Below are 72,089 nucleotides of genomic sequence, written 5' to 3'. Positions count from 1 at the left end.
CATAATTGTAAATTTAACCATATGCAGTGGTTGAAGAATAAATCCTGTGTCACCACTGGCCATTTTGTGTGAATTTGTAAGCAAAGAGTTGACTCATGAACAAACTCGTGTTTTAAGGTCAATGCATAAATTTGGATAGAGCTGAGAAAATAAAATATCAGATGTGGTAGAAAATGGCAAAGCCACAGGTTTTCCCTGAGCCTTTGGAAAGAAGATGGAAAGCAGAGGTAGTTTCAGAAGAAATTGCTAACTAAATGGAAAGAAATTAAAGAAGAGATGAAGAGTAAATTCTGCAGTCACATTTTAAGAGCAATTATTTTCCTATATAGTTAGGCAAATTACTGTTGAAGAAAAAATAAGGATTACAAAACTGACTCTCAGAACAAAGCCTGCTTTTATTTTTGTGAGAGCAAGGTGAAATATTTATCTTAATTTTGGCTAAACAAGAACCAACATCCCTGCAGTATTCTTATTTTTATGATTTTGTCGTGAATCATGCAATATATATATTTATATATATTATATTACATATTATATAATATATATATTATATATATTATATTATATATTATATATATTATATAATATATTATATTATATATATATATATATATATTTTTTTTTTTTTTTTACTTGAAACTCCAGCTCTAGGAGGTACATTTTATTTTTAACTTGGAATCGTGGTTTTTATTAAATAGTAATGAAGTACAAACTTCTTCTACTTGAAGAGTTTTTGTTGAAAATGTGCCTGAATTTACCTCTTGATTTTTGAAAAAATAAAAATAAAAATAATAATAAAAAAAAAAAAATACAAGGAAAACTAGCTCTTAAACTCTTGTTTATTCATTAATTATTATTATTATTATTTATTTATATCTATAATATATTTTTGTCTGTTCTTTAGGTTATCACTATGCACGTCTATTTGCCTGACAGGAATTATTAATGCTTTTGGTGACAGTACTGCACTTTTCCCTATTTAGCATATTGCTTTATAACAGGCACCATAAAATCAGAGTGCCATGGTTATGTATTGACTGTTGTTGTGTTGGAAATGAAGAAATGAGAAATAGATGCTTATGCAAATACAGATATCTGAGCACTGGCATTAATACAGACATTAATATTGCACTCCTTAAGGGGCTTGAGGACGACTCAGACACAGCAGGAACAGCTGGTGTCAACATGGCTGCTAACTGAAATGCCTCTTCCTGGAAGGGAGACCTTTCTGTACTTTCACCGTAGCATATTTTGATTTAGGCAACATTTTTCCACAATTAACATATCTAAACCTCATTGCATTTTTAAACTTTTGCTGATTGAAATGAGCATCCATGTGAGCCCTTGGAGCTCGCATGTCAGAGTCTCTTTTCACATTTCCCATTTCGGTGACTTATCCCACAAGGGAACAATTAACTTTGTAATAGATGTAAGGGGGACTTCCTCCCCCCTTTTTGAAATTTGTCTGTGACACAGAAGAGGAGAGGAATAGTCCTTAAAGTGCTAAATAGTTCTTTAAGTCTTTGAGAAAAGGAAGTAAGAAGTGATAGCAAAAAATCATGTCTCATATATATATATTTGTTAAAATAGCTAGTAACCTGTGAGAGTCATTTTGTAAGGACATAAAAATATGATCCAATTAAAACCAGATGACAAGGAAAAAAAGTCATTCAGAGTCTAGACTTAAGCTTAATGACTCAAATTCTTATAAACTCAAAATTAGAGATGCTGACGTTCTGTGTTTTTTTTTTGTTGTTGTTGTTTGTTTGTTTGTTTTTTAATTCAAGAGTAAATATTCTGCTTACACTTGAAAAGATGGCTCACTATGCTCTGTTTTGCATACTTTTTCTGCTTTTTATTAAAAAGCTGAATAAGAAAGAAATGAAAAAATCTCAAGGAAAAACTTTGAAAAAAACGTGTTCTCTGTTATGGACAATATTAAGTCTCATAGATGAAAATGTAACAATTTAATAATAAAGTCAAATATATATATTCTGTTTATGACTCTTAGAATATGCTGAATATGATACAGAATTAAATTACTCTATAAGATGTTTCATAGCCTTATGAGAAGCTATCATTCTCTGTTAAGTTCTGTAGCATCTGAACATATATTTACAGAAAATTCAATTGATTTCAGCCCTATTTTGATGAAAGGATTTTTTTCTACAAGTTTCATTTCAAAAGCAGCTGCTGTTTTAATGGAAAAGTATTCCTGCTACAACATGTAGAACTGTGTTCAAAAGTTTAATGGACATGAGTAATAAAGATTAATAAGGCTGGGTGTGTTATATAAAGTGAGCTAGACTTTTTCCTTTGTTTCTGAAGCCAACAGACATAGTGAAGTCTGTGACCATATAATTAAACTCCCTTCAAGCCAAAGCATGGTGATGACTTCCAAACTGCCGATTGGGAATGGTTTCCAACCTATGCCATACACTGAAACATAATCAAGCATTTCTGATAGTTGGCTTGGTGGTTTAGTAGTTTTGCTAGTTGTCCTGGAGCAGATGTATAAGAATCCAGGCTAATAGTTTAGTAATATCAGTACATTACCTCCTTGTAATTTCCTGAAGATGAGTACAACCACAGGAATGTGTGTTTTCCAACGAGGAAGAGGACTAGCTACTCAGGAGGCATATATGATGATTTTATAGATTATGTTGACTGATAGCTTATAGAAATTCCCCTAAGTGCAAGTACAGCAACAGCAAATATAACTAGAGATAGCAGTATTTAACTGTGGAACAACCAAAATCAGCTAACTACTACAGGCAATTATAGCAACAGAATGAGATAATGATAATCTAAACATGAAAGAGATTATATGTATACACATATATCTCTATCTACCTATATTTCTGCCTATCTAACTTAGGCAGCAAACCTATAGGATAATCAATGAGATGGATATGGTTTAGTGGGGACTGTTAGCGTTAGGTCAGAGGTTGGACTCGATGATCTTGAGGTCTCTTCCAACCTAGAAATTCTGTGATTCTGTGATATAAATGACAGTGGATATTTATGGTAAATTCAATAGCATACATTCATCAGCAATATATCATTCTGGTTATGACAAGCCCTCTTCTGCTCAAATCCCTAAGTTCTCCCAACATAATAAACTCCGCAAGATTCCTCTATTGTCACTTAGACGTCACATGCACATCGCAGGGGATCCAGCCACATTCTGCCCAGTGTGTCAAGGTGATATGGAGAAAATGCTGACCTTTACAACAGATGGTTCTCAGCCCCTGGCATGTGCAATGCTGATTCTCTTCTGCTGATCCCACTCAATGATTTTTGAGTTGTCTTTTACCCCCTTGTGATCCTTGTGACCCACAGGGCACTTCCTTTCTCAACTGTCCAGACCGTCCTTCTGCTCCGCTGCTGAATCTGTTTCAGCACAAAGACTAGAGATCACGGAGCCAGCTCTTTGGCTGAGACATCCTTTCCCCTTTCTTTCATTTACAGCTGTCTTAACCACACAGTTATTGCATTATTTTTGCTATGTTCTACTCATTATGCTGGCTCAGCAGTTTGTTAGTTCAGCAATTCTGTTATGGTAAACACATATTTTAAGGCCCAGCAGTTATGCTTACTCAGCGACTGTGTTAGATTCTGTCTTACACCAAGCAACATCAGATGCAGTTTTGCAGGGTTTAGCACAAAATATACCATAAAGTGCACCTACCACACCCCCATTAGAGTGATGGGTGATATACTGGGGGCCATCACTATTCAGCAATCTCCTTCCCAGCAGAAGCAAGCTCTGTGAAGGCTTACTAGACTGTATTAGTTTAGTGGCTATGGCTCCCTTCATCTATCACAAAATCTGGATCCCTTTGGCATTTTGGAATTCTTCTTGTAACCATCCAGTCTTTCAGGACTGTTCACATGTAGTCAAGAAAACAATTACAATTTGATGTCTTTCTGGGTTTCCCTCATCAGCAGATATATTTCAGGTGGGACTGCAGGGTGGTCAGCATAATATAAAACCATTCTTTCTGTTTTCATGGATGGGGTTAATCTTACCACTCTGATATCAACTTGATGTTACCTTTTTTCAAAACTTTGTGCAGATTTCTTTACCACTTCTGTGGTGGGCAATGACTGATTTTTTTCATTGAGAAATAATTAGGCACATTATTTCCCAGTGTTACATAGAGCTCCATGCAATGACCAAGTAAGTTGCCATTTGGCTAGTGTCCAGGAAATCCTTTCCTATCCTGAAGGATTTACTTACTGCTTGATCAAAACCTGAGTAGGGCAAAGAGCAGATGATGTCTTTGGTGGCTGCAGAGTGACTGCACCAGGATTAGACCCAGTGTGAACAAGCAGAATGACAAGCCAAGAGGAGGAGGATATGGTTGATAAAAAGCGTTTGTACAGGCAACCTGTTTTAAAGATAGCATATGGTTAAGGAGCTTGCAGACTGTTGTATGGATTTAACGTGGTCTATACTTCTTGGTACCAAATTTAGAACACAAGTATTAGAGAAAAAACAATGTGTATAGAAACGTATTTTCTATATGTTTCCAAAGGAAACAAAAAAATAAAAATAAGGAAAGTACATGACTGAAGAGAACTCTTTAACCTAAGAAACTGAGCTCTTTGGAATAATTTAAATCCTGTAAAAATGCCTGAGAAATCTCAAATATTGAAAATGTCTTCAAACAATAAATAAAGTATCATATTTATTCTACTCTAGAGGAATGATGTGATATCTGATATGGTCAAAATACATACACACACACATACAAGTATTTGAATACCAGATGTAAATTTGCGTGCACCTTAAGCCCCTTTCCAGGTCTGCATGTGCAGATGGAAGTCATAATTTTGTGTTTTAATTAAATGTAGAATGTGCCCACTCTTTGCACATTAAATGTTAATGACAAGAGTGTGACATAAGTGTATATTTATTTTTTTTTAATAAATGCAGACCACAGACATGAAAGTTGTGTTGACATCATAGGCTGTTTTCCTCCCCAGTTTTATTAATGTTTTTCCAACCTGTTTCATATTTCTCTAAAATGAGACCACTGCCACTCCCAACTACACTTTCTGCTGGTTGTTACAATCAAGTGAATAGCTGACAGAAGACTAAAGCGAAGAGAATATTCACCCTACAAAATATCATTTTTCCTGAAGTTAATTAAATTGAAAAGATTATCCTGGATATCCTTATGATATACAGAAGTTTTTATTTAACTGAGTTTTAGTTTCGTTTTGTGTATTTTTTTGCATATCATCTCCTAGATGTAAAGTAGTATTTGCGTATTTGCTCATTTAAGTCAGTTCGTAGCTCACTGTCAATCAGAATGATTCTAACAAAATTATGAAGCATTTATAATGAACTTTAAAGCCTAGAAGTTCTCTAATTTATATTATAACCATCAATGCAAGATTTTTCAGGTAAATAAACTGAGTAGTTTAAATTGTATATTTTAAAAAGGGATTTTCACTAAATATCAGAGTGCTTTTTAAAACTTTTTTTTTTTTTTCTCTCCCTGGGAAAACTGTGAGTTGACCTGTATTCAAATGTTTAATCATTTTTTCATTGTGCCCTAAAGTTGCTTTTTTTGGTGAAAAAATATAGCCTATTCTTTAAACAAGCTGAAGTGGGATAAAAGAACATGAGTTTTGGATTGTGTAATAATCAGAGAATCAGACAGAATCAAGACAGATCTGTTGTTTGGTGGGTTTGTTTTGGCTTTACTAAGATAGAGATTTAAAGCATACCTATAGTTTGAAGAAGAAAACGTCAGAGGAAAGTAAGAGGTCAATGGGAAGTTTGGTAAAGGAAAGAAGAAATAGCAGGTGGAGCAAAGCAGGTGGGTCAATGGAGGAGTGAGGAGTGGAGAGGAGGGATAAAAAGACAGAATAACCTCTTTCTGGGCAACAGAGACAAAAACAGGCTGCAGACTGAGTTGGAGGAAAGTAGAAATGAGGAGCAAAACAAAACAAACAAACAAACAAAAAAAGAAAAAACAAACAAACAAAAAAAGAGTTAACATTAACAGGAACCATACACCACAGACTCTACTGGAAACAATTACTTATAAAAATAACAAATATTCCATTCTTGGCTATCTTCTCACAAGGATGCAATTTGGTGTAAAATACCTGTGGATATATACAAACATTAGCAGAATTTTAAATGTTTCGTTCAGTCTGCACAAATTTGTGAGCTAGTTAGAAGTTGTTAGCAACAGTTAGGGCAAAATTTGTCAGTGGCTTGACCTCATAGCATTTTCAGGCACTTAATTCTTGGTCCTTGATACACATTGGTGTGGATAAAATTTGAAAGGACGTTATTGAAATGAAGACCTCTCTTTCTATTGTTGAGAGTGAATCAGCACTGGTCTTTTACCTTTATTGTTGTTTTTTTTTTTTTGTTGGTGGTGGTGGTGTTTTTTTTGTTTGTTTGTTTGTTTGTTTTTGTTGTTGTTTTTTTTTTTCTTTTACATTAAGCATTCAACCTAATTATGCCTCAACAGTGTTCCTGATCCCATTCTTCTGCATCCCTTTCTCAAGAACCATTTATTTGTTTTCAATTATTTAAATGGCAAAAGACATACAATGAAATGAATGCACACTCTTTTACTCTTTCCTGTCCTGCTCCTCTTGCCACAGAATATCTGCGACTGAAAAGTTATCTCATGAATCAGCATATTGCTCTCATTATAGACTAACTACTGACACCTACAAATAAAATGCATTAAATCTGTCAAAAAATCACAACCTTCATGAGGGCACTATGGGGAAAGGCACTAAGAATTGTTATCTGAGTGGATTTTTGTGCTTTAAATGATCAGCCATCAATGTTTAGTATGCTGCTGAAAATTTTGATATCTCTAAATAAATACATTTACTGCTACTATTTCTATTCCTTAAAATTTATAATTATTTTCAGAAAAGACATATTTTTCCAATAGATTTTTTTAGTTTTAATGAAGCTGAAAGCATTTGTCTTCTACATTCTGCTTATAGAGCTGAAGCACAGAATTTAAATGATTCTTTCTGGCTTAATGTTTTGGAGTGAGTTAATACATTTCTCAAGAGGCAGATAGGCCTCAGCAAGGTGCTACAGCAGACATTTCATTCATGCTCCTCCTGTGCACAGGTGTTTCCAAAAGTTCTAAAGAGACAAGATGAAAGAAAAAAAAAAAAAAAAGGCGGGGGGGAAGGGAGAAACTACTAAAATGTGCAGATTTTAATATTTGAATTGTGCTCTAGGTTTCCATTCTGTTAATGTTTTAACATCTTCAAGTCCAATTACCAAGTATGAATGAACAAGTTGCAGCTAAGCAGAGAATGGTTCATTATTCATACCTTATTTTACTTTATATATTTCTGGATGTAAATCTGTTATATTGAGAAAGGTCACATGAAAAATCTTTTAAAATTATTCCAGATCATAAGCCCAACGCAACAGAGAGTGCACAACAGAGAGTACTTTGTGTTGTCACTCTGTGTTAAGGCTGAATCTGTAAAAACTAATGTATGTGCTTTATTAGCATGAGTCCTAAGCACTTCTGAACTTGGAATATCTCTGTTCTGTATTACTTCATACTACGCTCACTAAGGAAAATGCAAAGTGTATTTTAGTAATTGAGGTGTTTTTTTTTTTTTTTTTTTTTCTTTTCTACTAATCTTTAAAATCTTTTTTTTTTTTTTTTTCTTTTTACAAATTGTCAGTATTCATTACAAAGAAGCCACTTCAGTAAACAATTTATTTTACAGCACCAGCAACTACTCAAGTCTGATCAGCCTGGCCTGCAACATCTGTGATTAATACAAATAGTTGGAAATACCAAGAATGCTTCTTGGACACTTCAGTAGTTATATATAAGTATTTGAAAGTAATTAGAAAAAATGGAAATCCTCATATAACTTGATGTCACAAGTTCTATAATGTGTATCCATCAGCTTTGCTTTAATACACACAATCTCTTGTGCTTTCTTTGAATGTATGTTAATAGCATCATTATGTTTTTATTTTCTGCGTTTAAATGTTTATTTTTAATCTTAAAAGGCATAAGATATAATAATAGAATAGTACAAATGTCTGTAAATGTTTTCAACTTGATTTCTACATCTGTGTTGTCTGTAAGGAGAAGATCAACTGAATGCTGGTTTAAAGATATGGTTTCACTTTAAAGAAGCAATGAAAACCTGATATGTTTAATATTGACTTCTTTAATGTTTGATTGCTGCCAACTCAAAATCTTTTGTCTTTATCCCTGAGTTAATTGCAAGAATTTATAAGAAAGAACTGCTTCTCCAAGTCTTGCGGGAATATTCTTTTCTTATTTACTTTTTCTCATTGAAATATATGGTCCTGTATTAGAAAAATCTATGATTTTATTGTGTTATCTCTTGTGAAGTCTGTAGCCTGAGTTTAGTGGTGTTTTTTGTTTGTTTGTTTGTTTTGTTTTGTTTTGTTTTGTTTTGTTTTAGTGGGTTTTGTTTGTTTGTTTGCTTTTATTGTGGCAGATATTAAGAATCCAAATGACTTAGGATGTTTTGGACTTAAGATGTCTGTATTAAATATGGGACAATGGTGTCTGTATGTCTTCTATTAGTAAAACAGATTCTGGTGGCTCCAACTCTATGTTAACAGATGAGTGACAAAGTCAGTCACTTTTGCTTACATAGCCATTATACTTATAATAGCACCCAGTCTTGATTTAATATAGATTTAAAAAGCACTTTACAGAGGAGGTCAGGATCACTGAAAGACTGAGGACATTCACACTGGCCCCACCTGGAATACTGCATCCAGGTCTGGGGCTTCCAACACAAGGAAGATGTGGTCCTGTAAAAGTGGGTCCAGAGGAGGGCCACAAAGATGATCAGAGGGCTGGAGCACCTCCCTTATGAAGAAAGGCAGAGAGAACTGGGGATGTTCAGCCCGGAGAAGAGCAGGCCCCAGAGAGATCTCAATGCGGCCTTTCAATACTTAAAGGGTCTTATAAAAAAGATGGAGGAGGACTCTTTACTCGGGTAGATAATGATAGGACAAGGGGGAAAAGATCTTACATTAAAAGAGGATAGATTTAGCCTAGACATTAGGAGGAAATTCTTCACTGTAAGGGTAGTGAGGCACTGGGACAGGTTGCCATGTGAAGTTTTTGATGCCCCATCCCTGGAGGTGTTCAAGCCCAGGCTAGAAAGGGTCTTAGCCAACTTGATCTAGTGAGTGGCATCCCTGCCAATGGGGGGGGGGCGGGGCAGGGCATGGAACTAGTTGATATTTAAAATCCCTTGCAACCCGAGCCATTCTATGATCCAATGATTCATCAATGTCATGAGTGGAGAAGGGAATCAGGAACTCCACACCTGTGTTTAAATTCAGCCAACACTCCTAGATTTACTATGGCACCTCAGTGTTATCCCAGACATATACTCTCATTTATTCCCCATTTCACATATATTCATTTGATCTGTGCTCATGAACCTTTCTATTTGTTTTCTAAGAGCACTGTAGTGAATAGGCTTTCCAACTGGAATGGCTGCCAAAGCAGCAGATTTTGCAGTCTTTGCAGCAGATTGAAGCTGATAATTGTGAAAACTGGGAACTGTAAAGTGAAAGAGAGATTGATCCAGAGAGGAGATAGACAAATGTCATGTGCTTTCGTAGCCTATCACATAGCTGCTATTCAAAATTGCACAGATTGAGTATTTGAAACAGTATCCATAGCAGCTCGTGACTTTTTTTTTTTTTGCTTGAATATATGAGTATACTGAAATTGTTCGATGACTTCAAAGAAGGAACAAATTTGTGAAAACAGCAATTTGTTTGCATGTGCACATATGATTCACAAGCAACGGAATAAGTGAAAATATTTCAGTAATGGAGCTTCACATTATTCCAAATTCTTTGACATTTATTATATTGAAAAATCTTAATGTAATTTTTTTTTTTGTATCTGAGTGCGGTTAAAAATCCATAAGTCATAGTCATCCATTTGGTGCCTGAAATCTGAAGAAATAAAAGGCACAACAGAAGGAAATGAACAAGCTGTATTTGTAATGATGCTATGCATGTGGAATAACATTTAATAGTCTTTCTATGAAGGAAGTTTATTCACAGGGAAAGTGGCTAATATTCGATTTATTGTCATAGATATATTTTTCAGGTATACAGAACAGTAAGTCATTTTGGAGATTAACTTTATGTCTCTTAGTACAATGCATAAAAACATTATTTAAATCTAATCCTAAAAAAATTGAGCAAAAATCACATCAGGAAACAGAGCACACCTCATGTTATAGTTTTCCAATACTGTAGTACTTTACAGATGTGTAGGCAGCAAATAACAGCACTCAGGTTTTTTAAGAGTTTACAGATAATCAGAAGTTATCTGCTGCCTGTTGCATATATCCAGTTATCAAACAAGTTATAGTTGGATATCAGCTTTCATATGCCTTAGTATTGAGAAAACATTACTTTTCAAGAAAAATTAAAGAAACTGAAATTAAAAAATGTTCCAGACACAAGAAGTAAAAACAAAGTAATTATGGATCTTGAAATGAAATTAATAATGATAAGTACTATTTAAAATACATCAGAATAAAATTTAGGAGCGCACTTCTTTAGTGTAAATGATACATGGTATGAATATATGAAGAAAAAATAATTTCTGAACGTAATAGCTCATAACATAGGTTGGATTTTTCAAACATAACTTTTCATTTTCATTGAAGAAAAGCAGATAAGAAATGATTTGGGGGTAAATCTGTAGGCAAACTCCATATTTTTTTTTAGCTGGACAAGCTTCTAACATCTCATGGAAGTTTTAGGTGCTCTTCGCAACCTCCCTGGCCAGCCTGCATAGAATTATACAAATTAAAGCTGACAACAACACCAAGATGTCATCTGAGAGTATCCAAATCAGTTAATTCCAATGACATTCCTGAAAACTGTTTGCCTAAACTTCTTCTTAATAACTTCCATTGATGAAGCTCATACGCTCCTTTGCCAATCTACTTGAATGTTTAGACATTTGTAGTTTTACCTTAATAATGAACTGGTATTTTCCATGTTCTAATTGAAAAATTTTCCTCATCTTAGTCATACTGGACATGGTGAGCAGTGTACTCCTTTACTGCTGTTTCACTCAGTATATTTGAAGACTGTTACCCTCATCTCTCAGTTAAGCCACTTGATGTCTTCTACCTCTCTCTCTCTGGTCAAATACTTTTTCTACACAGGGAATGAGTCGAGATTGAATTGTTATGATCAGAGAAGATATCGCATACAGCCATCTCTCACAGGTTTCAAAATGACTCTAAAGGGACTGAAAAGCTGTATGCACTTAAGCAAGGAGGAAAAAGAGGAGGAAAGAGGAGAAGAAATTAATAATATCAAATCTTAGAGGGAAATAAATTTACAAAGAAAAATAGACAAATGGAAAATATATAAACACTGCTTATTTTGAAGGTGCAGATAAAAAGCATTTGAAATGTAACTATAGCACATACAAAAACATCTTTGGAAATCTCTTTGTTTAAAATTATATCTCTTTTTTCAGGTTAATGTATTTTTTATTTAATGATGATAGGGAAATGTTACTGACAGTTTTAATGAGATAAAAAAATCATGATTTTAACTGAATTCTAGCACTTTTCTTAGCAGTCTGTGGGGACTGAATTACAGTTCATTATAATTTTCTAAGAAAATTTAATGAAATTTTCTCATAAAAAAGTAATTCAGAAATATCAATTATTAGAAAAGTTTGGCAGTCAATTTATTATAACAAAACCTCCCCAAAATACTTATATAAAGGAAAACTCTTTTACCTCAGATTTTATATATATATAATATATATATTTATTTATACTTATATATATATATATAATTTTTGCATTACTTCTTATCTGGCAGATTTTAGGGAACATTTTCGGATTTTGATACTTCCAATATTGTATGTTGGGCCAAGATGAGTTTATAATCTCAAAATCTTCCTTCACAGGAACCTTGTCAGAATCCTTCTCACTACCCATTTTTCTAAATAAATTACTGCTTTATCGGGCTTTAAATAGATATATATATAGTCATATGATAAATCACTCAGTGTCTGAACTCTCAGATTTCCCCTATTTGATACTCCTAAACAAGGCTGGGGAAACGCCAGTGCAGGGAATTCCCCATGGGTTTTCTGGGGCACAAAAATTACTCTCATGTAACAATAATACAGAGCCAAATAACTAAGATACCCAATAGTCACTATTTCAGCCTGCAAACATAGAATCATACTCAGTTGTGCTCTACAATTAAAGACATAACCCTCTGGGAAAGTGTATGTTGTCTTTTTTCTACCTTCTGAGATAGGTAGTTAGGTTAATAGAACCATTTTGAGTAGCAGGCTGTATAGAAATATGGAAAGAATTATGAAATATATATATATATATATAATTCATAATTCTAGATTATATACAGCAACATGTTCTTTCACAGAAGTTTCAATGTCCCTGTTGGAAAACAACATTTACAAGCACCATGCCTGCCAGCTAACTTCCTCAGTACAGGAGGAAACTTCCAGCAGAGCTGATGATCAAATAATGCACATGGGGCTATCCTGGTCTGCGCCAATTCTGCATCTGGTTTCATCCTTTGTATGATCTTTGAGTTGTGCACACCAGCCTGGAGATGTGAGACTTTTCTTTTTCTCAGAGCAGTTGTGCCAGAGGCAGTTGCTCAGTTCTAGGCAGTAACTTCCTCTCACTGCCACCCATCCCCTGTCTGCCTCTCTCTTTGTTTCATTTTATCCCCTATTAGCTACTTTCTCAAAATATGCGTAGATTGTGGACAAGATTCCTCTTGTCTTCTGGAAATGGTGATTTTACATCTACCTTTAATTTATGTACTCTAACATTTTATATTTCTACTACATTTTAATTTTCCAACCAACTTAAATGTTTAAAGTATTTCCTGCCCACCACTTATACATTCATCAAGGTTGACAACATTTATAGAATTCTTAACTTCTGATAGAAGTTGCAAAAGATACCTGAGGGTACACTGTGGGAAGATGAAAGCTTTGCTTTCCTTTCCACTGCTCTTACCTCCTATTCAAAGGCTCTGATTATCATAACATGGTATCACTTGCTTTTCTCAAAAGGCCATTGTTGCAGAGTTGTGATGGAAGAATGCATGCTGCACTTTTTTAAAAGATATATAGAAAATGTTTCTTACAGTCATGCTTCCACCAGTGCCACAAAGATCTGCTCCTCTGCCCTGACATAATATTTCCAGCACTGTTGGCACATCACCTGCTATCATTCCAGTACATCACTGACATAGAGAGCCATAATTTTAAATACACAGTATAAAAAACCTTTTTATTACAGAGCATAAGCAAACTGAAAGCTGTATATTACAATTTATGAGAGTGACTTTCATAAAATGTTTCCTCTTACTCTCTTAGCTGCATAGATTATTCCACTGAATAATTTATGCTTTCTTTTTCTTTTTTTCCACAGTATTTGTTCCTAAAATTGATTTTGAGCAATTCATCTGTACATTAAGAGTTTTTCTGACATTATTCTTTTTTTTTTTTTTTTTTTTTTTTTTTTTTCTGTTCTACAGATAAATAGTTTTTTGTAGATCTTTTCAGAAAGATTTAGTTTTTCTGATTTTTTCTCTTAGGATATTAAGTTTTAATTATTCTTTAAAGTGTATAGGCAAGGCATTTCTGTAAGACTGAAGTGAAAAATACTGAAGAGGTAATGTCTACATGTGTATCAGTTATGTATCAAATATAAAGAGTATGTCAGGCTTTAATTCTGTTAAAACTTATGAAAACAAAATATATTTTACACTGAACAAATCAATATAAACATTGTTTTATTGTTTAATGATCTTTATTTATTTGCATAAATTTAAAAGAGAACATTTAACTCATATATATGATTTCTCATCAAAGATAATTAACATAGTTGATATGCACAAATTAAAAGTTTAAATTAATTAATTAGATAGTTTTACAATATATTTTGCAATAAAACTTACAGAAATTAGACATCTTAACTGAAAAATAAAACCCCCAAATTTGTTTTCAAACAGCCATGAATTAAAAAAAAAAAAAAAAAAAAAAAAAAAAAGGTCAGGAATTACAAATACCATTACCATTTCCATGGTATAAGACCAATTACATAAAATAATTAGTCTGTACTATCAAAGCAAACGTCTACTTGAAATAAATAAATAAATAAACAAACATTTTATATTTAAAGTTATTGAAAAAACATTATCAATATGATTCATAAACATGGTATCACAAATCATCAGAATATTTACTTACTTAGAATATTTAATAATATTATCTGTTTTAATAATTCTTGAAATATACCACTGTCAATTTAGTTACAGATTTTTTTTAAATTATGCAATTTCATTAAATGTAAATAAAATTAAATCTAAATAAATTAGGATTTTGTAAAGCAGTATGTGTTTCGTAAAGCAAAAACGCATGATTTCAAACATTTAAGGTTATCATTTTATTGTATTGTATTTTCCATTTACTTACCCAGCTTGAAAAATAAAAATTAAAACTGTTCTTTTCAAATAGGAGTGTTTGTTTTTTTTTATACTTAACTTACAAAATGGATTTGATAGAATTCTAAATTTTCTCTGAAATTTATTAAATGCAATTCAGCAACTTAAACTCATTTAATCAGTATTTTGACCTCATTGCATGATTTGATACCACATTGGTTTAAAAATACAAGCTTTTCAATCATATCATGATACATCATTTACACTAGGTAATTTAAAATGTATTTTGCTTTTTCAAAGAGGAGAAATAAAGAATATATTTGTACCTAAACTGTTTATACAAGTTTTCTTTTTCAGCACATGTTGTTATAACACACATGTTTATCCTTTTCATACAGTTTCTACATAGTGATATATTTCTTGTTGAAAGCACAAGCATGAAAATTAATTTTCTACAATGTGTTAGTTTGGCAATATGCCAAAAGGACTTTTCCTTGTCTTCACATATATTTTGTATTTAGAGCACCCAATTTATATTAAAAGTGTTATGAGATCTTCAAGTTACTGCTACAGTTATATACAGATTCAAGGACTATAAATTCAGAGGGAACGATTAGGCTAGTCAGTTAGCTCTGATATGAAGCCAATACCTAAAATACTTCAAAACATTGAAGCCATTCCTATGTGGAAAATAACATGTAAAATAACGTTATATGTATATTTTATTTCACACTTACAGTATGCAGTGTATGGATTAATATAGAGAAGGAGGGAGAATGGAAGAGAAAGGAAAAAATCTAGATTTTGAAAACAAAGTTACACAAGATAAATTCCAGATTTCATTTTGCCTCACCTTTAGACCATAGATATGACCCTTGTTGGTTCTCAAAAATGTGGAACAATCAGGTGTAGGCCTCAGAAAGAACCTTTATATTAGATTCCTGAAACTGGCAGATGCAAGTGCAGTTTTGCCTAAGAACAATGTACTTACATGGACATTGTATTGCCTGTCAAGAGCTGATGGAGAAGAGGTGTTGTGCCACAGAGCTGTGCTACCACTTGTACTTCTCAGAAATGCTGTAGTTTGATTTGAAATAGTTTAAAATAATAAGCAAATATTGTTGGCAATTTTCTCACTTTTGCATGGCAACATCTATATTTTTCTTTCTAATGAATCTAGCTCTATGTGATTATTACCAGATGTCTGCATTTCAACCAGTCTTAACAGCTTAAATAATTTTGCTTCACTACTTTTATTTTTTAATGGCTTAGTAGTTGTAATAATTGTAATATCATTACATACAGCCTCTTGCACTAGAACTAGAGTGAGCTAAAACTGCAACAGATGGCAGGGTTCATTACCCTAAATTTAGTAATGTAAAAGTTAAAACAAGTCATGTAGACTTGTCAAGTAGGATCTCACCCAAAGAAACAGAAAACTCCAAGTGAAAGAGGAGGTTGAACTCAGTGATCTCCTGAGCTCCCTTCCTTTAAAACTGCATTCATAAGAGACGTCCTTGGCTCAGACTCCACTGGGTCTGATGACATCATGTCATTTTTATACAGCACAATTAATTTATGGCAAACTGAAGCATGACACATGAACCACTCTTTTTTTTTTTTTTTTTTTTTTTTTTTTTTTTTTAATTCCTTCACAGAAGCAATGCTCTCTTCTTCATACATTGTTTTCTGTGACTTCACATTTATTTCATGAAAGAAATGTAATGCCCAGTGTAATGCCCAGGTTATTTTTTCTGTTTCATCACTTTATGTAAGGTTGTTTATTCATTTATGTTTTATATGCATTATTCATCAAAATGCTCTGATATGTAATATTCTATTTAAGGGAGCATAGTGAAGCTGATAATAAATTCTTCAAAGTGGAACTTTGGACATGTTTTGCAAATAGTTATTTAAAGAAGCTTTCCCATTTCTAGTCACTAGGTCATTCAGAGTTCAAATTTCCAGGTTACTTATTCTTTGTTCCATTAAATAGGTGACAATATTCCCCACTTAATCTGATTTGAATCTGATTTGTTTTCAATACCCTACATATTAATGATATTTTCATCTATTATCTTTCCTAAAATTAATAATTAAGTATTATTCACATATGAACCAAAAAATCCAAGTATTAAGTAGATTTTCATAGTTACATAGAAGAGATGGATTCCAGTATTCATTATTATATATAATTATTTAAAATAAGAAAAATAACATTAATTATAATTTAAATGCTTTCTCTGAAAGTATATATTTTAATGTATTAAAGTTTTTTGTGTAAAGTATACACACAGATGCTGTCTGGCCTCACACTATTTTTGCAACTTAAAAGTGAGAAAGGTATTGTGTGAATCAAGCAAGATTAACTTTAACAGAAGATTTAAATTCAGGCATAATAATGTCCTTACTTTAATCATAGTATTAAATAGCTGAGCATAGATGGCCAAATAAGCCCTCTACATAAAACTGCATCTGTGATGAGAGAAGATTTGGTGGATTCCACTCAAATTCATAGTAATTGTTTTGGTTTTGAGGTTTTGAGTGTTGTAAGTAGCAGACAGCAGCTCCCTGAGAATGGAAATGACAGCAAAAGCCCTTGATTTAAAGATGTGGAAAAATACCGAGCTTATATCCAAACCTACAAACACTTACTCATGTGCCTGATTTTACACAGACATGCTGTCACACTGAAGCACCTAACTCTTCTTCACCTTTAACCAGGAACAGGTTGCAACTGCTGCCCTAAAGACTATTTATTGCAGTGACCGTCCTCGGATCATGACAGCTCTCCAGTTCTATAACTTCACATAGTGTCTTATCAGTACTTACAAGAGGTGACTTTCATTTTTTTCATGCTAATATTTTAAAAACTTAATCTGCCTTTCAGTGCAAGTGGTGGAGACTTGACAGGATGTAGCTAAGGACTTTATGTACTATCAACTGCCTGAGATTTACTTCTGTGGAGGACTAGAAAGCATGTGTTCAGTTTAATACAGTCTAATACAGTTGTGTGGGATTAAAAAAGTGAAACTGTGGACTTGTTCCATGAGCAACTGCTTCTAAACCAATTTCTATCACTTCAAATTTGTTAGTGGATTTATAAGTATCTTAGTGGACCTGTTGAAAAGCTCTGAAAAAAAAATGTGCTTTTTTTTTTTTTTTTGGTCTTTATTTTTCCTTTTCAAATATAACAATTAAATCATAATAAGAACAGTGACTCTGCATTACCCATTTTAAAATACAAAGCCATTACAAGGCCAAAGTGGTAGCTTGAAGTAAGTAGAAGCACCTGAAACTGTTTATTTCTCTATGTTTCTAGTGCTCACACACAAAGCTTTTCAACACTGGAACAGTGTGTGTCATTTCAGCCAATTGCGGATTTTGTTTTGATTAAGCTGTAGCCCCTTGAAAGTGAGGATTTGTCATGGAAATGCTGACATAGCCTTAACTGAAGCAGGGTGAATGGCATGGCATGGTTCTCTGTACCAAAGAAGCCAGCCTCAATTGGTACCAATCTCTGTATACACTGCCGTGACAAAAGGGGAGCCAAGAGCATGAATATTCTCCCAAAACATTTAAAAGGCCAGCGTGAATTGTGAGGGTCTTTCGAAGTTTTTGTTTGTTTGTAGCAAGCACTGTGTGCCATGCTATTCATTCTAGGTTAAGCTTATGGTACTGTCTAATAAGTGGCCCTTGTACCAAAACATGATCTGTGCTTTTCCAGATATTTGTATGTCAGGCAGCTACACAGCAGCAACTTCTGTAATCCCTTCTCTTGCAGTTAGAGCTACTAAAAAGGCTTAATAATATCCCAGAGGCAAAGATGAAACAGTATCTCCGCAGCTACCGTTTGTTGTAGAGAGCTTTTGAAGTCAAGCTTAAGATGTCTTTATTTCCCTACCAGAAAGATTTTTTTCCCCTTCTTTCTACAGTGTTGTCATGATGATGGCTTTCTGCTTGAAAAATATTCCAAGTGGCTGCAGTTTTCCCATAAAGTATTAGGGAATGAGAACAGCTTTTCATCAGGGGCTCCTTGGATCTGTAAGTGTAGTTTGTCACTACAGAAGCTACCCTACCAGCAGCTCAGCTTAAAACCCCACACTTTCTTCCTTATCAGGTTTGTAACAGCCTCAACCTTTACTAGCAGCTTGCTCCTGCCTGGCTTTTATTATTAACTTCCATATCTAATTAAATCTAAACTGAGTTCATCATACAGCTCCCCATTTTTAGCTCGGTTTTGCTTTGGTGTAAGAAAGTGAAATATGATAAAGCTGCTAAACTTGTGCATAACCACATCAAATGTCATTCCAGCTTGAAAAAAGAAAGAAGATGGCATCACAATCATGCAAATGATTATTGATTATAATGATTACAATTAACACTTAGGAATCTTAATCATTTCTCAGGCCTTCTGGTGTCAGGTGCTGTGCACTCATATAACAAAAAACAAGACCCCAAATAGCTTACAGTTTATTATTTAAGCACAGAACAAAAGTGAATAGTTTCAAATTGGGGGGGGGGAGGGGGAGAGGGGGGTTAAAACAAAACAATGGGAAACTCTGCTCTGACCAATGCTACTCTCACTGGAGGATTACCTCTGTTAAATCTCTTGTTAGTATCAGATCAAACAAAAATTATTTGAAAGGTAAAAAAATAAATGGTAATGATGAAATATAGCAGACGTTTCCTGATCATCTCTTCCCAAATAGGAGAGGAAAAGAAAGAGAGAGAGAGAAAGAGAAGAAAGAGGAAGAGAGGAAGGAAGGGAGGGAGGATGGAAGGAAGAGAGGGAGGAAGAGAGGGAGGAAGAGAGGGAGGGAGGGAGGAAGGAAGGAAGGAAGGAAGGAAGGAACGAACGAACGAAGGAAGGAAGGGAGGAAGGAAGGAAGGAAGGAAGGAAGAAAATGAAGTATCTAAAATGCTTCTTGCAGCATCACTCTGATTATATGTGAATAAGGAAAATGAATTGCTAGAAAAAAAAAAAAAAAAGGCAATAATTATCCAAACTGAAACCAGCGAGCTTAAGCAATATTAGTTACCTGGAAAACAAACCAAAACAAAACAAAAACAAACAAACAAACAAACCTGCATGCCCTTTCACATACTTTCACATACAGAAACAAGTTCTGTTTTGATGAGACTGAACTATGTCATTGACAGAACAATGCGACCAAGAAGAAATAACTATAAACTGGAGGAAAAAAAAAAAAAAAAGTACAGCCATGTACATGAGGATGAGGAAAGAATAGTGTCTCAGGGTGTCAGACAGTGGAGGGAAAAAATAGATGTTGCAAAACATTTTGCCATTTTCCCTGTTATTTCAACACCATCCCCACTAACATCTATGTATTCAATAATTTTCTGGAAAGGTAAGATTCAGCCACAGAAAGAGTTAAAAAAAAATAAATAAAAATCACAGTACATAGACAGTGGTATTTGTGGAAATTATTCTTTAGAATAAATTAAAACTTATTTTCAAGTAGTAAAATGTGGAAAAAATATACCTAGGTAATCATAGGTTTGTAAGATATAAGAGTTAACCAGTATAGCTTGTTATATATGGAGTGGTAATTCGTGTCGAGAAAATGGTTGATATTAATAAAGAAGGGGGAGATTTGGGAGTGTGGCCATGGGGGTTGGAAAGCCCCGTGTTGATGATAACATTAGACTCTTAACGATGAGGCCATCAGGAATGTAAAAGCGTTTAGAGGAAACAAAGAAGGGTGATTCAGGAGACTCCATGTAGCCTCGGGTTGCTTGTTCCCCAGCCGTTAAGACATGGAAGTTTCTGGGTGTTTGGTGTTCCTGTTATTTGCAAAGTTGCCTGACCAATTAAAAGTTGTTTTTGAAAAGGACTGCTGTGGGGAGAAGGGTATAAGAGGGGAGCCTGCTCTCAAGATAAAGAAAAAAAAAAAAAAAAAAAGGCAACACGATGAAGTTACGTCATCAATAAAGAAGCAGGAAAAAGGAGTGAAGAGGAACAAGCTGGCAGAATGGAGACCAGGACGGGAACAGGCACATTGATCGCCTCATGAAGATAGGTTCGGCCAAACTCAGCAAACCGCTCAAAGAAGCTCGTACAGAAAGTCGCTGGAAATAGTCACACCGGAGCTTCGAAGAAGCTTAAGCTGAGAGAAGCGGACCCACGCACACAACCGCCCCTCGCTGGTAAGCAGTTGCGCATTATGGGGAATCATACGTCCTTAGGAACAGAGACTGTCCTAGTAACCTTACAGCTTATCCTCCTTATTAACAATCGGACCGTTTATGATCCTGAAATATGGGACCAAACTGAGGTCAAGGTGTGGGACTCTGCAACTAAAAACGACAAGGTTGCAGTGGGATTGCTCGGCACCTGGCGAGCAATCTCTGAGGCCTTAAAGAGCCTTGTGGGACCACAGTCAGACACGTGTGGTTTGCCAGACAGAGAGGGAGCTGCGGGCTCCTTTACTGATCTGACTGCTATGCCAGCGGCCCCTCTGCCGCAACAGCCATCGGAGGCTTTTGCTCTTTCGCCCCCTGGTGACGTGGACGTTCCTTTTGACCCAGGCCCCCTATTGGCCTTGAAAACGAGATGGATATTTTTTTCTACGGTCTGGGAAGAACGGGAGCCGAGTTGCTTGACAACTTAAAGCAAAACATATTGCTCAAAAGGAATGGAAAATGGAGACTTGTTTGTAATCAAGAAAAGGAATGGGAAATGGAGACTGTTAAGTCATGGAACTTAAAGGATTGTTTGTTACCTTTTCTGATTGTATACGCATCCTCGGGTTTAGTATGTAAAAGCAATGTTCTGTATATTTAGAATGTTTGATGTTCGTGTGTGCGTGTTGGTGGAGCGTAGACTCCCCGCACACCCAGCGCTGTTTACTTACCTTTTATACCTTTTATAAATATTTCTTTTATAAATATTACTAAATTCAGATTGAGTTGAGACTTCATTTATAGCAAGCTCAATTGTAATGAAAAGATCCAAGCTAAAAGTCTGTACAAGCAAAGTTTATATATTTATTTTTCAATCATAATTCAGAGTAAATGGTAAAGCAGGTGGTAAAGTTGGTACATCTGAACACACAGAGTCCATGCTAAAAAAATGGGCATGAGACTTCAATGAGATCCATTGTGAATATGGATCCTCATCATATCTCAGGGTATCTCTAGGCTTACATGCTGGATTTCTAGAACATCTACAAGAAAGTGGGCAAAATCAGAAGACAGAGCACTCATGAAAAGCAACAGAGTGTTTCCTGGTTATAATATTTCCACAGAAATTTGAATGGACTTGATGATTCCATGATGTTTCTTGAATGTAGCAGAGATACATTAGTGAAAGTGAAAACACCTTGACCTTTCTATCCTTTTCCTCTACAGAAGCAATTATCAGTTTCCAGAGTTGAGAAAATAAATTTATTTTTGGACAGGCATATCCAAACAAAACTTTAAAACATTTAATTTTATAAGGGTCTTTCACAGACAACAGGGAAGAAAGACAAGCTATAGATGTTAGTGGACTGTAGATTTTCAGTCCAACTTCCTGCTATTTAAACTATGCTCATAACTGCTAATCCTTTCTCTACAGGGCTCCTAATCTACCCCAACTGGATTCTAACAACCTTGCCAACTCTGTATAGTATCCTCATGGTTTGTCCTGCTGCTGCAATCTGCAGCAGCATGTGTCCACCTGCCAAGCTTGCTACAGGGCTTCAGGCGTTTGTGATCCTATTCTGACATTTCGTTTTTGCCTTTCATTGTTCTCATCTCTTCGATGCTCTTTTTCTAGGCTTTGCTTCAATAACACTTTGCTGGTCTCTCTCTCATTCACAGTGGGCAGCTTAGCAATATGCATAGTATGAATACCCCTTTCATAAGTATGCGCCAGTTGGCCCACCCCATGCTTTCAAATTGGAAGGCTTTCAGTATTCTGGCTGCTAATCTGCCAGTAGCTTTTACAAAGAATAAGATGCCACCACACTGCTCCATCAGTATATAAACATACTACAGCAATATTAGCATTCAGTCACATCTTTATCACAGTACACGGCAATGGATTTTGAGGGCTGCATGAGAAAGTAAAAGAGATAATAACTTCCACTTACATATATCATGATGACTGACAATAGCAGATACCTTTTTTTTTTAATTTAATTTAATTTAATTTTATTTTATTTTATTTTATTTATTTTTTACTATTATTGTAGGCCTCAACAAAATTGTCTAGTTGTGCTCACAAAACATTGTTGGGAACTGAGAAAAAGGAGGGAAAAACGTAAGTGTAGAGTGTACATACATTGAAATACATACATACATAGAGTATATATACATTGAAACATCATCACTTTGCTGGCAGATACAGTGATTGTTATAACATGATACAAAGCTCTTAAAGTGAAATAGAATTTGCATCTATGTGAATGTGCCTTTCGCTTAAACTTCAGGAAGCCCAAAGGCCTATTTTCATTTGGTTTCATTTCCCCTGTTCCCACTTAAAAATTCTCACTGATTGAGACATAGCATTTTTACTGGCGTTAACAATTATTTCTTATCTGTGGAGGATATAAGCATGCTGGTGTAGCTGGCATTAATTATTTAATAAAAGAGAAATGATCTTTAGATCTGGATTTTATTTTAGCCTGAAGTAATCTTCAGTGTTTTTTTTTTGTTTTGTTTTTATTTATTTATTTATAATCTTGCTGAAAACTTTCTCTTTTTTTTTCCTGTAGACTTTAAAAGGAAGTGATTCTTACCTGAAAATTACTCTGAGATAAGGTAGGGATCAAAAAAAAAAAAGACAAACTTTATAATTAATAACATACTTCACTAATGAGTGATTTGCTTGTAAATACCTGTCAGGCTTGTAATATTTTCTTCTCAAGCATGGAAGGTATAATAGAAATGTCAAAAACTCATGGGAATTCAGCACAAAATTTCTGGGAATAAACAACACTTTATGTGATGCTTTAAGACACCATGAAAACATAATGATTAAATATAGATATAGATTATATATATATATATATATATACATATATCACAGTTTTATATTCTTTTAATAAGTCATTCCTCTTGCTTTGCAAAGACTTAATTCACACATTAAGAAATACCTTCTTAGGATTCATGATGAGAACTTTGCATTTTGTAGGTGTCTCGGATCTACTACAGTGACTTTCCTGCAAGTAGGATTCCCAGAATTTCCCACACATTGCAAAGTGCTCTTACTCCCAGTAGATATTGGTACTATCTGCTGCATCAATGAACTCTTGAGCAGATGCTCAATACCTAAACAATGATCACTGGGGAATTATAACAACTGTCTACAATACATAAAGAAACATTGTAAGAGGACAGAGACCAATTATTCTCATTAGCCAGCAAGGGCTGGTATGAAGGAATGAGCATATGAATGAGCATATGAAGGAATGAGCATTATCTTTAACCAGAAAATTTTAGCTTGATTTAAGAAAATCTTGAGCTGATAAAACAAGATTAAGAAATTATAAAAACTGCCACAGGAATTAAAAAAAATTCATCATTTAAGATATTTAATGTGGCCTCCTGGTGTGCCTATCTCAGACAAGCAAACACACAATATAGGACAAATCACCTACTTTTTCATCTAGTATTATATTTCCTGGAGGAGCTGTGTGCCTTATTAACGAAAGCTAGTTTGATACTGATCTTACTTTGGTGAAGCTAAACAATTACTTGTTGTAATTTCCGATGACTAGACACTAAACAAGAAAAATAATGTAAGTACAGATTGAAACAAAACTTAAAAATCTTGTCAAGGCTTCCATTTTCAGTGCTCTGGTATTTTTTTTTAATTTTTTTTTTCTTCTATACTAACAGTCAAAATAATCAGGGAAGAGGTCAGTGCTTTTCCAGACTGCTCTTACACAATTTCCTTTCAAATTTTTTTTTTTTCCTCAGTTAGTTAGACTATTATAGAATGAAAACCTGATGAATAATCTTACAGTACAAGCATACAAACTTACAGAAGGTGCACAATATATATAATACATCCTTTATTATAAAACAGCATTTTAGTCATCGTATTTCTAAAACTAAAATATCTTCCTTTTAGTTTCTGCTTTCTCATTATGGAATCCCCGTTGCCTCTCAGAAGACTTCCTATCAGAATCATTATCAAAAGTGATACAATATTTCAGGTCTAACAAAACATCACAAGTTTAATAGCTGCAGGAAATGACTGCAGGAACTTCCTAGAAAAAAAAAAAAAAAGCAATATTCCTTTTTTTTTTTTTTTTCCCAGATAGGAAATGTTGATTCTGTAATTAGGAGTAGCCTTGAATAGTTTCTGTGTATTAGCTTTCTAGGCAATAATGATAAAAGGGTGTCAGACCTCTCCTATGAGCTAAATACATGACAGAAGTGACTTTTATATATTACTTTTATCTAATTTATCTACATTTTCAGTGGTCCAATTTGTATTATATAGTAGTTTAATTTCTCTATTTATGAGTTCTGTATGCAGATTTCATGTTGTAATACGGTGTATTCTTCTGTTTTTGAGGTGGACATCTGTGCTTTTTGCTTGACTAGATTAAGTTAAAATAGTACCTGCACTTCTGTCATTTATAACCATCACTACAGATGGTTATCAGACAAGTTTCTATTTGACTACTGGCATCATAGAACAAAAAAGTTCAGAAACCTTATCAGCAACTGGTCTAAATAATGTTCAACTGAGGTGCTTTGAAGCATATCGATATGGAAGTGTGTTCACCAAATTGTGTTTGTGTATGCCTTGATACATTATCAGGGCTATAGGGTAAACTGTACAGGGTAACTGAAAACAAATACAAGGTTGAAAACAAGTATAGCAGTTAATGCTAGAAAATTCCTTTAATTTAAAGGAATCTTAAGGATTTAAAAAAAAAAAAAAAAAAAAAAGAAGGAATAAAGATGATTTATATAGATTAATGTGAAACATTAATTTTACGGCCATTTTATTGTTGATAAATTTAGATTCACAAAGATTATGTATTTCACCTCCCATCTGGTAAATACCCAGAATGACCAACTTAAAAACTTTCTCTGACCAAGTATAAAAGTTTTTCTGTGAAGTGTCAAACTCAACCAATATTAATATTGGTGTTCTTAAATGTGAAACTTTCATTGCAAAATCCAAAATACTCCTCATGGCTCAGTAAGACTTCCTTAGAATGAGATGGTCTAAATAGATATGTTCCATTGCCCTCCTTCATTTTTTTTTTTTTCTTCTGGATTCTACAGTATCCATGCCTGCTCAGAAAATTCTAGTAAATTCTAGTATGAAAGCACCAATATACTTCTCTGCAGAAAGAAGATGTTGAACATTTAGGCTATTTCTGTACCAGCAAATTAAAGCTGCTCAAGAATATATTGGAGCACTGAAGCTAGCTGGGATAGAAAAACTTGTATGCTTGTAAAGTTCATTGTCTCTAAAACATGTTATCTAAATGCAAATTGTCCATTGATAATGATTCCTGGAAGGTTCCAGCTCCTAAATCATGACATCCCAGTCAACACGTGCTAAAATTGTGCTTAAGTAGGTCCTAAGAATTATCAGTGTAGATGAACATATTCAAATGCCTGAGAATCTTCCCTGTCACTATTACCACACTAGTATAAATGTGTTTAAAATTATTTACTCTGGAAAAGACTATAATGAGATGTCTGTATGTATGCCTCAATATGTTCAAGGAAGGGGACACGTTTAATAGCAAAAAGATTAGCAGCTCTACTAATCCAGTAGATTTTATTCCAGCAGACAACTTCAGCCGTATCTTCTAGGGACACTTTTCTATGCTGAATTTATGCTGAGGAATGCCATGTGGAAGCTTCTACTTGTAGTACATTAGGTAGATTTTTGATTGAAGGAAGTTTGTTCAGCAGCAAACTGTAAACTGTAAACTGTTCAGGTATTTCTTACAACATTCATTCATTATTTGTTGGGAAAACAGAGGAAAAAAATCAGCATTTTTTTTTTTTTTCCTGGCATTTCCCAGGAAGGCTAAACATAATAAAAATACTGAACATAGATTTTCAGATAATATAATCACAATTTCACAATTGTTTCATAACGTCATAGTTACTGCCTATAGATCAGAGATTGTTGAACTGGTGCACTTAGCACAAAAACCTAGAAACAGATCCGCATCTTAGTATCCTTATGGAGACTCAATATAAAAAAAAAAAAAAAAAAAAGTGATTTGAACATCTGCTACTTGAATTCCATACTAATCTGCCAAAAGGAATGCTTGGGATTGTTTTTAGCAATAAGAAAAATACACAGTAAGTTGGAAGACATTGATAACACTTGAGCAGAACAGCTCTTCAGCACTCTGATGAGATGAGTTACTGTACAGATGGCTTCCATCATGCAAGTCTTTTCTGTTTATAGGGCTGCAGGTGGTAGAGTGGGAAATGGAGTAAATGGAGGAAAGGTTAGGACTCCAAATCAATTGTAGCAGTTCACCAAGCAAAAACTGTCCCGGTTGAATGTACTAGCTATTTATCAGCACTGCCATCTAGAGCTGTGTGAAAAAAATTCACCGCAGACAGCAGAAATAGTGAAATTAGATCTTTCATTGTTTAACAAGAAAGTACAAGGGAAACACAGACATCTTATTATTTTTGTTACCTAAGACAGGGCATCCAGGAACTGTGTTAAGGGAGCAAGGCAAAGGTGAAGGGGAATGGTGAGACTGGGAGCAGGGGGGAGAATAAAAATCCTTGGCTGATTTTCAAAAAAGACTTCATAAGAATTAGTGCAGTACACAGGTTAGATTCCCTTTTGGAGCACAACTGAAATTTGCATTCTTCCAAGTTAGGACAATTTTGATGCACCTATGGGCTAGTTATTTTTTCTATTATGCATCCATTTTAAAATACTTTGAACTACACCATAATCAGTTCTTTCACTGCAGTTTTAACTCCCCTGGGTGCTTTCAATCATTCAAGAAGTTAATAGCACTGAGGAAGTATCACATGGGCTAGTGACATCCAGAGATCCACTGAAATAATTTTCTAATTGTCAGGGTTATAGGAAGGGTAGGAAAATAGCCAAGTAAAAGTTCTGTGGAAGCTTGGAGCTTTATGATGCTCTCCATACCTCTTTGTGCAATAGAAAGGAGCGGTATCTCACTTCCTTTGCTACCGCGTTGTTATTTTCTCACACAAGTGCAAGGATTTTTTGTTCTATGTATCATTTTTTTCCTCACAGCCTAGGGAAATTAGGACATTTTTTCAGTTCCATTACTTTATTCTCTTAAACAAGGATTGTGGATTGTTTTCCATAGGAATAGTAATTTAAAAACAAAAACAAAACAACAACAAAAAAAAAGCAAACAACAAAACACTTTTCCAGTCTAGGACAGACTTTAAATGTGATTTAATATAATTATGAAATACCATCCATGAAATAAGATTTAATATAATCATTAGCTGCAAAATCTTAAATAGCTATAGTTTAACCAGAGTCCATAAAGTCATTGAAGTGAATATTTTCAAAAGTATCTGGGTGCCTAATTTTCAGTTTTATGGGAACAATATGCACCAAAGTGCCTTTAAAAGCCTGTCTTTATAGTTACAACTACACTAATATCTAAAAGCTTTTATAAGAGTGTTCTTTTTAGACATTTAGACTGGATATACAATAGGTATTTACAGCTGAGGTTTCTCACACACCAGTAGTCATATTTTTACTGCCCCTTGCTGGCCAGTATGGTCAGCTGCTCTCAACACACCCGCTGTACTAGACCTGCTGGCTTCACAATGACCTCATGACTACAGACATCCGCAGGAAGCTTATAAAAAGTCAAGAACCTTGTCAAACCCAGTATATGTTCTCTGTCTTGCCTGGGGACACCCTGAAAGGCTGGCACTCAGACCTGAGTCTGTTATGTCCCTTTAATGGTGCAGTCTGCATATAGTGGGAGACAATGGAGACCTTCAGATAAGGCATAAACAGCAGAGGTTAGTGGGCTTGCCTTTGGGCAAGGCTACGTTCATGCTCTCCATAACAAGCTGACCAAGGCAGCATGTGGGAGCACATCTTCTTCAGGAGACCTAATCCCAGTGTGAATTGCCATCATCCAGAAGCTGGCTATATTAAAAAATCTATCACTCTGTCTATCAGTGTGGGCATGTTCATTGTAGTTATCAGATGTGTTTGAGGTCACCTACCCACAGCATGCCTACTGCTTTGACTATTATCTGCAGTGTTCTAGAAGTCATTAGAGACTTAAGTCAAAATACCATCCTGTGCAATGGTCTGAGACACACACATACAAATAAAATCCAGTCACTACAGAAGATGCCAAGAATATGCCAGGATCATGAAATTTTAATGTACAAAAAATGTTATCCCATGACACTCATGTTAGGAACCCGGTCATCTTAAATAAAGTTGACATTTTCTTTCCTGTCTGATAACACGAGGTCCAGTAGTGTGGGAACAAACAACTGTTGGTAACAGTGCCACTGCTACCCTGAGGAATGGATATGCATCCAAAGCAGCCTGACACCCACAGAAAAATTAGTTTTAGATCTCAATTTCTGCCAGATTGTCTTTAAATAAACCTTAGGTGAAGTAAGGTACACTGACTGTTTTCAAGTGCTTTCATCTGAGAGCTTAGCCCTCAATACTGTCAGCCCATCTCTTTTAAACTTAGAATATACTGTAACCTCCCTTCATCTCTAAACTGTATAATAAATCCCTTAGGACAAGGAAACACATAAAATGAAATCACCAGGCATTGGCACCAGCTCCTTGTTTGATATCTCAGGAGATTATCTTGGACCCTAGTGACCTGTAGATTACAGGTAGTATCACCAGGTAGGGAAAGAATATAGGTGGAGCACCCTGGTATAATAGAAGGAACTCTCCCATTGGCTGAATGCCAGAGGGGGTCTCATCTCCTAGCTGACACTGAATTATTAAATTGAATAACGTACCTCCCTTGTATTTTCCCTTCTCCGTTTAATGGCATTCTTAGGGCCAGAGGCATGGCTGGTCTGTGATCTGGTTGTAATCATACCAGCTTTCCAGATGGCGAGGTCATACGAAAAGCAAGGTCATGGCCATGATTTAAAAAACAAACAAACAAACAAACAAAAACAAACAAACAAAAAAAAAAAACAGGAATAAATGTTATAGGAACAAATTAAACAATGGCAAGCATTCCTCTGTAAAGCCACTTTAAATTGGAGAATGTGAATAATTCTTTCGTATCAGTATAGGTCCGTGGTCAGGATATACAGGACTCAGCCACGTAATTGACTTAACACATGTCAGACAGCTGTTATAATTGACTTCATATGGATACTTAACCCCTTGCAAATGATAAGTAAAACATGTAATGAAAGTGGTTTATTTTGGTAAGTTTTACTTTGTATTCATTATGAGATGAGAGTAAGCAACGGGTCTGTTACACTGGCTTAGCTCATATGTGGTACCTCAGTGAGCCACAGTAATTTAATGAAATATCAGGGGCTTTTCAATGTTTGGAATTATTTTCTTCTAAGTGTCTTCTCATCAGTGGGAATCCTCCCACTGTCTTTACTTACTAGTTAGACAACTGTTCAGTTCCAAGAGGAAAAACAAACAAACAAAACAAAACAAAAATACACCTATGTTTGCAAAACCCACCGGGTCTTATCACAATTAAAAAGTCCTTTATGTCTGCTTACATATGTGTGCTATTAGATGATGTGAAGCACACTGTCTTGAGAAAATGGTATTGAGAACTCTGTAATCAATATATCTGGTACAGTAGAGATTTTTATGAAATATTGAAGGTGGATGCCAATATGAACAATTTTGTTCCAAATATGCTTTTAAATTTTGAATTTTGTTTATGGTTTTGCACAGTATTTCAACATGGATTGGGGAAAAGAAGAAAAAAAAAAAGAAAAAAGAAAAAAACACACAAAACAAAACAAGAAAGAAAAACACTAAGACCAGTATGGCTTTTAAAAAATGGAATGTAAAAAGATGATATTTTAACTTCATTGTACATGTTGGTTTCAGAGATTAGGAAAGCTGGTCTGAAATTGAGGTTCTAAAATTATGTGCTTGAAAGCAAGGTGCATCATGAGGTTTCAGTCTAGTCAACCCAGTGGCTTAACATAACCACTTAAGTGGCTTAACATAACCATATTATCAGAAAGCAATAACACTTGAAACTCAGATTTTTCATTCTGGCTATTCAGATTCTTTTGTATTGGGCTTAAGGCAGTTCTTGCTATTTGACTAGTTCGTTATTTATACTAAATTGAAGAGGCAAAAGATGAGAGCCAGCTTTTGATGTTTACAGTTAAAATAATAAAAAGTACTTTTCCTTTGTTGGACAATATTGCTTGCAGAGAGATGGAGCATTCAAAGAGAGGCAAATGCACATACAGCATTTTAAACTCACTGTCACTAATGTGCTTTGAAAAGGTTGCTCTTTGTTGAATTGCTGAACCCGAAAAAAACTCCAGCTCCCCATCGACAACTAGGAGGCCATTAAAATTTCTCAAGCTGCTCCAAAATCTATGGCTTCAATTAAAAAGAAGTCTCCGCATTCTCCTTTTCAAGGGTTGAGCTGATAAACCAACAGCAAACTACTCTGGAAGTGAAGATATATACAAGCACTGTGAAGATTTCCCATATAAACATAGCAGAGCACCAAGGAGTAACACTGGTTACTGAGCTTACTGGGCCCTTGCTGGCACCAGCTCCTGGAAACAGCTTCTGTTTCAACAGCTCATTCTACCCAGCCAAACAGATCTGCCCATGACACTGAGACAATTACCAGGATTTAGTAAATTTCATTGTCATCATTCTGTGGTCTGTTAAGTATATTGCTGCTTTCTTTAGTGGTTGTTTAAATGTTTTATATCATGAGTACATCCTGTAGTAAAAAACATTAGTGCATCAGTCTGCCCCAGTTCTTTCTCTGGCAGAAGCTCAACAATTGAGATCAACAGTCACATTAAATTATTTTGCTATTTTTCAGTATGCGCTTCCATGAAAAGAATAATTGGTAAAGGGATTTATTTATTTATTTATTAGGCTATGAACAACAGCAAACAGGAGACATAAAGCAAAAAGACAAGGGATGTAATTTCTGATAAAGTCTGGAGAATCCAAGTTCAACCACTCTTTTTTCTCTTACTAACTTAAGCAAGCTTTGGTAAAATTCCATGTGAAGAACTGCAGTTTTAGAAGTCTTCTAGCCAGATTTCTAGCTATTCATGTTCCCTGTTCAATGGTTCTAATTTAACAGCCCCTCCTGGATGTGTCTACCTAAGTTAGATATGTCCCAGAATGCATCGCCCTACTTTCACCTGATCCTGAAAGTCTTTATCTTCTCTGATTCAAATAGGACAGATGGCCCAGAAGAGATTAACAGACCTCCTGAGACATATTTCATAAAAACTAGGAGGTCTGTTATAGTTCAATAGTTATGTGATCTTTATTCTAAAAATGTGTGATTGAAACAGCTTGGACATTTCAGATTTTATTACCAATTAACCTTCAAAATCATGTAATGATTACAGAAATAATAAAGAAATAATAACTTTTTTTTTTTTCCTTTAATTTAGTATATAACTCAGAATAGGTAGTGGTCTAAAATTAAACAATATAGTTCTAATATCTAATTAAGCCCAAAACCTATCAGGGTTATTTATTAATTTTGTTATTTTATACAGTGAGCTACCATTGCATAGTCACTTAACTTCAGAGTTACTTCAAATCACTGTGCCCATGGTGAGTGGGTTAGAGGTGAAAAAATAACTTGCTTAAAATTCAGGATACTCATCTTGTGATATGATTTACCACTAAACAATGAATTTGTACATGTGCTCACGTCTAAGCAGTGTTAAAGGCAAATTCTGATTTTTTTTCAAATTCTTTTTTTCCTTTCATTCTCTCTCTCTTGTTCTCTCAGTCTTTATCTTACTTTCTCTCTCTCTCTCTCTCTCTCTCTCTCTCTTTTTTTTTTTTTTCCTTCTTTCCTTCTTTCTTTTTAACTTCGTTGTCTGGAGTGACATGTTTTCACAGCCTGTCTTTACATTGTAAGAAGCTTTAAAAGAAAAGAGAAAGGATGGAAATTAATATTTGCCATGGGAATGGCTAATCTGCTAATAAAACACAAGTTCTCTTCAAGCAGATATAGGACATAAGAAATCCAACAACTTTATTGGGGGAACTTTTACAGGAGTGATTACTTTCAGAAATGGAATTTCAGAAAAGAAATTCCAACTACTTCTCAGAATGAATAATAATTTAATTGCTTAACAGCAGAGAGAAGTAGGGACTGTGTACTTACACTATAGGGTGAGTTTTTGTATCATCAAAGTATCTTTGAAATGGAAAACACAGCACAAAAGCAGAGAAGGCATAATACATTAGGAGATTATTTTCATTACATCAGATCACAGACCGGTATAATCCTGAGTATAGTATAGGTTAGTGAGATAGCTCTTATCGTATATCTTAGTATAGGTGTTGGAGAAAAAGAATTCCCCAAACAGCTAATAATACTCTATATATCACCTATACAAAGTTCATAAAATATCTATGGGCATTTTTTAGCACCTCACTTGACAGTGTTTCATATGAACATGCTGAGATTACATAACAATAAAGAACTTGACATTCAACTTGTCTGTGACTTTTGGGCTTATCGTACCAAGTGAGTTGAACCTTATTCATAAATAAATGCAGCAATATTCATGGAATGCTTTGATTTCTTGCAAATCATTTATCAAATTTAAGGAAAATAGCTCCCTAAACCAGGAGTTGTATTTTTCCCCTCTGTTTTCATATCCTTATTTATTTATTTATTTATTTATTTTGTGATAAACATGCACATTATGTTATGCTACTATAACATATAAGTTAATCAATTTCAATATAAATACATTTTATGTCTAGAAAATAAGGTATCCCAATGACTACTGAAGGACAATAATTGTTAAATCTTATAAATAAGGTTGAACTTTCTGTAATGGTGACCATGAAAAAAATTGGGATAGAGTACAAATAAAATTAAAGAAACTTCACTGTTTTACCAGTTAAAATGAGAAACCAAAATGTGTTCTCTGTTTCTCTCCCATTGAAAACTTACCTGATACTAACACAGCTTCATGGGGGCAAAAATGCATTTTTTCAATCATTAGTATTTTTTCATGTGTTCTTTTGTTTTTATTTTTAACAGAAGAAGAAAGTCTTAACAGGAAAAGAGTTCATTATGTTCTCTTGGGTTTAAACTTCCCCCCATGCTGATGATAGCCTAGGAGGCAGATCTACCTCCTGAGTGAAATGTTTAAAGTTAGACTGAGGCATGAGGTGGTGTGGATTTAATTTTAGTCCTCTATGGATTTAATTTTCAACGTTTCTTCAGTGATTGTCATCTCAGACTAAATCACAGTAGTACCCAAACAAGGAGATTAATTGTACCATGCATGCGCTTCTATCCACTTACAAGTGATTAAAGATTTGAAGAAGTTTAAAACTGAATAGGGAGTGGCTAAAAGAACACATCTCATAACCCAGTGGGGAAAGGAGGAAAATTCTAAAAACTAGGTGAATTTAATCAGTGCTTGGGACTCCAGTTTTCAGGTAGTCTGAATCACAAGGGAAAATCTACAGGAAAAGGAAACAAAAGTGTTTTTTGTTTTGTTTTGTTTTGTTTTTTCCCCAAACATTAGTCCAAAGTGATGATCACAACTTCTTTTTTTTCCAGTTTTTGGCACAATTTTTATCAGATGAAGCAATTTATTTTGCTTACTTCTGTCAAGTCTTTCATACTGTGCTAATCACTGCAGAATTTAGCTGCCTGTGCAGAGCAAAACTAAATAACATATGCAAGTAGATACTCAAACAAAGTTCCATCTGAAAAGGTTTGAATTGGAAATCAGGATTGTAAAGTAGGGAGGCTGTGGTGCGAAGAAGTAGGGGGAGTTGTTCTGGCATCTGAAGTGAGATTTTGAGAGCAAAAAAATAGTAATTTCTGAATGTTATGTGGATTAGCAGTAGTTATTCAGCGACCATTGTATCTCTTTATAGCCTTCAGTGAATGGAGTGTGTTAAGGCGGTGTTTCTATAGCAACTCCTTCTCACTGCAGTCTACCAAGAGCTCCTAATGCAACCACACAAGACAGTTTTTAAAAAATTGTAACTGATCATTTGGGCACATTACTAGTGCCTCAATAATTAAATGGTCAGAGACTTTAGTCACTGAAGCAATTAAAGGGTGGGTGGTAGATAAAATTAAGTTTGCACCCAGATTGCTCCTTGGTTCCCCTTAGTACATTTTATTGAGTTACAGAGGAATCCATTCAAGAGAGTGTTAAGTAATTCAGGACCCATGTGAAAAAATTGTTATGAGCTAGAGAAGGGACCTCTGGACATTCTAATCTGGTGCCAGAAGCATTCCAGTGACCTATTAGATGTTTAGCTGGAAAAATCAGAGCCTCACTCAAGAAGATAATTAAATGCATGTACCATTTTGAGATGTTCATTTCTTTAACTTCTTATACTCATGGGCAAATATATGCTGAAGACTTTCCAGTAGATCCACTTGATCCTTTTCAGATGTGGTACTGTATAGAATAGTAGTTTGGTGAATGCTCCAGTCCATACGTGTGGATATGGAAACTTTCATTTTACTGAAACCCATTTCCATTGTGAATGAGTGATGAAGAGAAATAAACTCCTTCTTGATAGGATCTGTTTAAAAGGATGGGTATTTTTGCATTCTGATTTCATTATATGTTCCTCTCTAGTGCTCTGTATTGGCTGTCTGTCAAGGTCATATGCACTGAATTTCAAATATTACTCATATCCTTTCCTAAATGGATCTTTAGAGGATTTTAAATAAGAGTTTTTGTTACCACAAGGACTGCAATAGTGTCCTCATCTGTATGTGAGCAGGTGATGATCACAGAATCTTAGTAAGACAAGATATCACTGCCATCCTTGTCAAGAAAACAAAAGACAAACAAAAACAAACCCAGAAAATCCAGATATACATATGAATACATTTAGAAATGTTCCTATGGGAAACTAAAAATCTATGTCAGATATTTCATCAGCAATAGAGATGATGTATAAAAAAATAATATTTTCCTGTATTTGCATCGGTAACTGACACTGGAAATCTAATAAACCATTGCTTGAATGGTTATTACTTAGAAATGATCAGTTGATGCAGGAGAACATTTGTTATTATTTTGACCGTGGAATTGCAATGAGAATCCTGGGCAATACTAAACAATTGAACTATATAAATCAAACAGGTTTTTGTACATTTCCCCTCTGGGTCCTCTTCTGTATACAGATATCCTACTTTTACTTAATAGAAGTCTAAACATGGCTATTATTTCAAGATTGTCTATCCTACTGAGAACTAATTATTATTATTTTTGTCTCAGTGAGTCAGCAGTAATTTCTTGTACAAGTTTCACATTTCAATATTTCTCTGTTAAAATATTAGCTGTATCTAGGTCATATAAATATTGTGTCTGACGGTATGATTTATCATAAGGCATATTTTCTTGACTACTGGGACAACCTATAAAATGATTTTGCTTTTGTGCTTTCAGTGTATGTTCTTTTTTTGTGTTTTTTTCTTTTTTTTTTTTTTTCCTTAATGTACTTTTTGGAAGCATTTCCATTTTATCCTTTTGTTTTGATTTAACTTAATGGATGAAGAAACACCACAGTATAAAAGAACAAATGCCAAAGTTCTGTTTCAAATGTGTTTTCAGCAGGTGTTTATGTAAAGGGAGACATAACTATTATTTAGAAGCAACTATTATTTATAATTAGAACTTAATCTAAGGCCCCATATAAAATTGTTATAATGCAAACAGACTCCATTTGTCATTCCACCTTGATTTTCAGTTATGATTTCTTTTCATAAAAGGTGAGTACACTTTTCTTTGTTCCCTCTGCTCTGATAGTTCACAATGTGAGAACTACAGTGGGTTTGACTTCCTTTTCAATTTTTGTTTAGATATAGGATAAAGAAAGGTATTTTGAAAGGAGAAAGGTATTTTAAGAAGGAATTCTAATAATATTTTTGGCCCTACAAACATGTATACATACAACTTTATATCTGTCTTTGTTGAAACAATAGCCACAAATATTTGATTAATTAATTGCTCAATATTAGGCTTGTAATTTTTTGAAACATAAGGATAAATACAGCATATAACAACGTCATAATACCTAAAACTTACGGTATCCCTTACTGAAGATAAATGTTACTGCAAGTGTTCTTTCTCCTACTTTGAGATAAAAAGCATGTATTTTAGAAAATAGCAGTGTTGGCCTGGAAGTGCCTCTCTCCAGCCTGTCCCCGTCCTCCCCCCCCCCCCCCCCCAGCCCTCTCTCCCCCTCTCTCTTTTTCTTTGGGTTAACGAAACACAATGAAACAGAGAATAAACTACTGGAATGTGTCTCCATGGAATCTATCTAACAGAGATTAGACACTCCAGAAAACAGTGTAGCTGCTTCTTTTAAAGCCAGAAGAGGGTTGGCAGCTGTGTCAGAAAGGTGATTGTTTAAGTGATCTTGGAGCCCTTGGAAACTTCCTGCATATTGTATTTAGGGAAAAGAATTTACTCCCTTTACAGGAAAGAGAACATTGATGCTTTTCCATTTGACTGAAAACACATTTCCTCTTATCCACCATAAACATGCATGATAAAAGTGCAGATGATATTTTAAAAGTGAAACTTTTTTCATAAATATTTAACTTTTCATAGATTATTGCTAATCTTAAGACCACATACATTTACTAAGAGGTAAGAAAAAAACTGCACTCTAGGAAGTTCAACATGTGCTGGTCTTATGGCTTCAACTCTTCTAGATTTTATCTTTGCATGTTAAAAGCAGTAGTGGAAACATTCCCTGTATGACCCCTAAGATTACAGGGATAAAGCTCCCTTAGTGCAGTGATTGACATGTTCATCTAAACTCTTTTTCTTGAAGTATATGAAAAAACTATCACCTATACAAACAAGTGAGAGAAGCATTTGTTGATAACAAGCCCCACAGAGCTTGTTACATGCAACAAAAGCATGCAACAACCTTTCTGCTCTTTGCAAAGTTATCACATTATGGATGGTCTTCATCATTCCTCTAGAGAAACATAGAAACAGTGTTAGAGCAGTGGAAAATAATCATGTCATCCTGATCACTGTCTCTCTTCCCAAGCAACAGAAATTTTCCAAACAAGGACATCCAGATTTAGCATGCTAGCAAGTTCCTTTATTCCAAATGAGCAGCTATTAAAAAAGCTATACACCCGGAGAATTAGGGTAAAAATATCCGTGTTCATAGATACCTTAGCCAAATTAGATAGTGATGAAAGTAATCCTATACCAAGCTGGTACATTTAGAAGTACATTTACATTTTACTACTTACCTGCCTCTATCTCTACAAAAACTGTGGTTTTCTGTCTTTGACAACCTCAAGTTGTGTCTAGCTGTACAGGCAGAACTTAATTTCTCTACCAATATGGTCTAGAAGGTGTATGTATTATATTCAAATGAATTAAGAAGTGACCAAAATGGATGAGTAAGGAAATATTTGTTGTTTTGTATTTCATAATCCCCAGTGTTGTATGCAAAATTAGATATATTAAATTATCTAGTCATAAACTTAGTTTCCATTCTTTTGTCTATGTAAGTAAACACTGCTAATCTTGAATTGAGTTTGAAGACTCAGGATCTACCTAAATCTGAAAAACTTTAAGTGATTTAGACAAAAATAAATCAATAAAAAGACACATTAGTGTCATATTTTTACAAACAAACAAAATAAACTAACAAAACAAACAAACAAACAAAAAAAAAAAAACACTGTGTAGTAGGATAATAGAATTTCAAGACACTAGGTAGACATCAAGAAGATCTTAGTAGACTTCATAACTTCCATATAGACTTTCTTGGGCAGGGTCAATAATCCCCCTAATCAATCCACAATCGGTGCACAATAGCACTTGCATTTACTCTGTTACTTAGTCCGTAATCTAAATGGTGTGGGGACTATTTGTATTATGTGGATGTACAATGTGTGCTGATCTCAGTGTGACATAGTAATCACAGTTTTATCATTGTATATAGTACTATATTTGGCTACACTTGTCTACTTCAAAGCAAATGCTGCACATGCAGATGAGCAAAGTTTCATAAGAAGCCTAAGTTATCCAATTTAGGCATTTTAGTGTAGGGCACTCTTGTTTAAGATTATGTCAGCAATTCTGTTATCTTATTCTTCACCAATATATAATTAGCTTGTAAAAGTTCACTAGGAACTACATTTTAGAACAGAAGGTTTTTTCCTCATGTAGAATTGCTTATCAGTATTTTTAGCAGCAGACGTTGAGGATTTATTATCATGAAACAGGAAGTTTATTCATGTTCTTACTTGTCCTTGAACGGTAGAAGTCTGTTATTTGGCCTAGCCCAGTAGAAGGATGAACAGATGATAAAGAATACTAGCTAGCAGTTCCTGAATTTATCGCCCATATTTTCTCCTTTTAAAAATTCAGTCTTTTCAGTTCATAATCTCAAATGACTCTACAAAAAATAAACCCAGGCCAATTTTTTTCCTCTCTAGTTATATTTCATTTAGTCTTACTTTTTTTTTTTTTTTTTTTCTCTTTTTCATTTTTTTCCAAGTTCTATTCCATGTTTCTCTTGACTGTCGTATTCCTGACCTTCAGCAAGACCATTATCCTGTCTAGGTTGTTTTTTTAAATAATTAATTTTCTCACAAGGCTGTGGTTCATCTTCCATAGATTAGGCATCTTCAAAACCAATGAACCTTTAGTTTTTCAGTAGCCATTAGAAAGATCTAGGCACCTCTAGAGAGTGACAGATTCCACTCTTGGGTGATACCTTTCACTACTATTCACTTCAGAAAGATGACTTACAATGAATATGGTTAGTTACTTGTATGTGTCTATGTTACTTGTATTGTTATCTTGGGAAACTGAGCAAAACCTTGCTAAATACAATAAAAATTGTTGTGGAGGCCGTTCTGTAATTGTACTGTAAACATGAGAATGAACAGCAATTGCAAAAAGAATTTGTGCATAGAAAGACAAACTATTCACATCTAATTTCAGAAATGATCAGTCTCAGCTGAGATGATAATACTGTTCAGTTAGTTTAGAGTCTAATCTGTAAAACAATATTATAAATTGTGAAATATATGGTTGTGCAATTAACAACCAATAAGTTCTGTTGTTGGTCTGATCAGCAGTATGCAACCAAGGTTCAGAGATAAAATGACTTATCAGTATGTGTCAGATTTATCAAACATTCAAGGAGAGACAGCAATAGATTGCAGAAAGAAGCTAATTTTAGAAAGCTCTATAAAACTGTGAAATAGTTTATGTAGCACAGTTCATTTATAAATTTGTTTTTCTCTTTCAGAGTCACAAATATTAAACTGATAAGAACAGATACTACACTTGATCTTAACCAAAAGGCCTTTTATAATAAAATCTGATGTAGGAATTATTTTAACGTTTATACTCTAGGGTCATTTATAAAGTACAGGAATGATCCCCCCAAAAAAAGAATCAAAAGTAGGTTTTCAAGAGTAAGAGCCCTCACACTTCTATGGTAATTTGTTCATTCTTACTTTCATACTTGCCCAAGGCATCTTTAAAGCAGACAGTGTCCAGAGAAGCTGAATGTATTTTTCTTGCTAGTTTCTCCAGCCACATGGATAGAATATTCTCATGAGACAAACACACACACACACCAAAAAAAAATAATATATATATATAAAAGAATGTTGAGCTAAAAGTTCTTCTCTCTGAATTAGTATTTTAAATGCACAGACAATGGAAGGTGTGAAGAAGCTGCAGTATCCTTATCCCCTCATTTTGAAAGTATATTTGGAGAAATCAGAACTACCTAAAATGTATGTCTTACTTTAGACTAGACATGAGTAATAAAGTTATGGAGAAAAAATGTAATTTCAAATATTTCTCTCGCCGGCATCCCACATCAGTTAATCTACAGTGGTTGTTGCTCAGATTGCTTTGCTGAGGTATTTCTTCTCAAGTACAACACAAGTGGTTTTTAACCATTAACATAGTCAAAAGCCTCAGTACGTAGCACAATAAACAGTGAATCCTTATTCTACAATTTTTTTTTTCTTAAATAAGATAGGATGAACCATACTCTTGAGATCTGAACTCCTTGTGATAGTCATTGCCTATAATGACTTGTAAGGATTTACAAGTGTTTACAATGGTGAGGTAAATTTCAGCTTCTTGATTGTGAGTAAAGTATCTGATGTGACAACTTGTTCGTTTATTTTCTCTTCCAGTAGCAAAACAAGCAAAACAACGTGCTAGTTTTACGTTGTTTATCTCAAATTAAGGTTTTAGTTGTAAAGCAGCCTACTCACTCACAGAGGGATTCCAGCTGCAGGCATGAAGGTAAGAAAATCTTGATGAGTTTAAGCCAAGCTGCTGCTAGTCTGGTGCAGATGTCAAAGATACAGAGTGAAAGTGGCTCCAACACTCAAGCAGTTTTCAGGTGAATATTTCAACAGCCTAGTCCCTGAAGTTCAGTTTTGATCAGCTGTAATTAGTTTAACTCAAGGTACCGTTTTTGGTTAACTGTTTAATTAGATAAGCAAAACCAACGAGTCAATCATTTTGATTGCCTATGCCACACGAGAAAAATTGCAGGCAGTTATATGGTACTTGATGCTTCAATCATTGCTGAAAACAGAACTTAAGAAGGGAAAGAAAATGAATTTAAGAAGAAGATATCATAAAATTGTATATTAATTCCTAAGAGGATAGTTCCTTGGATGATTTTTTGCTAAAAATAAAGGTACTTTAGTGAACTTGCATTTCACTGTTTTGCAAATTGACTTGTTAAACAATAGACATAATTATGTTTCTCTGAAAAATATACCAAAGATTTAAACTACTTTTTATTTTGACAAGATAGCAATTTTAAAGCTTAAAAGGTGAAAAGTACTCTCCTAAAATGAAAAACTTTTAGAAAGTTTTGAGTGTCTAAAAGAAAACACCTCAGCAGATTTTTTTCTGTAAGGCGTCCCAGATAATATTATTTGCCACTTACCATATTACAACATACTACAGGACCAAGTAAACCAGTTAATTCACTGAGAAATGTATTACCTTTCAGCACACAGATATCTTCCTATGAATAGAGAAAGAAACGTTAAAGAACCTTCTCTTGGTTTATCAAGAATCTTGTTGTCCTTCATCTCTTAAGAGTTGACTTGTTTTTCTTTATTTAGTGTAATTTTGCAAGTCAACATGGCAGCTTTAGAAGTTTCCTTCCTTCCTTGCTTGCTTCCTACCTTCCTTCCTTCCTTTGTTTTCTTTTTTTTTTTTTTTTTTTTTTTTAACGTTTCTAAAAAGTCTAGTGAAGAAACAAGTTTTAATTGTGTACAACTTATCACAAATTCAGTATTTTTCTCCTTAAGGAGTACATTTTTTTCTGTCACCAAAATCTTATCCTTATTGGACAAGAATGCCTTTATATGTTTTTTTTTTTTGTTTTTTTGTTTTTTTTTTTTTGTGTGTGTGTGTGTGCGTGTGTTTTTTGTATGTTTGTTTGTTTTTTGGAGGGACATGTTTGACTTGCATGAGACTGAGACTTTGTCCATCACAGCTTTACAGAGGGAGCACTATTTCTTTGAATTATCTGCCAAGTGATTTCCTCTATTGTCATTTTCATCTTTCGCAGTGACAGAACTAGAATTTGATAAAAGTCTTTTAAAATGGGAGTCTTTACACCTGAAATACATTGACTACATTTCTGAGATAAAGTGAACACCCAACTGCTTGGTCTTGGCTTTTCATACAGATTCATATTCATGAAAATTGTGCTTGATTAAAATGACTATGAGATCCTAAATGCTGGTGAAAAAATCACTGTTCGAATCACAGTGCATCACGCTGTAGGGCTGTTTGTCATACTCTTTAGAATAAACTTCAGAAAGAACACATAAAGCAGAGTAGTGGGGCCATATAGTTATTTGCTTTTTTTTTTTTTTTTCTATGCTAAAGCACTTAAGATATAAGTTAACTTTTGTTGGGCTCTTTATCTTACAAGAGCTAATCTCTTGACAAATAACCTAGTGAACTAACTGGATCCAATTGACAAATAATCTAGAAGGCAAAATGAAATAAATCTTATGAGTTTTTATGAAGTCTTTTATTCAGCTAATATCATAGGGGAATGCTGAGATGTAGAAATATTTAAAAGTTTGCCATGGATTTTTCTGTCATTGAGAAGTTCCCCTGAAGTGGCCATTCAAACAAAACAAAACAAAACAAAACAAACAAACAAAAAACAATAAACACACACACAAAACAAAGAACAATAAACACACACAAAAAACAAATAAAGAACAATAAACACACACACAAAACAAATAAATAAAGAACAATAAACACACACACAAAACAAACAAATAAAGAACAATAAACACACACACAAAAAAAGGGGAGAGAGGGGGAAGGGAAAAGCAACAAACTAAACGGAACCAACACAAGTAATCACTACTCTGGTTATGTTTACCCTAACTGTACTTTCTATGCACAGTTACAGTGTTGCATTGTTGCATGATGTCAGCAAATATTTTTTTACTGTGGTCATATATCTTTACTATATCTGGCAAAACATACCTTTCTCACGGAGAGCTGACAAAAACACAGTTCTGCCACTGTCTCTATGATATTTTTTGCTGCTACAGCTAAATCAGTCTCAAATCACACCTCATCTACCACAACTGACAGGACTGATACGTCAGAATTCTGTAGTATAAATACACTATCTAGCAAGATAATACAATTTTCCATTATATTTCCAAATGGACAAATACCTGAAGATAAATTATCAGATACATGAGCAGCTTTGTACAATATTGATCATAACCTTGAAAGTGTTAAGAGCATAAGATGGAAAATAATGTGATCTGAGAGAAAAAATGAGAAACACAGGTTAACTACTCATTTCTTTAACTCAGAAGTTCCCTGTAATATACATGTTTCAACATATATATATTTTTTTTTTTCTGAAGAACATTTATTATTACAAATGTAAGTCTTCATGTGTGGTTGAGATATATGAAACGGTATATGAAGGAATTTTTCCTTCATTTACAAGCATCAAATGCATCATTTTTAACCAAAATCAGAAATGAATACAACACAGGAGAAAAAAAAAATAGGCAGGAAAAAAACAACAACAACAAAAAACATCCTTCTGAGAGAGCATAAACTAGCAGCCACAGCACAACCGTAAAATTTGTTACACTAGAGGTGTCATTTCTGTCATTTCACAAAAGTGAGTTTTATAAGTGAAGGACACTTTGAAGGGACACATCCAAGTCCCCCCTGTCTGCTATAAGCAGTCATACTCAGCAGTCCAAAATTGATTATCTGTATTAAAACCACAAAAAAAAAGAAAAGGTCACAAGAATGAAAATGTAAACTCCGGTGCAAAACCTAATACACAATTTTGAGTAGAGAATAATACTTTGCTTTGTTTCTGTCCCAAACCTATGTGCATGACTTTAGATTAGAAAAGTTGCAGAATATAGACTGATGTTCTCTATTGATATTGCCAAATATCAAATTGTAATAATGCAATAAAGTCCAAATGTTTTTAATTGTCTATGTGTTTAAATGCCAAATGCCTGATGTGCATAATCACATGTGCACAGATTTCTGAGCAGTGTGGTTCTGCTTGTCATTTCATGCACATATTTTGGGAAAATTTATTAAATATTTGTTATATACAATTTATTCATTTGGTTTATTATCATTTGTCCTTGTCTTTCTCTCTTGTAGCTCTTTTAAAAATACGATCATGAATATCTAGTTTAAGTTCTTAAGCTCAGCTGTCAATGAGACTAGGGAAAATGCTTAGGAGGCAGGCATTCAAGACAGTCATAATTCTTTTCAATTGCCTGTGATGCTCAGTCCCTGCATTTACTTATCCAGCCCTGGGACTCTCCTACCCCAGTCACTCTCTCAGGTAGCACAACCCCAAACCAAGTGTTCTGTCATATGTTGACCATTGACCAAATCACATAGCCATAAGGCACTGAGATAGCAGGATCAGTTTGAGAAACTGGAGTGGACATCTAAAACCATCTTGTCAACACCTGCCAGAACAAGATGTAATATTTGGGCCAACTAAAAAGGATTGAAGTCAAGCTGTCTGAAATTGACTGAAATCCTTCCTTAATGGTTTGGATACTAGTTAGAAAGTGTGGGTTCAGCCTTTTGGATAGAACTTTTGTCATCACAAGGACATGAGACCCTCAACCCACTGTTCTCTTTGTCACAGAAGAAACTAAATAGTTCCACCAGGTCCCAGACCAGATATAGACTTATGGTTCTAATAGGTGAAGCAGATGGGTGAAGAGTGACATGCTGAATAAAGGCATTATTCCTTTGGTTAGTTAAAACAGGTTTATAGTCTACCCTTTAATATATATATATATATAATATATATATATTCATTTTTTTTTCCTTTTTTTTTTTTTTTTTTTCTTTTTAACCTTATCATTTAATACCTAGGAATGGGCTTCTCCTTCAACATGCAAAAACACTACTACTCTGGGTATCTCTTATAGTTAATAAAGGAAAATAGCAATAAAGATAAGTTTGATTCCTGATCATGAGTTCTGAATATCCATATTGCTTAATTCTCAAATACTCTTAAATATACCTCTGGCTTTAATTTGCTTTTTCAAGATACTTCCAAGCCTAATCTCTTAGAGACAAAGCTACTCCAATTTTTTTGGACATAAACTAGCTTATTTATTTATTTACTTATTTGGCATTGAACTCAAGTTTCAGTTTTGGGTTCCATTTTTCCATTTATTTATTTGGATAAACGTGGTTTTTACATAGTTATTTACATGTATATCAGAGGAAGAGTTTGTAATTTCATAATTTAATCCATTTATATTAGAATTCTTTATTATGTTCTTCCTTCTACTCAAAAAAAAAAAAAAAAACAAGTTGAAGCTCAGCTCATAACTGATTGTTCAGAGAATTCTTATATGAAAATATGATTCTACTAAAGCCAAAAGTCATATAGAGCTCCTAAGGCCATCTCAGGTAAATGTTGCATTAGTTAGCAGTATGTCAATTGTGATATCTCTTTGCTAAGGTCATAGGTCTCAAAGTAGTTCATTTAAGGCCAGTACAGTATAAAATACCTGAATTAAGATGACCTCAGTTACAGTTTTCTGTATTAAAGCTGCTTCAGTTAAAGCTCCCAGGGTCTTTTTTTTTTTTCCCTGCAGGACACAAACTGCCTCTGTTAAAGTCTGTGGAAACTACTGATATTCTGCAGGGAGGAAGAAAGCTTTGAGATTAAGAACACTGCATTAACAACTCCTCAATTAAGATTTTTTTTCCTTTTTCTGTTTCTCTGTTCTAAAAATGCTTGTTAAAAGCAGCTGCTAAAGTGATTTAGGAACACTCAAGAGGCATATCACACATTGGTAGTGAATGCTAAGATGTTAACAAAGAACTTTAAGAGCAGTGAGAAATTTTTAATGTGAGTTCCTGGGGTGGGGGGGTGTCGGGAAACATATATCTTGTTTTCTTTTTTCTTTTTTTTCCTTCTTTTAACATTAATGCTGATTTTTTTTTGTAAACTAAATGAAAAAATGTGAAACTAAAGTAGTCATAGATTCATAATATTCAATGATAGATCATGCCTAACAATTTCCCATTGCCTGAGGTCACCAGATTATGTCCAAGGGACATTATATTCAGAATATATATACTTGTGTTGTTATATTCCCTCCCTCTACACTTTTGAATAAACCTGGCTGTGATTAGCTGGTGATTTATTTCAGTTGCACACTAGAGCTGTGACCATGGATGAGCTCAGCTGTTCTGACAGGTGAATGGAAGTATAAATGGTGCTGAATTTGCATTCAGCACAAGCTGTGTATAGTCACACTGTCCCAGTCTGTGCCAGAGTACAGACCGTCTGTGCAAGAAACAAGAAATAAAGACTAATTGCTTTATCTGAATGCACAGACAAAGAATATATCCAGTTCCTAGCCTTCCTATTTTCAGGCTTCCAGATTATAAGTAAAATTATTAAATCATAAAAATAAATATTTGCACATTATTTAAAATAAATAAATCATTCTAACAATTTTTTTTTTTTTACAAATATACTTTTTTGTTATTCTGAATAAATTTAAATTGAGTTTGCACAAGTTAAAGAAATTCTTTGACTTTGACTTGCCATGAACTATAAAAAGCTAAATCACAGAATCACAGAATCACAGAATTGTCTAGGTTGGAAGAGACCTACAAGATCACCTAGTTCAAACTCTGACCTAACACTAACAAGTCCTCTACTAAACCATATCACTAAACTCTACATCTAAATGTCTTTTAAAGCCCCCCAGGGATGGTGACTCAACCACTTCCCTGGGCAACCCATTCCAACACCTAACAACCCTCTCAGTAAAGAAGTTCTTCCTAATATCCAACCTAAACCTCCCATGGTGCAACTTTAGCCCATTCCTCCTCATCCTGTCACCAGGCACATGGGAGAATAGACCAACCCCCACCTCGCTACAGCCTCCTTTAAGGTATCTGTAGAGAGCAATAAGGACGCCCCTGAGCCTCCTCTTCTCCAGGCTGAACAAACCCAGATCCCTCAGCTCCTACTCATGAGACTTGTTCTCCAGACCCCTCACCAGCTATGTTGCCCTTCTCTCGAGGACCTCGATGTCCTTCTTGTAGCGAGGGACCCAAAACCGAACACAGTACTCGAGGTGTGGCCTCCCCAGAGCCGAGTACAGGGGGGCAATCACTTCCCTAGCCCTGCTGGCCACACTGTTTCTTATATACGCCAGGATGCTGTTGGCCTTCTTGGCCATATGATCTCACTGCTGGCTCATATTAAGCCAACTATCAACCAATACTTCCAGTACAACCAATCCTTCTCTGCCTGGCAGCTTTCCAACCACTCATCTCCCAGCCTGTAGCTCTGCTTGGGGTTGTTGTGCCCCAGGTGCAGGACCCAGCACTTGGCTTTCTTGAACTTCATACAGTTGACCTCAGCCCATCGGTCCAGCCTATCCAGATCCTCCTGCAGAGCCTTCCTACCCTCAAGCAGATTGACACACGCACCTAACTTGGTGTCATTTGCAAACTTACTGAGGGAGCACTCGATCCCCTCATCCAGATCATCTATAAAGATATTAAAGAAAACTGGCCCCAGTACTGAGCCCTGGGTGACTCCGCTAGTGACCAACCTCCAACCGGATTTGACTCCATTCACCATGACTCTTTGGGCCCGGCTATCCAGCCAGTTTTTAACCCAGTGAAGCGTATGCCAGTCCAAGCCAAGAGCAGCCAGTTTTTTTTCAGGATAATGCTGTGGGAAGCGGTGTCAAAAGCCTTGCTGAAGTCAAGGTAGACCACATCCACAGCCTTTCGCTCATCAATGAAGCATATCACTTTGTCATAGAAGGAGATCAGTTTTGTCAAGCAGGACCTGCCTTTCATAAACCCATGCTGGCTGGGCCTGGTTACCTGGTACCCTGCAAGTGCCACATGATGACACTCAAGATAATCTGCTCCATGAGCTTCCCTGGCACTGAGATCAAACTAACCAGCCTATAGCTTCCTAGGTCTACCCTCCAGCCCTTCTTGTAGATGGGCGTCGCATTTGCTAGCTGCCGGTCAACTGGGACCTCCTCTGATAGCCAGGATTGCTGATAAATGATGAAAAGCAGCTTGACCAGCTCTACAGACAGTTCTCTCAGTACCCTCAGGTGGATCACATCCAGTCCAATCGACCTGCGTACATCCAAGTGCCGTAGCAGGTCGCCAACCATTTCCTCATGGATTATGAGGGCCACATTCTGCTCCCCATCCCCTTCCACCAGCTCAGGGTGCTGGGTATCCAGAGAACAACTGCTCTTGCCGCTAATAACTGAGGCAAAGAAGGCATTAAGCACCTCAGCCTTTTCCTCATCTCTTGTAACTAAGTTTCCCCCCACATCCAGTAAAGGCTGGAGATTCTCCTTAGTCCTCCGTTTTGTGTTGATGTATTTATAAAAACATTTTTTGTTATCTTTAATGGCAGTAGCCAGTTTGAGCTCCAGATGATCTTTGGTCTTTTCTAAGTTTGTCCCTGCATAGCCTCGCAACATCCTTATAGTCCTCCTGATTGGTCCGCCCTCTTTTCCAAAGATTATAAACCCTCTTTTTTCTCCTAAGCTGTAGCCACAACTCTCTGTTCAGCCAGGCCGGTCTTCTTCCGTGCCAGCTCGTCTTTGGGCATGTGGAGACAGACCGCTCCTGTGCCATTAAGATTTCCTTCCTGAGGACTGCCCAGCCTTCCTGGACTACTCTGACCTTCAGAACCACATCCCAAGGGACTCTACCAACCAGTGTCCTGAACAGCTCAAGTCCACCCTATGGAAGTCCAAGACTGCGGTTTTACTGATTCTCCTCCTGATTTCGCCAAGAATAGAGAACTCTTATCATTTCATGGTCACTCTACCCGACAGCTCCCAACCTGGAAATAAACAAAGAACTACAGTTTTTCATTAGTCTAGTGTTTTAGAATTTTGTGAGTTTGACTTCCTTGAGTGAACACTTAGTTTGTTTAGACATTACTGTAAGATAACAGTGTGCTCACATGGTAAATATGTAAAGATGTAAGCTATGTAAAGCTCATCCAGGTGATTTAGTCATGTTTCAGGTTGTAGGTAGTAGATAATATATTCTGTGTTCTTAAGCAGTGGGAAACAGATGCAAGTCTTTTACTTCAGTCCCTATCTACACTAGGAAAATTAGTCATGCTTTAAATTTATTACTGATTATCTTTTATGTTTTAATCACTTTGCATTTTCTATGAAGACAACTTAAATACATTAAATGTTTAAAAAACAGGATTCAAAAATTCTTGTTTAAAATCATTTCAGTGAAAAAAATGGCCGAAATTTCAGTCTTTCTTCATAGTCAGTGCTGCAGCTACTGAGGTGTTGATGTTTATCTTTGCCCACCTTTTAGTTGCAAAAAGAGGTATAGAACTTAAGCATAAAAATAATGTAAAAATTCAAATATGCCGTAGAGATATAACTGTGGTGTAGCTGGATAACAGGCCTGTGTCCATGTGCACACCCAGTACACTCTAGTCATTAATTCCTTGGATAATCCCAAAACTCTTCATGTAGACATCCGTGTACAGGAGATAATGGAGCCATTTAAACAGTAAACCAGCTGTTGTTGACAAGATGGTGATTGTCCAAACTCCTGGACATCCTCTCAATTAAGGATTTAAGTAACTGATGCAAGATCTCTCCAGGTGGCAATTTCAGACTTTCCTGAAGATATCTCCCAGGCAACCTGTCAATGCCTAGACCAATTTCTATGTCTTAATACGTTGATTAACATCATGGATGGAGAAACTTGCTATCTCAGAAACTCTCAGGAGGTTTCTATGGCAAAATTGATCAAATTATACATTGAAAAGTCAAATGTGTCAAGTCTTTTTGTCATTTGCCAAGGCGATTGGCTCTGGGTCAGACACGTTCTGCAGTGGAGCAGGGGATCGAGACAGGCAGGGCTTTTTTTCTTGGCATCAAGGCCACTCAAAGCAGCTAAGGGAGACACTAGGACCTGGCAGCCCTTGTGAGGGAGGCTGACGAGGTGTAGGCAGAGCCAGCAGTGCCCCTTCCCTGGCCATTCAAAAGCAGCCCCTAGGGAGTGTGAGCGACCAGGAGCATGGCAACGAGGATGGGCAAACAGGGCATGGTGCATCAGAAGGGCGGGGAGCAGAAGTTGGCACAGCTGTTTGCACAGCAGTTCGCGTAGGCAGGATGAGCAGGGAGGGCCCCTTGACACTCTTTTGCAGTGGTCTTTCCCATCCATACTTGTAACCTGCTTGTGAGGAACCTGGTCATGGTATCAACCAGGCAGATAACCATGGCCTCTGCATCTCCTGCGGCCTCTCCAGCCACAGTCACCAATGTGGCCACTCAGACAGAGGGCTCAAGGAAATATGCCACCATCCAGGTCTTGGGCTGCAGGGTGTGCCCGAGTCTTCTGTCGATATCTGACAGCAGCAGCGAGGGGTATGCCTGTGGGAGTTGTGCCTGGGTAGAAGAGCTGCTCAGCCAGGTTGTGGAGCTTCGGAAGGAGGTGAGCAGGCTCAGGAGCATCAGGGAGTCAGAGAGGGAAACTGACTGGTGGAGGTGTACTCTGCTCTCTCTGAGACAAACTCATGAGCCTGCCACAGCACAAGTGTCTCCTGCTACTCAGAAGACAGAAGTTCCCTCATCCAGCCAGGCAGTAGGAGGAGACCTAGGCCAAGGGGGAGGAATGAAGGCAGGTTCCTGTTAAGGGTGGTAGGCGAGCCCTTTCCCTGCCCACCTCACCTTGCCATCTACCCTTATATAACAGGTATGAGGGTCTAGAACACAACAGTCAGAACAATGAAGTAGACAAAAGCCTGTCCCAGCTGGAGAGGGTGCCTAAAGCAAGGCAACCCCTGCATTGCTACATCATCTGTCAAAAAAGAAAGAAGGGTTATTGTCATGGGGGACTCCCTTTTGAAAGCGACAGAGGGCCCAATATGCCGACTGGACCCAACCCACAGGGAAGTCTCTTGCCTCCCCGGAGCTCAAGTGAGAGACTTCACTAAGAAAGTCAAGCGCCTGGTATGGCCCACCAACTACTGCCCACTACTGGTCTTTCAGGCTGGTAGTGATGAGGTAGCAAAGAGAAGTCCAAGAACATTCAAAAGGGACTTTAGGGCTTTGGGGCGACTACTGAAAGGATCAGGCACAGGTTCTGTTTGCCTCTGTCCTTCTGAAAGGGGGAATTGATATTGACAAGCGGGCTCATCACATTAACACATGGCTTTGGGACTGGTACAACTGGCAGAACTTCACGTTCTTCAATGACAGGAAGGTCTACGTGACACCAGGCCTACCAGCACCAGATGGGATGTGCCTCTCTCAGAGAGGGGTAAGGATTTTTGCTCAGGGGTTGGCAGGGCTGATAGATTGGGCTTTAAACTAGAGTTGAAGGGGGAAGGGGATAAAACCAGGCATGCCGATGATGAGCTAAGGGATGGCGCACTAGAATCAGAGGGACTGTGTGCCGGTGAGGTCCTTTGGTTGGCTCCACAAGGTGCTGCGTGTAGGGAGGCACATTTGAAGTGCTTCTACACAAACGCACACAGTATGAGGAATAAAATGGATGAGTCTTGGCCCAATCCCACAGCTACAACATCATCAGCATAAGCAAAACCTGGTGGGATGAGTCCTGTGGCTGGTGTGCTGCAATAGGCTCTTCAGGAGGGACAGACAAAGTAGGCAAGATGGCAGGGTGGCGATGTATGTGAAGCATGGGCATGACTGTGTGGAACTTCAAGTTTGCGATGGTAAAGTTGAGAGCCTCTGGCTAAGGATTAAGGGACAAACAAATAAAGGGGATGTCATAATGGGAGTCTATTACAGACCACCCAGCCAGGACAACAACACTGATGAATTATTCTTTGCAGAACTATGAGATGCCTTGAGATCAACTCCCCCCTTGTCCTTATGGGGGATTTCAACTTGCCAGACATCAACTGGGATCACCACACAGCTGACACGAGCAAGTCCAGGAGGTTCATAAAGCATCTAGATGATAACTTCTTGGTGCAGGTGCTAAGGGAACCAACTAGGAAAGGTGCCCTCCTAGATCTATTGCTGGAAAACAGAGAGGGTCTTGTGGGAGACATGGAAATTGGCCACCATCTCGGTCATAGTGACCATGAAGTGGTTGAGTTTAGAATTTATGGTGACAGAAGGAAAACTTCCACAAAAACCTCAGCCCTGGATATGGGGAAAGCAGACCTCAGGCTGCTCAGGGAACTAGTCAGCAAGTTTCCCTGCTTTTGAAGGCATTGGCATCCATCAGTGCTGGTCAATCTTTAAGCACTGCCTCCTAAAAGCACAAGATCAAGCAATTCCAAAATATCAGAAGTCAGGTAGGCGGGGCAAAAGGCCAGCCTGGCTGACCAGGGATCTTCTACTGGAGCTTAGGCGAAAAAAAGGAAGTGTATGGCTGCTGGAAGGAGGGTCAGGTGATGAGGAAGGAATACATGCTGTTCATTTTTGTGGGCAGAAAATTCGTGTGCCCAAAGCCCAACTAGAGTTGAAGCTGGCCATGTCTGTGGGAGACAATAAAATGTTTTTTTTAGATATGTGAACAGAAAAAGGAGGACCAAACTAAACATAGGTCAGCTACTTGATGGGGAAGGTCTCCTCACAGACAATGACATAGGCAAAGCAGAGACGTTTAATGCCTTCTTCACCTCTGTCTTCAATGCTGATGATGGGCTTTGGGACCATGGGTGCCGTGAGCAGGAGGACCATGATGGTGGGAATGACAAATTCTCAACCAACCTTGAACATGTGCAGGATTTTCTGCTCCGCCTGGATCCATACAAGTGCATGGGTCCGGATGGGATTCATCCCAGGGTGCTTAAGGAGCTGGCTGATGTCATTGCTGGACCTCTCTCAATTATTTTTCAATGATCTTGGGAATCTGGAGAGGTCCCAGTAGACTGGAAGCTGGCAACTGTTTTGCCAGTTTTCAAGAAGGGTAAGAAAGAAGACTCTAGCAATTACAGGCCTGTCAGTCTCATGTCAGTGCCTGGTAAAATTATGGAGAAGCTGATTCTTGAAGTTACTGAAGCACACTTGGGGGACAATGCAGTCATTGGTCCCAGCCAACATGGGTTCATGAGGGGTAAGTCCTGCCTAACAAATTTGATTTCTTTTTATGATAATATCACCCATCTAGATGACCAAGAGAAACCAGCTGATGTGATCTTTTTGGACTTCAGCAAGGCTTTTGACACAGTTTCCCATAGGATCCTACTAGACAAAATGTCCAGCATACAACTTAACAAAAACATCATACAATAGGTGAGCAATTGGCTGACAGGCAGGGCTCAAAGGGTTGTGGTAAATGGGGCCACATTTGGCTGGCAGATGGCCACTAGTGGGGTCCCTCAAGGCTCCATTTTAGGGCCAGTCTTCTTCAATGTCTTTATAAATGATTTGGATGTAGGACTAGAAGGTGTTTTGAGCAAATTTGCCGACGACACCAAAGTTAGAGGAGTTGTGGACACAGATGAGGATGGAAAGGTCTTGCAGAGAGATCTGGACAGATTGGAGAGCTGGGCAATCACCAGCCACATGAAGTTTAATAAAGGCAAGTGCCGAGTCCTTCACCTGGGATGGGGCAACACTGGCAATATGTACAGACTGGACGATGAGACACTAGAGAGCAGCCCCGCAGAGAGGGATCTGGGGGTTGTGGTTGACAGCAAGTTGAATATGAGCCAACAGTGTGCCCTGGCAGCCAGGAGGGCCAATCGTATCCTGGGATGCATCAAGGATGGCATTGCTAGTCGGTTGAGGGAGGTGATTATCCCACTCTACTCTGCGCTGGTGCAACCTCACCTTGAGTACTGTGTGCAGTTCTGGGCACCACAGTACAAAAAGGACATTAACCTGTTGGAGTGTCCAGAGGAGGGCGACAAAGATGGTGAAGGGCCTAGAGGGGAAGACATATGAGGAGCGGCTGAGGTCACTGGGCCTGTTCAGCCTGGAGAAGAGGAGGTTGAGGGAGGACCTCATCGTGGTCTACAACTTCTTTGTGAGGGAGTGGAGAGGCAGGTGACCTATTCTCTAAACACCATTGATAGGACCCACGGAAATGGTGTTAAGCTGAGGCAGGGGAAGTTTAGGCTTGACGTCAGGAAGAGGTTCTTCACCGAGAGGGTGGTTGCACACTGGAACAGGCTCCCCACGGATGTAGTCACTGCACCAAGCTTGTCTGAATTTAAAAAGCATTTGGACTGTGCACTTAGTTACATGGTCTAAAATTTTGGGTAGACCTATGCGGTGCCAGGAGCTGGACTTGATGATCCTTATGGGTCCTTTCCAACTCGGGATATTCTATGATTCTATGATTCTATGTTTTTGTAGATGGTTAAAAATTGGGAGATGTTTTGTCTGCATATTGAAATAATCCCTTACAATAGGACTTGCTTGTGATGGAGGAGTCACACAGGACTGGGTCAGTAAAAGAACTGAGCAGAACAGCAGGTCAGGGAGTCTCAGCCAATCCAGATGAAGATACTACTGCAAAGACTCTTGCAATGGAGATGCCTTTTGCTGTTAGGACTGCCACTGGCTCTCCCATTTGAGAGATTTTATTCCCTACAAAAGTGTTATCCTATGCCAAGATCCTGGTGAATTAGTTTTTAGCAAACACTCAGTCTGTAGGTGTCTGAGCAACATAAATATCAGAAGTTAGTTGCCAGTCTAAATTCTGGAAAGTAGTGTCATCTCCACAGTCTGATTTATACCACCTGTTATTTCTTACCTTTCAGACAGTTAAAAATATGTAATTTTCTAAAATTTATAGCACACTACTAATTATACTTATATTCAGGTGTGTTAAGGGCACTCAGGTTCACCATTTGCACTCAACAGCAGTTTGGTCTCCTGCAACCTGTGATGCAGCTGTGGTTACACAGCTGCACAACCTCTCCTCCCACCACTAATCTTTTTCCCTGCCTTCACCTCCATCTATATCAGAGATGGAAGCATGTCCTTGATTTTACTCAGATACCAGCAAAACACTCTACTCCCTAAATTTTTATCCAAATATTAATTTAAAGCAAATACACAACCCTGAGAGTAATTTGCAGTGGACAACTATGAAGAAGTTACTGCAGTACGATAAATACCTAATCCTGAAAAACAAAGCAGGAAATGCATGGAAAGAGGAATGAAAGCTACTAAGTAAAAAGGAGATGCTTCAACTGCAGTTTGACTTTTTTTTTTTTTTTTTTTTTTTTTTTTAAGCTGCTACTGCTGCTAATAGTGTCCTCAGTTACTCAGTCCTGTCTCCATGTCAGATCTTTCCAGACTAATTTTGTAGTGGTGGAAAATGTTAAGAGAGTGATCCTGATGAAAACGCACAAAGAAGAAGAAAATGGTTATTATTCAGCTCCACCAGGTCTCCAGTGTGGCTTATCTCACAGTGGTGGAGAAGAGAGGACAGATATGAGTACTAACCACCATTTGTGGTGGTTCTGGTATATGGCAACTAAAGGCACTTATACACAATCAGCTTCTCATACCCAGAGTGATGCACTATAGAGAAACCAAGAAATATTTCCAGAGCTTTAAAGGCTGATCTAATAAAGAAAAGGAGGATTATCCAGCAGTCAAGAACTATCAGTTAACTTTACAGTAGAGTAAAATGGGTGAAAAGGGAGCTCTGCTTTATTACAAAACAAAACAAACATTGGTAATACGTCATCTTGTATAACAGGACCTTGTCCTGTCAATAAATCAGGAGTACTTCTCAGACGAATTAACAGCTTATTAATCAAGCTTAAATATTCATAAAAATAGAATAAAAACAATATAAAGGGTTATTTAGATGTTATCCACAAAAACTTTCAATTATCCAATGTTATCCATTGTTACTTTCTGTATTATAGGACACTATGAAATCCCTGTGTTGTTTGAACCATCTCTTTTCAACATGAAAAGAAGATAAGTTAAATAAAATGCATATTGGTTTAAGGGGAAACAACATTGTATCAGTTTTTAAATAGTGAAAAGCCCCGACTGTCAGAAGACCATTATATGAACTCTGTAATATTGTGGTTACACATATGACAATACATGTGGTAATACATCAGTCTACTCTTCTCTGCTTGCTATGGATCAAATTCTAAGGTCACTCTTCAGAGGAAAAAGAAATTATAAAGAAATTCACAGTCCAGGTTTTAAAAGCAGTATTTACAAACAAAGCAGTAAGCACAGAAATTAGAAAAGATAAGACCCTCTTCAACATTAAGTGCACCAAACATAAACCTATTGATTTTATTTTAACCTATTTCACTGTGTAAAATTTAAATCAAAACACTCCACGAAAGCTGCATTAAAAAAAAAAAAAAAAAAAAAAAAAAAAAAACAAAGAAAAAAAAAAAAAGAATAAGGTAATATTCCATGAATTATAAGAACATTGTAGAATCAACATAGAAACTCATTAGAATGATGATAAAACATAAGTTGGTGTATCTTCTAAATTATGTTCAGCATTGATAAAAGTCTTGCAAAGTGATGAAGTAAATACTAGAAAATTGTGATAGAAAACACCTCAATTTAATTGATAAATTGCTAACAGCAATTTTAAACAAACAAAAAACAAACAATCAAATAAAACCCGGAAACCCTTTTACTAAGTGATAAAAAATAGATTTCCTAAGTAGGTAAAACTTACAGAAAACAAGCTCTATAATCATGTTTTCAACACCAATTTTCTGCCTTAGAATCAGATGACAGAATTTTAGTTAAAAATGCTTACAAAAGCTATCAGATATAGGGAAAGAGCCTTCAGATCTTGATGTGTGCAATGTATCTCTCATAAAAACGCTCAACAGCTGTCATGTTCACAAGCAACCTAGAGGCACTCAGAGCAGCAGTCCAAGAATGACTGCCATCAACCACAACTCTATTCTCTGAGATTCAGACAGATGACAAGTGAATTATGATCAGTTTAAGTGATTCATCCTCACTCACTGACTCAAAATCTTTATTACAAAAACAAGTCAAAGTGTATCCTTGTGTATCATACTGTAAGTTGCAGAAGATGCTTCTATTAAAATCTTCAGATCTAGCACGAGAAATGGAATTGTAACAATAAGCATAGTTAAGAGATACCAACATTAAGAAACTGTCAGAAAATTTATTATCACCATAGATTCTTTATGATTTATTACTAAATTACAGTAACAAATATTTCAAAATTAAAGATGGTATGCTTTCAACAATGAATGGCAAGCAGAGACTATAAAAACATCCTTATGTTGTTATAATTTTGTTTACCCGTATTTACCTACTCACAATCTGACAATGCAACATATTTTCTTTCTATATCCAGTGACTGAATTTATTGCAGCTATATCAACTTTCAAGGGAATCATATATCTAAGATTCTGAAGAAGGTCAGCAATAGCTTTTTCTGCATGTCTAAACATCTAAGAGCTATTAAAATGTGAAATCCAATTGAAATCAATAACCAAACTTCTATTGACTTCACCATGTACTTATATGAAAAAGATGTTACTATTGATTCAGTAAGTAATACTTTTACCTCTAAATCAGAACCCTTTCAAAGTCATATTTGGAACTCTGGTTTTAGTATCTTGGGTAATATAATTGTTGCAATTGTTTTGTCATGTCTTATAGACAGGCTTGTGTAAATCCTATGTTAGCCAATTCCAAGTAGGGTAAACACATCATCTAACTAAATTATCTGTATGTTTCTACTTTCTGTTCAAAATGACTCTTTCTGTATATTTAATAATTTCTGATATGTGAGAAGAAGACCAGGGAAGATCCTCACACAAATTAATAACCAATTAAAAAGCAGAAAAGAAGGACAAAAGTCATTAAAGATCACATTTTGCAGTGTAGGACATTTTTGAATGGAATCTCAGTGAAATCTTTGTTTAAACCATTGAAAATTTAATAAAAGATCCAGAAAGAGAGATTAACAGTGAGTTGATGAAGTTTACAATGAAACAAAGTTATCTAAGAAAGAAGAAAAGCAGTTTTGCGGACTGAAGACTCTTACACAATCTAATACCAGAGACATCAATAACAAACTAAAGTCAGTGAAGATAAATGTAAAGTGAAGCACAGTAGAAAATACTAAATAGAATGTTAGAAAGGGAATAGAGAGCAAAATAGAATATTGTTATGTCACTGTGTAAATTCAGTTTGCCCCCAGGACCCAGATCCAAAATAATGTGTTGATATTTTGATGATTGCTTTGGTGTTCTGTTTTCTGTAGTACTATATTAGAACTGCAGAAAAATAAGAATCATCACACCCCTTTTCAGAAATCAAGATGGGATCTACAATCAGTCAGTCTCATCTTGGTGTACCAGAACTTCCCAGGGATCAAATTCCCTTAGAAGCTGTTTTTGGTGACTGGGAATAACCAACATTTATTTACCACTGGTAAATTATGCTTCAATTTGCTCAACTTCTATTATGAAATTACTAGATCTGTGAATGTGGTGGACAGTGTTTACATTGACTCTTCCTCTGTGTCTTTGTTGGAACATTTCGGTCTAGATGGATTGACTACCAGGCAAGCAAAATATTGGATGCATCATCTAATTAAAAAGTAGTGGTTAATGATCCGTAATATACCTGGAGACTGATTTCAAGTGGAGTTCCTCAGGGACTAATCTGTGTACATATCTTGTTTAATATCTTTGTCAATGTACTGTAGGACTAGATGGAGTGTACCTTCATTAAATTTATGAGTAACTCTCAGCTGGGCGATTCAGTATATTCAAGGGTAGGGCTGCTATTGAGGGGTTTATAAAGAAGCTGGAGGAACAGGCTAGAAAGACACTCATGAAATGCAGTAATAACAATGGCAAAGTCCTGTGCTTGAGGCAGATGAACACCATGAAACAGTACGGGCTGGGGAATGAATGCCAGAAAGCAGTTCTGCTGGAAAGGACATACTGGACAGCAGACCAAATATGAGTCAGCTCTTTGCCCTAGCAGAAAAACTCATCATATATAGAGTTAATAAAATAAAATAAAATAAAATAAAATAAAATAAAATAAAATAAAATAAAATAAAATAAAATAAAATAAAATAAAATAAAATAAAATAAAATAAAATAAAATAAAATAATAAAATAACATCACCTGTAGACCAAAGGAAGTGATTCTTGCCTTTTACTCAGCAGTTAATAGACTACATTATAAATACTGCAATCAGTTTTCAGGACTTCTGTACAAGAAGTGTAAAGTTGAATGAGCGCAGAAGACTCCAAAGTCCAGCAGAAGGCTACCAAGATTGTTGGGGGTTGGAGCAATTGTTCTATGAGGAGAGCTTGAAAGAATGGAGAAAAGAATGAATGTAACAGTTTTCTAATATCGAAGAAGAGGCTACCAAGAAGACAGATCCAGTTTCTTTAAAAGACTGGACAGGGAGAGAACAAGACACACTGGTAATAAAGTGAAACAGGATACACTCAAGGAAAAGAAGGAAATAAAAAAGAAATAAGGAGATAAGGAGATGGTAAAGAAATAAGGATTCTTATTGGAAAAGAATCTGTTCTTGTGGTATCATGAAGCACTGGGACAGGATACCCAGAGAGGCTATGGGATCATAATCCTTGGAAATTTTCAAGATTCAAATCAAGTGGAAAACAAGCAAGCCAGTCTAAATTCATTCTTCTCTGAGTGATAGATTGTACTAGATGGTCCCAAGGTCCCTTCAAACCTGAAAAATGTTACAATCTCATGATTACATGTACCTAGGACCCAAGTGATTTCTTGGAAAGTAGCTGAATTTGGCCTAAATATTGGTAATTCAATAGGCTTACTGTAGAAGGTGATGGGAAAACTTGTCTAGAAAGCAGTGACAATTAAAAGTTGGAATGGAAGGCTGAGATCCCATACTATTCAATATATAAAAATTTAGAAAGTAGAAGTAGAAATCACATTTATTAAGTTGACATAGCATATCATTTTGGAAGTTGTAAACATAAATTTTAGGATCGATTCCAAAATCAAAACAATATTGTTAAATTGAATTCATATTTGGGAAGGAAAAAAAAGTCAATAAACGTAAGTGTGAATAGAATGGTTATTTGTCCCATTGAGTACATAATGGTAAAAAATGGAACAGGGGAAATTATCTAGGCATGTATTATTATTTATTACTATTATTATTTATTATTTATTACTATTTTTTTTTGGGGGGGTGGTTGGAGAGAGGGAGGGTAAACGTGTAGATCAGCACAATAAAATACATAAACCAAATCTGAAAGACAATTAGCAATATTACCCTTCTACCAATGTTAGCACATCTTCAACGTGGTCTTTTAAGAGCATCAAGATACAAGTAAGATGGAGGCAGTGAAATAAATTATCAAGAATAATGTAGGATTTTACTTATATGACATGTGGAGAAGGCTTGAAAAAACTGGCTGTTTAGTCTAGACAGGGAGACAGAAAAAAAAACATGATACCATTTCTGAAATATGTAAAAGGCTCCTGCAAAATGAGAGGTAACAATCTGCTTTCTATCTGTGTGGAGGACAGGTCAAGAAGCCATGAGCTGAAATTGCAGCATAAGAGCCTTATGAGACATTACACAAACTTTCTAACTTTAAGAACAGTGAAGAAATAGACAGATAATGAAAGTGGTAAGAGTCTGCATCAGCTATGGACTTTGAGAACAAGCTTGACAGACCACTGTCAGGGTTGCTAAAGGTTTAATTGTTTCAGCCTGGGGATGAAGAGATGGAACAGATGACCTCCAGAGATCTCTTCTAACCAGAGGCACAGAATCATAGGAAGACTAATGTTAAGTTTCTCTTGCTAAAGGAATACATCAATTCATAGAAATGAAAAAGTTCAACCCTTATTAAATATCTTTTTTTCTCATTCAGCTGTGCTTGCCAATAGCGATCAGCAGCTCCACTCTTCCTGAGGTAAGGAGCCCTAAGGATAAGACTGTGTTCTTGGTACACTAGGCTCAAGTAATATACTCTTTTGAAAAGCTGTTTCTGCCAAGCATAAAGAAAAATCAAATGGATTGAAATATGGGATGTTGAAGGGAATATATTTAACGTGAATAAATGAATGAACATATTAAAAAAGAGATGATCCCACTCAGCCTATGAGTTCCCGTTTGCAGAAGAAACAGAATCTTATTTGGGTCCTGGTGGGCAACAGGCTGACCATGAGCCAGCACTGTGCCCTTGTGGCCAAGAGATCCTGGCGTGCATTAAAAAGAGTGTGGCCAGCAGATCAAGGGAGGTGATCCTCCCCCTCTAATCTGCCCTGGTCAGGCCTCACCTGGAGTACTGTGTCCAGTTCTGGGCGCCCTGGTACAAGAAAGAGGGATCTCCTGGAAAAGAGTCCAGCGGAGGGCCACAAAGCTGATACGGGGCCTGGAGCATCTTCCCTATGAAGAAAGACTGAGAGACCTGGGTCTGTTCAGCCTGGAGAAGAGAAGACTGAGAGGGGATCTCCTCAGTGTATATAAATATCTGAGGGGTGGGGGACAGAAGGATGTAGACAACCTCTTCTCAGTGGTTTGTGGGGATACGACAAGGGGCAATGGCTGCAAGTTAGAGCACAGGAAGTTCCGCACTGACATGCATAAGAACTTCTTCACGGTGAGGGTGACAGAGCATTGGAACAGGCTGCCTAGGGAGGCTGTGGAGTCTCCTTCTCTGGAGATATTCAAGGCCTGTCTGGATGCCTACCTGGGCAGCCTGCTCTGAGGAACCTGCTTTGGCAGGGGGGTTGGACCCGATGATCTTTCGAGGTCCCTTCCAACCCCGACAGTTCTGTGATTCTGTGATTTCCAGCTAGAAATGAAGGCAAGTCAACACTGGGGGAGGGATGTGACCCATCAATAATACCTCTGTTGTTCAGGAGCTCTAGAAGTTCTCACTTGATCACTTTTTTTTTGATGCTTCAGAATGAACTTCAAAATCATCTGTATGCCAGCACTAAAATAACTTCAGAAATGGGGCTGTCAGGAGGCAGAAAGATTACAGAGTACACTGTAAGACTGTAAGTTGCTTACAATTTTCACTCCAGTTCACACAATGCTTCTGCAAACACAATAAAAGACTATGAACTCTTTTTTTTTTTTTTTTTTTTTTTCCTTATAAAATTAGTAGGTTGTGTTGGTTCTCTGTACAAGAGTTGATGTAGTAATTATTAGGTCGCAGCTGAGATATAAAAGCTAGATTCACTGCTGCTGCTAATCAACACAATTCTATTCACTTGAGTGGATATCTCTGGATATTCAGTGGATAACTTATTCCAGCTCAGTATCATATCAAAAATGTCGTATGTCCAAGGAATGTACCTATTTTTATTTCTGAAAGGTAAACCACCAACAATTTTTTTTGTGTTTTCTAATATGCTTAGGAATCTTATTTAAATATAATAAATAAAAACCCCACAGTTTTTGTATTTCTCTTTCTAATTTATAGTCATATTAAATATAACAGGCTTTTTAAGTCATCCTATCAAAAATTAGTTCTCTTCTTAATAGTCTTTCTTTCTTTCTAGGCAAATTCATACTAAAACTGCTACAACAGCACTATTTCAAAGTGGAAATGGTAGCTATCATTTAAGCCAAAGAAGTGATTCAGAATGTTTGGGAATGCTGTACATGAAACTCAAATATTTTGACTTGAAGGAGGGTGAGAAATAGTTGTTCATTCCATGGGAAAGGGGAAAGAGGTGGGATGAAAGCTCTTGAGCGTATTAAACAACACTGATAATAAGCATTATTCCCTATTCTTGTGGGACAGGACGAATAACGGCAGCAACTGTTCCATCAGGGTAATGACTGCTTTCCCACAGTCTTTGATTATTCTATCAATATGAATAATGAGATTGATTTGCTGAAGTTGAGGCACGGGTGAAATAGGTAACTGTGGCAATTCTATCAGATTGCAGCCAGAACATGGAACTTGCTGTAGGCATAAACATTTACTGGAGAAAAAATAATAATAATAGTAAAATTATTAGAGTCTATGCCCAAGGTTTCTAATCAGGGAATTATAAATAGTGTTTTAAGCATCGATCCATAAAAGATTGGTGCTTACACAACAATCTACCTAAAACTTCAGAGGAATTGACCTATGTGGAGTTGTGCATAACAGCTCAGAAGATGATACCTTGAAAAACTAACAGTTTTTCAAAATCGTCTAAGGAAGTTAGGAGCTGTCCTTTCAAGAGTCCTTGAAAATGACAGTCTCAACCTAGACCTCAGCAGTCATGGTAGTTTGTTCAGTCTATTTCCAAGTGAATACCAAACAGGCAATTTTGAAGTCTAATTTTTACCCTCCTTTTACTGTCAAAAAGGAATTAGACCATATGAAGTCATCAAGGACTATCTGAGGATTTGTTATAACACCCATCACCATGGTATCTAAGTGCTTCCTGAAAAGACCTATTAATCACTGTGACTAAGTATTCCCTCCTACCTGATCCGTCAACTGAAGGACTGTTACTTCAGTCTCTGATTTATGTTCTCATGATTTAGCTTAAATATGGCATCAAAGAGGACATTGGATAAGTTATCTGCTTTTTGAAAACTTCAGAGGAAAAGATCCAATTTAACAGATGAATTTGTTTCCACTAGGGTAATGGGACAAGCTTGGGTAAAGAGCATAGGTTTTCTCCCAAAAACTAGGAAATTCAAACTTATACTAGTGTTAAGAAAGGTATTGGAGTTTATCAAGTAACTAGGGCATTTTCTGACAAAACAATTTTCATCATCTACTATTCTGACTTGTAGAAACCTTAAGGTACTGACTTTGACAACAATTTCTCAAGTGCAGGATCTAAATTTTCATAATAAATTTATCATACTGTCTTAAAATTCAGACTGTTGATTAATCTTGTGAAATGTGGTATACATAAGTTAGTGGGATATTTAGCCTAGCCACAAGGCTCTCAGGTAGGGCACACACTTGGTTTGACAAAAAAAGTACATAAGAATCATGAAATTTGTACGATGTAACTTTAAAAATACTTCACATCCATACAAGAAAGGTTTTGATATAAATAGATTGCCATTTTCCAATTAAAATACTTTTTCCTTTTTCTTTTTTCTTTTTTTTTTTTTTTTTTTTTTTAACCTGATTTCTCTGTAAACCTAGCCAGTCATACCAGTTCACTAATTCAAGGAAAATAGCACATGTAGTTGAGTTTGTTTACAATTAACCTCACAGAGTTACTGTTATTATTCTTAGCCCTTCATTTCATTCTTTAATTGTCCTCAATAAACGGCATCCACTGTAACCCTGTCATAAGAAAACCTCAAAGTCTATAACAGCTATTGCTTCCATTTGGTCCAGAACAGGTCATGTTTATAGTGAAGGGACTAGAAAGCAAGACATTTGCAGACTGGGGGAACTGGGGTTGTTTAGTCTGGAGAAACAGAGGCTGAAGGGAGAGAGGACTCATCATTCTCTACAACTACCTGAAATGAGGCTGCAGAAGGGAGACTATCAGTCTATTTTCTCAGGTTACGAGTGACGGGATGCAAGGAAATCGTCTCAAGTTTTGCCAGGGGAGATTTAGATTGAATATTAGGAAGAATTTATTTCATGAATAAGGTGTTCAAGCATTGATGCAAGCTGTCCGGGGAAGTGGTGGAGACCCTATCTCTGGAGGTAAAGAATCCAGACTTGGCACATGGTTTAGTGATGGGATGCAGTAGGTCAGGCTGAAGGTCGAACTTGATGATCCTGAAGGTCTTTTCCAATATAAATGATTCTACGATTCTATGCATTTTTCCTGCTTTCTGATCTTTATTATACATTTTCACTCCTTGCTGTGGAGTAAAGATGTATAATAACCTCAACTATTATTCTCTCTTTTTTACATAATTTTTGTCCTTAAACATAGAAATTTTATTTATGAACACTGTTTTATATTTTTTATATTTTTTATTTTCATACTATTTTATATTTCTATGATTTTCTTTTGCTTGATTATTTTACAACTATTTTTCTTTTTTTTTTTTAATATAATGTTTGCATAAAACACTTTGTATTTTTAGAAATGCATCTGGCAGTATGGTTTTCCTTGATATTTGTAAGTTATTTTTAAATAAAAACTTGTAGCTATCTCCTCCCCTCCCTCCCCCTCCTTTCTCCTTAGCATTCACTGTAGCTTTTAAATTACCATGTTACACTTCTCAGTGTAAATTTTTCCATACTTTCAACCTACTTGAACAACATATTGGAACAATACGCTTTAACAAGATGCACTGTTTCACTTCAGCTTATGTATAAACAGCCTTAACTTTCAGAAATATGGCACAATACTTATCCATTCACATCAAAAACTAATTTTGATCTAAATATATATGTTAAAAAAGATCTGCATGTACCTGTACGTGGAAGTACAAATGCACAAAATTATTTGGAAATGGATCATTATGTTTTCCCCAATGCCACTTGAATACTTTTTAAGGAAGTTAGAAATTACACATGTTGAAGTCACAAAAAAAAAAAAAAAAAAAAAAAAAGAGGCATACGGAGTTAATCACAGCATTAAAATGTTGGACAAACCTTTTCATCAAGTCTATGAGTGCAGCAATCAAAATCTCTTCAGTCTTTCCTCTTCAAAGAAATATTTAGTCTCCCTCATGATTCTTCTGCCTCTGAATCTTCTCTGATTTTTGCAATAATTTGTACTTACTGCTTTACTTTTTTGGTTGTAATGACAAAAAAGATGTGATTAAAAATGTTCTAAATGGTCCAAAAGTCAGTGGTCAGTCACAGTCCGGAAAAATCTTGTCATAAGTATTTTGTCCAGGACAAAACTAACAAAACAAAGCAAAACAAACAACAACAACAACAACAACATCAACAACAACAACAAAAAACACCTTCTACATCCCGACTACTTCTCTAAACTATCTCTAGAAACTCCATGGAACAGGTGGTGGCTTTTGCGATGACCTTGTAGTCAAAAATGTTACATTCATGTAACATTTTTATCAGCTTTATGTACATGATCTTTCTTTTCCATATTCTTTTTCTTAGGAACACCATTGTTACTGATTAGACCTTTATAGCTTTCTCTCTAAATGGTGCTTTTCTGAAGTCACTCAGCTTTTATTAATTTCTTGTCACAAATTTAGTTTTGTGGATGCCCTATCACATTCTTTAAGCCTCAGTTAAAGGTCTTGAATTCAGTATAGATCTTCCACTGACATTTACATTTTACAAGCATGAAAATCTAAACCACCATCTTCTCATTGCCACCATACCTTCTCATAATCGTTATTCAGTATTATATCTATGCACTGCAGAGTATTCACCAAATTTAAAAATGCGCTTTGTCTTAATTTTGGAATAGAAATAAATGCACTCTTTTTAATGCTGAAAACTTCATTTATTATTATTATTATTATTATTATTATTATTATTAATAATAATAATTTTTCCCCATTATAGTTTTCAGTTTAATTACCCTGTTTTGTTACCCATTTGTTACCTGATTTTTCAGATACTTTAAGAAAAATCACACAGCATTTCCCCAAGGTTATGAAAGCCTTTTGTCATCTCAATGCCAGTGAGGGATTAGTAAATGGCAGAGAAAAGGGTATGCATAACTGGTGTATAGACAGACTGAACTGGCAAAGACTCATATCTTCAGTGAGATAGATAACCCCTAACCAACCAAAACCTCTTCAGTTTTCCCTCTCTGTAACTAGAGTTTATGTGTTACAAGAGAATTATAGAGTGCAGGGTAAGCCCAATTTTGATTGTATAATTGCATTAGTCTACAATATATGCCAAGAAGTGTCTATCAACATCTCCAGAATTTTCCTTTAAAGCCTAGGTGACCTAAGCTTCCATTTCCTCTGGGGATTGGTAGTAAGCATTTCAAAGTCAAAGGCAGAAATAAGGATTACAGTTATAAAGTAGTTAATTTGTAATGGGCAGTAATTTGTAATGGGCAGATAAAGTTTGAAGTTCTGCAGAATTTTCTGCTGAGTAGCTTTAGCTTTTTTTTTTTTTTTTTTTTTTTTTTTTTTTTTTTTTCCTATTGGGAACAGTAGTGAATAAGCTTGGAGCAACATATTTCAGAGCATATAAAGAAAATGGGCTTGAGCTTTCAACTTGATTCACTGTCCATCTTCCATTAAGTCACTTTTTAAAAAATAGTCTAACTTTCAAACTTTCTGGCAGAATGTAGGGCTATAATTGTTCTTTCAGCAACAGTGTGCAGCTTTCCTAGCTGTATCAATGACATCTTCCAGCCCCTGAAGATCTCATCTCCTAGGATAATTTAGCATTCTTTGACACTGGTGTTTAATTAAAGAATGTTTGAACTCTTTAAACTGCTAGTCACTCACAGTTGATGCATCACCTTTTCAAACTTTTAAACATTTATTTTTATTTTTAGATATGCTTAATCCCCCTTTAATAGAAGAAACTGAAGAGGATTAAGCCAATGAGCAGTGAATTGAATACTAAACAAGGGGAAGAAAGATGCTCTGACAGGAGACTGCATGGAGCCATCAGGAAAGGCAATTGTGAAACAGGCAGAAAGATAATAAATAAATAAATAAATAAATAAATAAATAAATAAATAAATAAATGTGATTCTTACAATTAGCTGCCTATGGCCATGCATAGCAAAATGTAGAGATTTAGGTTAAGAGAGATGTTCAGATCATGAAATATGAAGCAAATATAAAAGAAAGGATCTGGAAAATGAAATGATTAGGGATTGATTGAAAGGAAAGCATGTACCGCAGTCTGACAATTGTACAGCTGTTAGGCATTCCTGCAAACATAACCTTCATTTCATTGATATTCAGCATGTCAGCAGAATCCTTCCACTTAAGCTATGCCTTCGAAACAGGGGAGAAATATGTGAGAAGCGGGTAGCAGGAAAACTTTTTATGAATTTCTTCAAAATGTAGTATCAATGAATACTTAAGGTTAGAAGGGATCTCAGGAGGTCATTTGGTTCAACACTTGGTTTTAGCAGGGCCAGACTCAAGGACTTTTGCTTCATTAGATCCTGCATCCTATTTTGTGGTTTAGACCATATTAAGTCTTTTATGTATCATTCTACCAGCATACCTATGCTTATTTCAGAGTATAATTCAAAAGGCTTTTATGTATCTATTATTTAGACTTCAATGTAGAGATACCACAGGCACATTCTATGGCTTAATTTGACAGAAATAAGGAAAAAGGCAAAGATATAGATATCTCTGATTATAAATATTTATTAAAGATTCTAGGCATATCTGCCATCAGACCAAAATCTGTCTTATAAATGATCAGTTTTCCCAAGGACTTATAGGAGAGGCATAATCCAGATACCAATTTATGCAGATTTTCAGGTGTTATAGATTATTTTCTCCTTACACAGAAAATTACTGGAGAGTATATAACAACTATGCAAAGAAGCCCCTTACAGTTTATCATTTTATTTATTTATTTATTTTCAGAGGACTCATGCTTGTATAATATTTTTCTGCATTTACTCAGATTTTTGCAGTTTAAAGCTTCAGTGACAGTATATGTTCTGTTACATTTGAGCCAGGCTTTTCCTTTGGGCATCAGAAAGACTTCCTCACAGCAGAATATCAGTTGTTGGTCTGTAAAAGTGGGCCAGCTTCCATGGTGCCATATAAGATTTTTTAGTGAGAATCCCTAATTTTGTTCAGCCTGATCATTAAGGTGGCCATGAAGCCTAGGGCCTGTCTTGTAGCAGAACATGCAAAGAATGATAATGAGTGTGAAAGCTCCTGTAGCTCAGTGACATTCAAAGTCCTTGCTATCACAATGTCTGACCACTGGAGTTACTGGAATGGAAAAGACTGTTCTGTCATCTAATCAGTGCTTTCCACTCATTGGGATTCAGCCCTTTTCTCTGGTGGCAACTGTGCTAAGGTTTCTACAGCTTTAGGGCTGTAATAACTCACTTAACCATAAAAAGGGGTGGGATAGAAGAAGAAGATTAAGAAATGCAGTAGTTTGTGGATGTTTGCTCATTTGCATATGTTTTCATCTCCCCTGTGGACAGGTTGGCATTCATTAATTTGCCCTCAAACAGAAACTCTTGTTTGTCACAGAAAGCCCCAAGATAGGTCTCCTGTAATTGTGTCACATAAAGATATTAGACCACAGAGAGCAATAAATGGTATTGATTGCTTCCTATCATATTTGGGTGACCTATGCAACAATTTTTTAAAATCTGTGTTGTTTGGGTAGCTCTGCTGTTGAGGCAGTATCCAGGAGACCATTAGACTTGTGGCTTGGCCTCTAAATACATTGTGTCTCCTTAAGAATGAGATTTATATTGGCTGCATCCCAGAGGTGAATATAATGACCTCTTTCACCTTGTCAAAAGGGCAGCCTTGTCAAACTCACAGTAGTCAATATCCTACAGCGCATCCATTTAGCAAAGGAGCACTGCCCAAACTGGGACTCTGGAGAGCTGGTACTCAAAAGCACAGGTTTGACAAAGACAAATAGCACAGGACTGCACTAACCAAGCAAGGACAAAGGGACATTTTGCCTCCACTGTGTGAGAAAATGAAGCCCACTTAGATTCCCCCTGTATGCATTATATGATGTGAGGAGAGGTTTAATTTTTTGAAGTCCCTGATTTACGATGTGGGAAACAGAGATATATTTCTGCTCAACCCTATACCTTTCCTTTAATTATTATTTTTTTCTTTTTCTATTTTTAAGGAACCTGAAATTTTATCTTTTTTTAGCATAAACATGTTGTTCAGGGTTCTGAAATAATTTAGTTCCCCTACTGATACCCTCAATGCTCTCTGCTAAAGGTGCTAATCTAATACTTTCTGGTTACACTGCTACAACAGAGCTGTGGCAAACAGTGGCCATATTCTTTATGTGAACAGTTCTGATCTTTTTGCTGACTCTTCTGACTTAAAAAGTTACGCTGAAATTGTCCTGTGTAAAAGTCTGTATTGCCATGCATTTCACAGGATAAGACTTCCTAAATTTTAGAATTTCTAAATTTTAGGAAGAATTATTTCAATAAAAAAGATAATTTTAAATAACATTTGTTCAATGAAAAAAAAGCACAAAAATTTGTGAAGAACAAACCTAAATGCTTTTTCAATTAATGCTTTTGTGACCTCTTTATAGAGCCAGATTCATTTTGTATATAATTTTATTTTTGCATAACTTACATTTATGGCATACAAGGCCTAACTGTTCCTTTAACTCAGTTGGATTGTGCAGGGGTGGTCTTGTTTCAGTGTAAAGGTCTGTAATGATCTTTAATCTATTTAGAATTAGGATTGCATTTCCCCTTCAGGTCATAGTTTTCTGACTGTCATTTTAATGCAAATCACAAGTATACTTACTGGAGTAAGTGAAGTAAAATCTATATAAAATCACCACCAGTCCCCAGTCCTACAAACACTCAGCATGTAGCTAATGGTAAGTCACATTGATTTCAACAGTACTACTAACAGTGTGCAAAATTAAGCACATTCATAAGCTTTTGCAGGATCAGGGCTTCGGAGAGCTCACAAACTGGCCTTTGATGTTCATTTATAAATCCCCATTATAATTAACAGGGGTTTTACAGGCACATCAATACCAGACTATATGTAGAGTATATTCCTGCTAGCCAAATAGTCTGCAGATGGAGTCCCAAAATATTCATTGACTCCCTGCTGACAAGGAAATTATTTATTATTACTACCTACATGATACAGTACTAACCTTGAAAAGGCATTATAGTCTAATGAGGCCAAAGCCATTTAAACTAACAAACAATCATCACCTCAAAATGTGTATTAGTTTAAGAAGACATTACAGCTACCATAAAATTAAAAATTGTCAGAGTCTTATTATATCCCATAAAGGAAGAGAAAAAGGAAAAGCTTTCTAGGAACCAGGAGAATGTTTACCATCCTGAGCTCTGTTCCTGTGTCTGCAATAAGAACTCAGCATCCAACTGTACATTGGGACAGAAGTGCTATACGGAAAAGAAAGACCAAGCTTTCCAGAAAGCAGAGATAGGATTACTGGATATCTTACTAATTTTTTCTCAATGGAAGAGCAATCAGAGATGTCAGACACAGACATTTAAGAAAGAATAATTGTATTTATTGCTTTTTTTTTTTTTTTTTTTCCCAACTGCTTATAAGATATGTCATGGAAAACAGGAGTTACTAGTTACTTTCTCTTTGATTTATCCTACTTGCCTTGAGGCCTTGCTTGGTTTCTGAGCTTGAAAAAGGACACCGGGTAGTGGGAAATCTGTTTTGTTAGATGTAAAAGAAGTCCTGGTTTCATCTGGGATAGAGTTCGTTTTCTTCCTAGTAGCTGATATGGTGCTGTGTTTAGCTGATATGGTGCAGTGTTTTGAATTTAGGATGAGAGTAGTGTTGAAAATATACACAGTGTTGTTGCAGAGCAGCACTTAAAATAAGTTAAGGACTTGTCACCTTCTCATACTGCCCTGCCAGTGAGGACGCTGGGTGTGCACAAGAAGCTGTGTGCACAGAACCAGGACAGCTGACCCAAACTGACCCAAAGGATATTACATATCGTATGGTGTCATGCTGAACATTAAAACTGGAGGAAAATTGGCTGGGGGTTGCTGCTGCTGCTTGGGGCAGCTGGTGAGCAATTGCGTTGTGCATCACTTGTTTTATATATCATTATTATTTTTTATTATAATTAATATTTTCCCTTCCTTTTCTCTCCTATTAAACTATCCTTATCTCACGCTATGAGTGTTACCTTGTTCTGATTCTCTCCCCCATCCTACTGCGGGAGAGTGACGGAATACCTGCATGGTGCTTAGCCAGCCAGGTTAGACCACAACAAAAGACAGCAGAAGTTCAATCTCCATGTGTGGAGTGAGCATGTGTGTGG

This window comes from Aythya marila, assembly GCF_965140915.1.
Source record: "Aythya marila genome assembly, chromosome: 3".
Lineage (NCBI taxonomy): Eukaryota > Metazoa > Chordata > Aves > Anseriformes > Anatidae > Aythya > Aythya marila.
The sequence above is the reverse complement of the archived record's forward strand: the minus strand, read 5'-3'. Positions refer to the sequence as shown.